Source organism: Lygodium microphyllum, chromosome 19 (assembly GCF_053477565.2).
Source record: "Lygodium microphyllum isolate KBCC chromosome 19, Lygodium_microphyllum_v1.1.10, whole genome shotgun sequence".
NCBI classification, from domain to species: domain Eukaryota; kingdom Viridiplantae; phylum Streptophyta; class Polypodiopsida; order Schizaeales; family Lygodiaceae; genus Lygodium; species Lygodium microphyllum.
The window spans coordinates 27,860,059-27,932,147 of record NC_141153.1 but is presented as its reverse complement, the minus strand read 5'-3'; the positions used below and the strand labels follow the sequence as shown (position 1 = coordinate 27,932,147).

The 72,089-nt window shown below is 39.6% G+C and overlaps 1 protein-coding gene across 1 annotated transcript; it reads left to right on the top strand.

The window, feature by feature from the left end:
- The first annotated feature begins 23,843 nt into the window (after positions 1-23,843).
- Positions 23,844-59,817, top strand: LOC148019683 (protein EXPORTIN 1A-like). Its single transcript, XM_087699813.1, has 32 exons — positions 23,844-24,279; positions 37,225-37,341; positions 37,627-37,719; positions 37,815-37,886; positions 38,485-38,592; positions 40,312-40,394; positions 40,555-40,693; positions 40,777-40,845; positions 41,916-41,993; positions 42,114-42,176; positions 42,281-42,325; positions 42,469-42,576; positions 42,678-42,770; positions 42,900-43,103; positions 43,198-43,257; positions 43,353-43,463; positions 43,585-43,682; positions 43,849-43,957; positions 44,045-44,110; positions 44,837-44,935; positions 45,090-45,170; positions 56,606-56,695; positions 56,812-56,897; positions 57,088-57,168; positions 57,264-57,446; positions 57,538-57,604; positions 57,700-57,810; positions 57,922-58,029; positions 58,448-58,585; positions 58,661-58,801; positions 58,950-59,054; positions 59,137-59,817. The coding sequence occupies exons 1-32, from the start codon at positions 24,184-24,186 to the stop codon at positions 59,257-59,259; spliced, it is 3,225 nt and encodes a 1,074-aa protein (XP_087555939.1). The 5' UTR covers positions 23,844-24,183; the 3' UTR covers positions 59,260-59,817.
- Positions 59,818-72,089: the final 12,272 nt, after the last annotated feature.

Here is a 72,089-nt window from a genome sequence, read left to right as displayed (position 1 = left end):
GAGATGATGCCAAAGAGATACATGTGGAACTAGAGCCATAGACGAAACATGATCCACGAATCTAGATACAATAAGGGGATAGAGTATGCCAAACTTGACACCTTGTGCTAGGACAAGGTTTCCACGGGTGATCTTCCATTGAGAATCCCCAAAGAAAATAAAATAAGCCTCATCATCCAATGTGCTAGCAGAGATAAGACTCAACACGAGAGCCAGTACATGTCTAACATTATGTAAAGTAAACATACTACCTGACCCAAACTACAACTAATGAACATCACCAATACAAACTATGTCCAAAGCCAAGTCATTTCCCAAACAGATAGATCCGAACAAATTGCAATAGGAGTGAAACCACTCTCCACGAGGGGTCACATGAAAGGAAGCCCTTAAATCCATCAACCAACACTGAGTAAAACATGACAAGGCATTAGCCTCATCCATAGAAGAGGCTGCAAGTATATACACATTGTCTTTAGAATCAAGCCGATGCACTACATTGATCTCTTCTACCTTAATGTTGGATTTAGTAGGTCCTATGCTACAATCATCATTTTTCTCTTGCACTTTTTTCTTTCTCTTTTCCTTACAGCAGCTAGATAGGCCTTTTGAGACCTTTTCCTAGCATGGCAGAATTTCTCCATGTGCTCGATCCTTCTGCAGAAGTCACATACCAGCAGAGCTGATCTTTCTTGCCCTTGTACCTGTTATTACCGACATATAACATTTGTTAATCTTTAGAGGTGCTTGGTTCTTCTTTGTATTTTATCTTCTTTTCTTCTTCTAGCAAGGAGGCCTTAATGTCAATGAGTTTTGGGCTAGGCATGTTGATAAATGTAGTTGACACATTATTATAGTCAAGAAGCAAGCTTTTTAACAACACACCAATACAAATATATTCATCTATCTTGAGATTTATCCCTACAAGATGGGTTAGGAGACTTTCCATGTAAAGATGAGATGCCAGGGATGTATTAGGTTTCATATCAAGTCGAAAGAATTCAATTAGTAAACCATACTTTCAGGATTTGGATTGTGCACCAAACAAAGTATCTAATCTATCCCAAGTGTCATGGGAAATGTCACAGGTATCTACATGATGGATGTAGAGATCATCCAACTCCAATTTGATGATGGCATGTGCTTTGTCATCATTCTTCTACCAAGTAGATGCAAGAGTTGCATCACGGGGCTTCTTTTCTTGTCCATTTGTAATGGCCCATAGGCCCTTCTTCATTAGGATGTGTTTGCTAGGTGTGAAACCCAACTCCATTGAATCAAATTGTTGGAGAGTCTTTGCCCATGCTGGAGTGGCAGAGTCAGCAGCAAATCAACTCCAAAAGCATCAGATTTGAGTAGCAGAAGAGTTGATTGAGATGTGTCAAAAAAGGCATAAGTGCTAAGAGCACTAAATGAGTGTCAATGGACACTATGTTTCTTCCTTGAGTCTTCCAAATCTGCAAAATAATTCAAGTTCTTCCAAATCCAAATCTTCCCCTCCTTGATTTGATACTAGGAAATTCAGATTATCTGAGTGACAGGACCTTCAGTGTGTTGGAATCAGTGAGTAGATGAAGTAAAAAAAGATCTTGAACTTGGTGGCTATGGATGCTTGATCTTTTCTTGAATCTTTTTCTTGCTTGCTTGGAGGTAAAATATTGCAGGGGACTTCAATAACTCAGAGGATCAGAGTGGCAGGGTTTGGTTTGAGTGTCAGGAGAGAGAAAATGAAGGAAAGATGAAGCTTCAAGTGAGTTGGCTATGGCTACCAAGAAAGGTCAAGGGGAGATAGAGGTGGAAGATGAGACCTTAAGCTGGACTTGAACTGAAGAGCAATAATGAAGAGGAGTTGGAAGAGCAGAGAAGGAAGCTGAGATGAGCTAGGTCATGCCCGTCTGATACCATGTTAGAATACATGGATCTAGGACATGGCTATGGATGTTGAAAGAGGAAGAGTGAGATCATGAGGACATAGACGTTAAGATTGATTGTCACACAAGTGATTTAGGTTCCAAGATTGAGACTTGGACTCATAAACACAATCTTGTGTGTTGACAATGACAAAGACACTTTACTAGAAGGACAAAAGTACTATGACATTGCGTTAGAAAAGAGAGCAACTACAATGCTTTATAGGGATAGATTGGGCTAAACTTTCCACCACTGTGCATATGGGATTCTACATCCTAAGCGCACACTGCTCCATACAAAGAGGCTAAGCTGGGTGTGATTGCCAATATCTCAACAATTTTTGCCACTAACTACCAAAGCATGTGAACTGCAAAAGAAGCATCAATATTCTTTTTGTCGATTTCCTCTTTCAACAATGCACCCTCTACAACTTGTAACTTCAGCCCATTGTTGGGCATATTTTCACACATGGCAATGCAAAATGTGTCGCATGACTCAAGTAAGGTGACCAATAAGAACAGTGGCAAGAGATTCTCTTTAAAGTCTATCTGCTACTATATGAGGTTAAGTGGCTGAAAATAGAGTGAAACTCATTCAAGTGAGTATATAGAGAGATCCCCTCCTTCATGCAAAGGTCCATGAGTTGTGTCAACCAATACATCTAAGAGGCACAACTGTGCTTATCATAGAGATTTTCAAATTTCTCCCATAATTGCCATGCATTTTCCATGTCACTAACAACATTGTAATACACTTTCTTAGAGAGTGGTAGAATGATTGTAGACTTGCATAACTCATCCATATCAATCCAAGTCTCCTAATCAACATTTAGAGGTTTAACACTTAATTTTTAGTGGCTTGATCTGTAATTTTTGCACTAAAACTTGCAAAATATGCCTTTTTCAATAGCTATAACTCATGCCATCCAACTTGTTAACGTTGAAGATTGCACTATCATTTGAATGACCGGCCATACTGCATTAAAAACAGTCACAATGTAGAGTAAACATGTTGCTGTAAATGCCTATAGATCAATCCCAAAACCACTAGCAAATCAAGCGAGAGACAAGAGATACTACCAAAGTAATGAGATGTCCACAAACTATAAGCAAAAGACTATCAAGAGGAGGTGACTGATCTCATAAATATTGCAATAAATTGCAATTATAGCATGACAAAAATATAGTACATCAATAAGAAATCAAAACCAAGTATGAGCTATCAATAATAAAATGTAAACTGTAACCACTGGGGAAGAACTGTAACTAGCAGTGAATGAATATGTAACGAATATCGAGAACTATCAGAGTCAATGTCTCAAATTGAGATACATCCCATAAGCATAACCATCATGCATATAGTAGGTCTCACAGCTAACACAAGAGACCTACCAAAGGCACAATTGACTAATTAATGACAACAAAAGCTCAATACATAGCAATGTAAGATGAATAAATCAAGAACAACAGCATGACAAAGATAGGTGCCGGCCCAAAACAAAAGTTAGATTAGCCCACTAGGCATCAATTGCATACATATAGCATGAAGAGAGCATGTACATGTCACACTAAGTCCCAGTATCTCACCGTATAACAAGCTCAAGCTCAACTACATAAGCCAAATGCTCTGTAGTACATCTAAGTGTCAAATGTGGCTCAATACATAAAGCCAAATAGCTCCCAATAAAATAGAAGGAAAATGCCAAATGAGCAAGAAAAGCTCAAAACATCATGGGGATGGCATCCATACATCCAATATCCATATAGCATACATCCAGAAGTATCCAACCCAAGTAGTCTGCAAAGCTTTAAGTAGTAACACTCAATGAAGCATCCGAGTAGCATCCATAACAATGAATGATAGTCAATGTCAATGTATTCCACCTTCAAAATCAACTCAATAACATATTATGAGCACAACCAAGCATGTAGCATCCATCATAGATATTAGTGCATCCAAAAGATAACTCCAATAGCATCAAGTAGCAATAGGCATAAGCTTTGACTATCAAATGCTTGTTGCCATGAAATGTTCCAACAATGAAAATCTACGATAAATTGAGTCAAATGAATTCAAACTAGGCCAATATCATTACAAGACATTACCATAACATCCTAGCATTAGTGTGATTACATGGGGGCATCAATGAATACATATACGAGCTCCAAACTATGAAAGAGGCCCTATTACAGACATGTAATAGTAGGTCTGCTACTAATAATAGCAAATATGAGTGAAAAGAAACTCAAATCCAATGCCAAATGCCAAGCAATAGTACCAAGGGTTGTCAACAATGATTGTGAGCCTTCAAATGAGTGTCCAGGAGCCGAGAAGGAGGTTGAGTAGGCCAAGAAGGAGAGTAGGGATAGCATGCACAAACACACTACCTACAACCCCACTTATTGCTCTCCAAGAAGCTGAGGATGAAGAAGCTTACAAAGCTCTTTGCAATGTCCAATACAACCTCTAGAAAGGCCTACTAACACAAGCTCAACTAAGTTAGGAGATGGAGTAAAAATGGGTACATTCTTGAAGCTGAGAGCAATAGTAGTTGCTACTAGCGAGCTAAATGTTCACTAAAGTGGGCTCAAGGTAGGCCCAATGATGCCCTGAAGAAGCCTCAATAGGCTCTCATAAGTGCTGGAGCAATGGGAGATCAATTCATACCTTGAAGGTTGAAGCTATGGCTGCCAATGGCAATGTTGGGCTGAGCTCTTCAATGTTAGTGCAATGGCTTTGATACTAGTTGAAGGGATTGATCCTCAATTGGAAGCATGCAATTGGACACGAGAGCTATGGTGGAAGGAGCAAAAGCAAGAGAGATACACACACACACATAAGATGTGGGAACTCCAACAGCCACAATGTGTGATCAGCCTTCCCTTATTTGAATGCCTTTGAAAGAATAAAGAATAAAGTGACAGTGATAGGTGCCCACTGCTTGCAGTGTTGTGCATGTGTGTGGGTATTGCTAGTGTAGTAATACATAGGGAGCTAGGCACATGCACCTTTACCCCCAATCGTTAGCTAGGAAAGATGTAAGGAAGGATTCAAAGTATGAAAAGATACTCATGAGTCAAGTACTCATCAAGAAGAAGATACTATGGGAAGCCAATGACTCCCATTTCTCAAGACACCCTAGCTATGCTAAAACTCTCAATGCTGTCAAGAAAAGCTACTATTGGTAGAAACTCAAGGGTGATATACTTAAATATGTTATTGAGTGCCTAAGCTACCAATATGTAAAAGTTGAGCAAGTCAAGTTGCCAAGCAATATCCAACCACTTGGCATCCCTCAATGATTGTGGATGTACAAGGCCATTAGGACTTAACTTTCTTTTAGTATCCCATATCACCCCCAAACTAATGGTCAGACTGAATGGATAAATCAAGTCATTTCATCCTATCATCGAAGCATCCAAATGACTTCATTCCAAGCATTGTATGGGCAAGATTGTCTAATGCTACTCAGCTTCGCTAATCCTATCCTTAAGGTAGAAGTTTCTAAGAAGATGCTAGAAAAAATGGATCATCAAATCAATGCTATCACCAAGCAAGACATTCAAGCTGCCAAAGATTGGGAAAAGGTGTATGTTGATCTAGGAGGACAAGAAAGGATCTTAAAGGAAGGAGACATGGTTTTTGTTTGTGTCTATCCAAATAAGAGTTCCTTGTCTTTAGGAGAATTCAAGAAACTAAGTCCAAGATATTGTGGACCCTACAAGATCCTCAAGTGTCTAGGATTGAATGCGTACAAGATCTAATTCCCTAAATGCTTGAAAGTCCAAAATGTATTTCATGTTAGCTTATTGAGAGCTTATGTAGCAAATCATGAGCACATTCTTGATTATCAACAAGTTGTAATTTCCATAGTGGGTGATTCCGCAAAATACATATTTAAATTAATAAACGTTTATGAGTTTAGAGTGTGCACTTGTGATAAATTAAGGTTATGATTGATTTCTAACCAGTTTATTTATGTAGCTGAAGACTGCTAGGTATTCGCTTTTGTCGGTTTAATTGTATTATTTTACTAACGATTGTGAATGCTTCAGTTGATGTGTAGAGATAGCAGCGGTGGCAGTGGAAAGCATTGGAGGATAGCGTGTATTCAAGTTATTGTCAATATTTTGATGGGCGCATACCTTAGGCATGGCGCCTATATTTTGTCGCGCTTATTTATCAAAGCGCTTGATATTTATTTATTATTTTTGAATACGCGTGGGCACACGATTTAAATACTTGTATTGGACATTGTATTTGGGTACCGCCTGACTTCTTGGGCGCCCATTAGCTTTAATTCTCTATTTGGCACAAAAGCAAATTCAAAAGCTAAAGCGTGCTATTTTGTAATTTGGGCTATTATTTGAGCTTGAAGATGATTAATATATGAAATACATGCTTTGTGAAGCGCTCACACAAGGCATGGGGGGAGATTGCACCCAATTGGTCTCTTGTTCATGTCATGCAAGCTTTCTTCATTGATTTGTGTGCAAAAAGTAGAGTTCTTTTGTTCTTGGGGACCTTCTGACGCTCACTACGCACGCATACGGCATTCAATCTGTGCACCAGTGGTATCAGAGCGAAGCTGAGATCGAGAGCTTCCAATCGCTTACCATCTTGTGCGAAGGCAAAGCTCCTGGAACGATCAAGCTCTACAATCAGTTTCGTCGCGAACGGTCGATACCAGTGTGTTCCTGGCAGTCAAGAACCCCCTTCTGCACTCTTTGATCGCGAAGGACCGGCCTGAGGAGGCGGAGGACCACGTAAACATCTCCTTCTACAAGTCGTCTTCAAATAGAGACAATAAGCTCCATAACTAAAAGCTTTAAAGCTTTGAATCAAAGCTTAGTAAGCTTAATAAGAAGCTTTAAAAAGCTTCAATCCAAGAATTCGATGACTGGCGGCAACGGCATGTACTCGTCAAAATTGACGGCGCAAAAAATGGCCCCCCCTTAAAAATAAAATCGTGATCAGTCAGATTCTTCAAGCTTAATCACATAAGCTTTAAACTCTTAAGTTCCCCAAGTCCACCAAGCTTACTTACTTCTCTAAGTTCCGCAAGTCACAGAAGTCACTACAGACTTACTCAATAACTCTCAAAGGGACAGTTCACACGCAGAAGCCTACAGACTAGTTTATTGCTCTCTAGTAGATCCTATTCACACTTGCAGACTTGTTGAACCAGTTTCAGCAAATGCAGAAGTTCATACGCAGGTCATACGCAGTTTCTACGAAGACAACGAATACCGCAACCGCAAAAGAGAAAGACCATAAAAGGGAAACAAAAATTTATAAGCCTTATATACCCGCATTTGAGCTACGCTCATCCCGCTAATTAGATTTCGAGAGTGTGAGGTCTTTTGGATTTTATAGGATGACGGAACAAAACATGGACGATCTTATGGTTGAAGGTGATTTACTCGAACCAACGATGGAGCAAAAGTTGGATTTGATTATGATGCAGCTTGATGAAGAACGAAGAGCCCGACAAGCTTTGCAAGTTCAATTGGCCAATTTGCAACGATCTACCATTGACAAAGATGGACCGCAACCCAAAGATCTTATACGACGTACCATCGATGCGACGCTTGAAGGCCAATCCATCCGCAAAGAAACAAAGATAAGTAAAAGAAACTTCAAATTTCGTACTTTCAATGGATCACGAGATGGAAAGACTGTACTTGCATTTATCAGTCAATTTGATGATTACTTCCATGAAGAAACATATGCTGAGAAAGACAAAATTAAATATGTCACTAATCATTTAGTCGATCGAGCATCTCTATGGTGGACTGTGGTTCGCAAGAGCATTGATTGTCCCACTACCTGGGAGAGTTTCCAAAAGAAGTTTTTGCAGAATTTCCTTCCTCCTCAGTTTCATGAAAAAGCCGTAAAGCAATGGGATCTTCTATAGCAAAGAGATCATGAACCTATTTTCCAATACACTTAACGTTTCTAGAATGCCCTACTGCAACTATGTATGCTCGAAGATGTACCTGAAGCAACTCACAAACGCAAGTTTATGTCTGGCCTACTTGGACATTACTATGCTGAAGTCAATATGTTCAAGCCAATAACCCTTGAAAATGCAATTTCCTTGGCTCATGTCACTGAAGACAAGATTCACGGAAGAGACAAGCGACCACAACAATTTCCAATTAATGGTAACTATGGTTCCAAACAATTCAATTCAAATTTTCGAAGATTCAATCAAAGTCGTTTTCTTCCATCTTCATTCCGTAAGTCTTGGACACGACCACCTGCTTTGCCATCAAATACCAATCCAAACCCTAAGCCATCCTCACAGCCAAATTCCAACATTCCTAAACTTCCGGCCATTACTAACAATGTATCTAAAGCCAAACCCATAGTTTGTTACAAATGCCATCAACCTGGACATCTAGTAGCCAATTGTCAATCGAAAAAGCCACCTGTCCATATCAATTATCTTGAAGCAATGGAAGAAGAAGAACGTGAAGAAATGCCTGACTTTACGGAAGATGATGACGACATTGGTACTACTTCGGATACTTTGCCAGGTATGCCAACTCCACATTCTTTTTTGACAATGAAATGTTTTGTGCATGGTAAAGAAAAGATTATTTTACATGATGACGGTAGCACACATGACTTTATTTCTGCAAAGTTAGTGAAAAAATTGAATTTACACATTATCGCATTAAAGCTGCATTCCTAGGCACAAGATATAATGGAACACAAAAAGTGCATTGCCTATAAGCTCACCTCTAGAGTATTTCTTGGGAGCTAACAATTATATGGCAATCTCTAGATGTGCAATTTTTTTCAATGTATGCCACAAATCTCTACAAAAGTCAAATTAGTGAGCATAAAACAAAAGAAAGAACATCGCACTAATCTTCACAAAAAGTGAAGGTAAGCTTATATGTGATTACCTACGACGGTACTCTTTAAGAGCTTGTCTTAGGAAGCCCTTATTGGGTTTTTGGTGGAGAACCAAATGCTATCCTCTAATCCCTTAATTGTTTAAGTTGCTCAACATAAGGGGCATTATTTATAACATTATGAATGCACATTTTGACAAGACAATCAAATAATATTCTACCATTTCTTATGGTGTATAAATGCTTGATTGCTAAACAACGTGTAATATTACTTTGAATATATATCTTTGATGTGACACTCAACACACTCTCCACTTTAGGGCTCACCTTCAACTACTATTAGAGCCTCCTTCTTCGTGAGCTCCTGACACACTCTCAACTTCCATTCAAATACCTACACCACTCGTCTCTTTCTTGGCAACCATAGCCACTCCATTTGAGCTTCCTATCGATTGCATTCTTCTTGGGAGCCTTCTCAAGTAAGTTGGAGTAGCCCCCATAACCCTCACCTTGTTGGTGCAGCATCACATTGTGTGGAACATGCCCTTTTTTTTGTAGCAACTCACGTTTCTCATCTCCTACAATATATCTTCTTCATTGCGTAGCTATACAAGCACTTATACACTTGGTTTTGATGCTTGGCATTGACCCTTCACTCTTGGCATTCCATTTGAGCAATAAGCTTTAGTTTTGGACTGTTATAGTAACAATCCATAGATTGTCATAAAATACGGCAACACTTATCTTTGATGTCTACACTTATTGCTATTGGTTGGATGATGATGCCCGATTGATGCTTATATATTATTCAGGGATGCTATGTCATTCCTTGGAGTTGATTTTGGACTGATTTAACCACTTCATTTACTCTATTTTTGCTAAGGTTTGCTGAAATATAGGGCAATCCTCTATTTGATGCTTCTATGGTAAGCTTTGTTGGTCTTAAGATACTCGCTTCTGCTGAAGTGATGTCTACATGTATGGGAATGTTATGCCCATGTTATGGGTTGGATTTGGAGTTGATGTTGGTACTAAAATACCTTGGTTTGACATGTACTCACTGCTATATACAACAGGGCTGAACCTCTTTAAATAGGGATTTTATGTGCCTATGGCTTCTAGTTATGATTTAGGTGTTCTATATGCACGATGTGTACTATTGATGCTAGTACATTGGTATATCGTATGCCCATGATTTGAGGTGGCTTTGAGCTTCATTTGAGGACTGATTTACTCAATTTTGATAGTGAATTTATTGTTGTAAAAACCAGGGATGAAGCCTATTTGGTGAGTGTATGCTCTACATATTAGTCATGGGTGCTTCTCGAGTGACTCATATGACTACACGGATGTATATGGAGGTCGGCAAATATCTTGGATGGTTCTGGAATGTATTTTGAGCCTCGTTTAAGATCTATATTGGTTGGCACTTACTTGACATTGGACTACACTGGCATGTTTTGTGACAAAGGTTATACCTATGGTCTATGCATGACCCATTGGTACATGCTTTGAAGCATATGTCAGTGATGCATGCTACCTACATTGTTTGAGATTCTTTGCCACTTGGAGCTTCAGTTGGGCTTGTATTTGGATACTTTGGAACCTCTTTTGGATGTTTCTTGGCTTATCAAAGATTGACTTGGGTTCGTACATGCTGTACTTAGATGCTATCAAATGGTTGACCGCTTACATGCTCTTGGTGCTCTCATGATATACGGTATTGGCTATGAGATGCATTATGCATTTATATGCTATCTCTGAGCTTGGTTGTTCATTTGCCATTGACTTTTGTGCCAGTGGGAGCTTTATGCTTATGGTCTTGGATTTAGCCAAAGCTTGCAAGTTATGCATTTGAGCTATTACTTGAGATTTGAGATTGGGATCTCTTACACATCCTTGACTATGATATTTGCTTAGTAGATGCTTCCATGTTTGCTCTTGGATGCTTATGTACTGATTTGATTTGTCTTCATTGAGCATACAACAACCTTTGTCATGTCTTGCCAGTGGTTTGTACATCTTGTTTATTACTTAAGGGATGTATCGGTTGTATTGACGAACTCTCTTGACACATTTGGGTGTTTAGCTCATGTTCATTTGTTGTCATAGTGCATCTGTTATGCCTGCTTGATGTAGGATTGGACTTGGCAGTCATCACTATTGTCATTGGATCTCTATTAGCTCACTGTTTGCTCTCATTTACTCATTGCTGTCATTTATTCCACAACAAGCTATTTTATGCGGACTGTGATGTATTTACTGAGCTTAATCATGTCCTTTTGATGTACTATTTGTACTATTTGGTGGACAATCAATCATTCTAGCAGTTTCTCTTATTTTCAGCTTGTTTTGACAATGGTTTTGGCTTGTTTATTGCTAATTATAGCATGCTATTTTTTGCATAGTCTGCCTCTGTTTAACTCATTATGGCTGGTCATCTCAAAGATATGGCTTTGTTTAACATTGCCAAGTTGGATGGCACCAACTATAGCTACTAGAAATCTCAAATATGGTAGGTTTTGGTATAGAAATTGAAGATTAAGCCACTAAGAAACAAAGGTATTAAACTCGAGAAAAGGGACGATGATGACTGGGCTGATTTAGATGCAATATGCAAGTCCACTATCATTTTATCGCTCTTTGAAGAGGTCCATAATAATGTTATTGAAGATGAAGATCATAGTGCATGGAATCTATGGGAAAAAATTCTGGAACTTTAAATGCAAAGCAAAGCCCTGCTTCAGTAATGTATTGGCTTAAACAGTTGATGGATCTCCGCATGAAGGAGGGGACCCATTGTCTACTCACTTTAGCTAGTTTCATTCCATCATGAAGAATCTACTTCAACAGGGTATTGAGTTTCAGGATAATTAGCATCCTTTGTTTATGCTTGGCACTTTACATGAGTCTTGGGATGTATTTCACACTGTGATTTGTACCAACAAACTTGATGGGCTGAAATTGCAAGATGTAGAGAGTGCTCTTTTTACTGGATAAATTAACAGGAAAAACAATGATGCTTCTCGCAGTTCGCATGCTTATCTATTAGAAGTGGAAAGAAAGATCATGATTGCCATGGGAAGGACTCTCAGAAGTCCTGGTCTAAGTCACATGGTGGACACAGCAAGTCCCATGGGACGTAAGTCTAATCTTACATGCCATTATTTTGGGAAAGTACAACACATATGGCCGTAATGCCATAAGATGTGCGATGAAAAGTGCAAAGAAAATGAAAAAGAAAAAGTACAATAGATATTCAATTATTGCAACATTATACATGCAAAGTCTAGCATAAAGATTGAGGAGATAAATGTCATGCAGCTTGAGGAGTCCGATGGTGACTACATCTTAGCAGTCTCTTCATGTGATGCCTCTCATAGTTGACCAAGGCTCAATCTATGCATGCACAATGTTGGCTCTTGGATTCAAGTGCATCTTTTCATGTGGCCCCCTATCGTGTGAGTGGTTTCATACCTATCATACTGTATCCGGTACTGTGCACTTAGGTGATGTTCAGTCTCTTGCTATTGTTGGCATTGGTGATGTCACTCTACAGTTTCCCTCTGGTAGAACTTTTATTATGCATAATGTACATCATATACCTGCATTGACTAAAAGCCTTATGTTTGTTGGGCAGCTTGATGATGCAGGTTATCATACATGCTTTGGTGATTCTGTATGGAAGATAACTCGTGGTAGACATGTTCTTGCAAGAGGTGCCAAGTCTGGTAGCCTACCCCTTGGTTGTATTTGATTCTACTCTTGATCATGTTTTGGCAGTGGGTTCTATCCCACATGTATCTCTTTGGCATGCTCATTTGGGGCATATGTCCCTTAAAGGAATGAAAATGCTTCGTGCTTTGCAATATATTCTCCCTTTTGACTATTCTGACTTTGCATCATGTGATCATTGTTTATATGGCAGGTAGACTAGGAATTTGCATAAGAAGTTCGGTATGTTACGCATAGGTGAGCCATTAGCTCTTGTGCATTCTGATGTTTGTGGACCCATGCCATGTCTCACTAGGGGGTGTGAAGTACTTCGTTACATTTATTAATGACTTTTCACGTAAGGTTTGGGCTTATCCCATAAAGCATAAGTCTAATGTCATGGCAATATTTCAGCATTGGCTTGCTTTAGCCGAGAACTCGTCTAGGCATAGGCTGAAATGCCTAAGGACAGATAATGGGTGTGAGTATGTCTCACGTGCTTTTGAGCAACTTTGTGATGAGTGGGGTATTAAGCATCACTTGACTGCCCCTTACACCCCTCCCTTGAATGGTATGGGTGAGCATATGAATAGGACTATCCAGGAGAGGGTCCACAGTATGCTTAGCCAAGCAGGCTTACCATAGCATTTTTGGGCTGAGGCAGTCTCTATTGCCATGCATCTCATTAACATGTCACCTTGCATTGGTATTGACTTCCACGTTGTAGAGGAGGTATGGACAGGAAATCCTACCTCATATGCTTATTTGCATGTCTTTGGATGTGAGGCCTTTTTCCATGTGCCCAAGGATAAACGTAATAAGCTAGATCTTAAATGTGTGAAATGCATTTTCCTTGGCTATGGAGATGCAGGTGAGACAAGATATCGTATTTGGGATCCGCAGGCACGCAAAAAGTTATATGTAGCCATGATGTTGTGTTCCATGAGGGCAAAATGCATATGTAGCCTAAGAAAGTTGTTGAGATACGCATGGTTATCTTTCAAGAGGAGCCCCTTGCTCCTACACAGCTAGCTAGATAGCTTGCACCACAGCTGATCCTCATGGCCAGGATGTTAGACATAATATTAGACAGGATGTTCGACAGGCAGCACAATGTGCATTGAGGCATTCTACTAGAGATAAACGACCTCCTAATTGCTATGAGTCCTCCATAAATTATGTATTGGTTATAGATGTAGGAGAGTCTCTCACCTATGATGAGGCTATGTGCATGGGTGATAGTCACTCTTGGGAGAGGGCTATGCAGTCTGAAATTGACTCGTTGCATAAGAATCATACGTGGGATTTGGTTTCCTTGTCTAATGGCAAGAGGGCTTTGCCTTGCAAGTGGGTGTACAAGTTGAAAAGTACCCCTAGACACCCCAGGCCGCCATACAAGATTAGATTGGTAGTAGCAAATGATTTTAAGTAGGAGCATGGTGTTAAATTTGATGAGGTCTTCTCTCCTGTGGTTAAGATGATCACCCTACGCTTACTCTTGGCTTTGGCTGCACAGCTTGACTTGGACATGTATCAATTGTATGTCAAGACGACTTTCTTACATGGGGACTTGCATGATGAGATTTACAAGGAGCAGCCTAAGGGCTTTGCAGAGCTTGGAAGGGAATACCTAGTGTGCAAATTGAGGAAAAGTCTTTATGCCTTGAAGTAGGCACCTAGGGAATGGTATCATAAGTTCAATGCATTTATGTAGTCACAAGAGGGCTACAATCGTAGTGCTATGGATTTGTGCTTGTACACGAAGAGAAGCTCGTGATAGATCTTTATTGATTTCAGTACTCTATGTGGATGACATGCTTTTGGTAGGGAAAGCTCATGATGAGCTAGATGCTCTTAAATCTCAACTCAAGATGAGCTTTGAGATGAAAGATCTGGGACGACAGGCCTCTCATATTCTTGGTATGTGCATTACGCGTGATAGGCATCAAGGACTACTCTACCTATCATAGAGAGAGTACATTCATAAAGTCCTTGAGCGCTTTCGTATGCAAGATGTAAAGCCTATTGATTGTCCATTGCCTTCTCATGCGAAGGTATCACAGGCTAATTACAGATGAGCAGAGAGCCGAGATGGCCAAGGTTTCCTATGTATTCGCAGTGGGCAGTCTTATGTATGCCATGATAGCCACCCGTCCAGATATTGCTTTTGCAATTGGTGTTGTGGCACGTTATATGGCTACACCTGGCAAGAGGCATTGGGATGTGGTGAAGGGTATTATGAGGTAGTTGAAGGGCACTGTTGATATACAGGAGTGGTGGGATACACTAACTCTGACTATGCAAGACATGCAGATAGTAGGAAGTCCGCCTCTGACTATGTGTTCACTTTTGCTGGAGGTGTTGTTTCATGGATGTCCAAGATGCAAAAATGCATGGCTTTTTCTACTACAGAGGTCGAGTATGTTGCAGCCATTGAGGCTTGCAAGGAGGCCATTTGGTTGGGTCATTTGGTTTTGCTGACCTTGGTATTGTAGATGCTATCCCTACATTGCATTCGGATTCTATGAGTGCTATCCAGTTAGCCAAGAATCAGGTCTTCCATGCGAATACAAAACACATTGAGATGAGGTATCACTTCATTCATGGGGTCATTGAGGACAAGTTTGTTGACCTTGTCAAGATCTCAACTAACCAGAATCCTATAGACTTGCTCATGAAAAGCCTCTCTATAAAGCGCTTTGCCTTCCTTAGGAAGTTGAGGGTATTGGATGAGATGATGTCTTTCCTCATCCTCTTATATCTATGTACATGTTGTACTGTCTTTTTTTTTCTTCTCACTCCTCACTGAGGCAGATTCACATTTAAGTGGGAGGTTGTTGGGGGTAAAGGAGCCTCTGCCTAGCTGCCCGTGTATTACTACACACAGTACCCATAGTTGCACACTGCAGATAGCAGGCGCCCATCACTATCACTTCATTTATTCTTCTTTCAGTGACATTTGAATAAAGCGAAGGCCAATCACACATTGTGACTGTTGGAGTTCCCACATTGTGTGTGTCTCTCTCTCTTGCTCTTGCTCCTTCCACCATAGCTCTTGCTCCCTCTCGTGCTTCCACTTGAGGGCTCACCTCCCTTCACTATATAGCCAGCTAGATAGCGTATAGTTGATGTTTTGGTGGCCCATGACCATGATGTTAAATAGGATGTACATGTCCTATAGCTTGTTTTGCAATGGCCTACTTTAAAGATAGACGTCAACCTAATCGATTTGTGCCCTCCATGGACTATGTTATAGTGATAGAATTTAGTGAGCCTCTTACTTATGACAAGGCTATATGCAAAGGTCATAGTCACTCTTGGGAGAGGGCCATACAATCAAAGTTTGACTCATTGTAGAAAAACCATACATGGGATTTGGTTCCTTTGCCTAATGGGAAACATGCATTGTCATGCAATGTGGATGTACAAGTTAAATAGTATCCTTGAATGCTCCAAGCCAACATATAAGGCTAGATTGGTTGCTAAGGGTTTTAAGCAGAAGCATGGTGTTCACTTTGATGAGGGTTTCTCTCATGTAGTCAAGATGACTACCCTACACTTGGTGTTGGCCTTGGTTCCTCAATTAGATCTAGATCTTTATTAGATGGATGTTAAGGTGGCTTTCTTACATGGATACTTACATGATGAGATTTATATGTAATAGCATAAGGGCTTTCAAGAAAAGGACAAGGAGCACCTAGTGTGCAAGTTGAGAAAGTGTCTTTATGGCCTTAAGCAGGCACCTAGGGAATGGTACCATAAGTTCGATACTTTCATGCATTCGCATGGATACACTCGCAATGATATGGATCCATGTTTATACACTAAGAAGGCATGTGATGATAGCCTTATTCTCTTAGTACTTTATGTCGATGATATGTTGATTGCTGGGAGAGCTTGTGAAATGCATTGAGGACTTAGCTCAAGAAGAGCTTTGAGATGGAGGACATGGGACAAGACTCATATGTTTTTGGTATGTGCATCACACGTGATCTCTCTAAGGGGCTCCTTTGCCTATCACAGCATGCATACATACATAAGGTGCTTGAGCGATTTCATATGTAAGATGTTAAGCCTATTGGCTATCCTTTACCTTTCCATGTGAAGGTTAGTTAGGCTGATTGTCCCTAGTCGAATGAGTACAAGGCCGAGATGACCAAAAACCCTTATGCACTTATAGTTGACAATCTAATGTATGCCATGATAGCCACTCGCCCTGACATTGCATTTATAGTAGGAGTTGTGGGTGAGTGGGACAATACGAGGCCTATTTCACTTTGTGTTATTGATGGTGAATGTCACACGTGAGAGATTTTTCATCACTGATAAAAGGGAAATGAGAATTTTAGTATTCAAGGGATTGCTATGTTGCAAAGGCTATGTAATGTTATTAGAGGCTAAATATACTACTTGAATAAATGAAGAGTTTGAAGATTTTACAACAATACAAGCAAAATTTACAGATTTCAATGGAAATGGAAGGACATTCTCGTGTGGTCATGTTTAATACTTGCATAATCTAAAATTTTGTAGCTCCTGAAGTTGTATGGGCCTTAAAAGCTTTGTAGTATTGTATCACCAAATATTATGCTAAAATATATGTTTTTCACTCTTGAATATAGATTTGGAATAAAAAGAGCAATTTGCTACTTGTACTCCTTTAGTCTCTGCAATAGTACTCACCACTCCATAGCGAGTTCTGAAACTTTGTAATGTTCATCAAGGTAGAGGATGATGAAATATATGCATTTTCACATTGAATGCATATCTTGAATTAAAAAATTTCAAATCAATCACCTCTAGCACCACCAATAAGAACCTAGCTATGAGTTGCAAAGTAGGTAGCATTATACCTCTTATCCACTACTCTTAGGAACTTCCAATCAACTCTATCATAAACCTTCTCAAAATAGGGAAGTCGAATAATGAAGTCATGTCCCCTGGATCATGCAAGAGCTCAAGATTCCCAAAAGGTGAAATCATTGTCCAAGTGCTACACTCCCGAACAAAACTAGCATGGGTAGGGCGAATAAGGCTTAGCTTCGAGAGAGATTTTACCTAGAATTTTATATGCTATTCCAATAAAAGTGATCGATCTCCATTGGGTCATCTCCAATCTTTCTCCATTTGCATATTGGGATTAGGTTAATCAATCCCTCAAACGATGTATAGTTCTCCCTATGCGACCCATAGAAAAATTTCCTTATTGTCCTATGCTAAATCAAAAGAATATGTGGCGGATGAGAGTTATTCTGTTCAAATGTGCATGTTTTTTTGTACTTCGATTTATGGGTTGATACCTTCCCCAAACCTCTAGTTGTATGTCTTCTTGTTACTTTGAAATGTTGTTTTCTCAGTTGTAATTTTAGGTGTTGCTCATTTAATGTTTCCTTCACATAATTCATGATTTTGTGTCATTATCATCATTTAGGTCCTCCAAGTTGACTAGTGTAATCTTGTTCATGTATTGCAACATTTCTAGAGTGCACAATGGGGTCAATAATCTTCTTTTCAACATGGCATTTTTGGTCCTTCTACATAATTTCATTGTCATGAAAGATAGAACCCGAATGGAGACACACAAGCAAAAACAAGAGCTATGACAGATGGAGCAAGAGAACGAGAGAGAGAGAGAGAGAGAGAGAGAGAGAGAGAGAGAGAGAGAGAGAGAGAGAGAGAGAGAGAGAGAGAGAGAGAGAGCATATGTGGGAACTCCAATAGTCACAATGTGTGGCCGGCCTTCCCTTATTCAATAATCATTAAAAGAATAAATAATAAAGTGATAATGATAGGCAATTGCCACCTACAGTGTACAAGTGTGCAGTCATAGTGTGTGAAGTAAATGTAGGGTAGCGTAAGCATAGGAGGCACCTTTACCCCCAACAACCTCCCACTTAAAGATGAATGTACCTCTAGTGAGGAGAGAAAAAGAAAAAGTGACAAAGTACAAATGTACATAAAGCACAATAGGATGAGGAAAGACATCATCTCATCCTATGCCCATTATCTTCCTAAGAAGGGCAAAATGTTCAGTTGAGAGACTTTTGGTGAGTAAATGTGTAGGATTTTCATTAGTCGAGACCTTGACAAGCTCAACAAACTTGTCATCTATCACCTTCACGATAGAGTGGTAGCGCATCTCAATGTGCTTTGTCTTCACATGGAAGACCAGATTCTTGGCCAACTGAATAGCACTTATAGAATCCAAACATAGTGAAGGAGTAATAGTAATGCAAAGGTTTGCCACACCAGACGGCTTAGCCTTAGGGCCTCCTTGCAAACATGAGTGGTTGCAACATACTCTACCTTAGTAGTAGATAAGGCTATGCATTTTTTCACCCTCGATATCCAAGAAACAACACCTCTAGCAAAAGCAAAGACATATCCAGAGGTGGACTTCCTACTATATGCATGTCATGCATAGTCAAAGTTAGTGTAACCCACAACTGTAGCATCATGGCCACCATAGCAAACACTCATAAATGAGATAGGGATGTCCCCTTGCACCTCTTCTTTTCTTATTTTTTGTAGAGATCATGGGCTCTTTCTCGAGGGATAGAGCTCCAAGTTCAAGGCATCAAACTACCCATCCCAATGTTTGAGGAATTGTTGGGTATAGAGTTTGTAGATGATAGAATCATCTACCTAGATGGAACTGGGGATAATTTTTGTGTATTTGTAGCTATCGTGAAAGTTTTTTGTAGAGCTTTAAGTGCCCTTATCAATTGGCACAAATCTTATGGATTTTGCATTTTTTATACTTAATAGCTAGATTGGAAGCCACGCGAAAAATTCACTTGGGTTCCTCGTGGCATGTTGTTGAGATACTTGGACTATCATGTGGGCATTGATATACTTCAAAGTGACAAATGGTACCCTTACTACCAAGCATGTGGTTGATGTGATTGTATTGGAGCACAATGAGACCATCATTAGTAAGGAGGGTGGTAGTGGCAAAGTAGGTTTTGCTAACTGCTAGGTGGTATATTACTTATTGTTAGGCCTTCTCTAGGTCATCCATTGGCTAGATGAAGTAACTAATTGATTTTCATTTGGTCAAATGGAGATGGTAGCCCCATGAGGGCTAAGGTAGCTTGGGCTGTCATAAATTGGCCCAAATATGGAGGTCATTTGGGGATCATTAACCCAAATAGTCAAAGTAGAGAACTTATGGCAAAGCTCATTATTAGGGGCCTCCTTCCACATGAGGAGCCATGGAAGAAGTTGTTGTTAATGAGATTAGGGACCATTGCTCCTACTCATGGAGGATCATGTCAATGTAGCATACATTGGATATTACACTATATCTTGGCTAAGGGCTTGGGAATAGTTTTGCAATCATAATTGCAGCATCTATTATATGGGCATGGAGATTAATATTTGCAATACTTCACCAATTTGTCTCAACCAATATGCACATGTCTGCCTTTGAATTGTATTGGTGTAGGTGTTTTGATGCTTAACGTGAAAATGTTGTTGTTTCCACAACTTGTCCCAGTCAATCACAAATTCTAAGTCAGTAGAAATGTGAAAGAAGGGATCAAACTCATGACATGTGGAAGTAAATTGAGGATGCGCTATCAATCCACCAATTGTATTTTTGACAAATAGGTGAATGTAGTTTAAATATTTTGTTGTTCATCCTAGGACAATGTGAAGGCAAGGCATTCCTTTTGTTAAGGCGACTCATGGCCGTCCATCCTCGTGAATAACATCATTAGATCTTTGCTTGGGCTAACACAAGGTCTGATGGAGAGGAGAAGGTATTTGGGCATGTATGTTTCTACATTCTCAAATAAAGTTGTAGCAATAGCCAAGTGGACCTTTGAGTAAATGGATTGGTGAGTAAGTGGGGCACCAAGTCTACTCCTGCAATCAAAGTTGAGCGAGCTTTTTCTTCTTCCTCCTCCTCTTCTTCTTCTCGTATGTATGATTATGTTTGCATGTGTGTGTAGGTAGAATTTCAAGAGCTCACAAAAATGCTTAATTTCAGTAAATCCAAAAATGGAAAATTGGATCTTTGATGCTTGAAAACACTGTCTTCCAGCTTTCAGTCAATGGTCAATGAATTGGTTTTCATTGGGTGGAAAGAGCAAATGTTTACCCTATGCACATTGCTCCCTTGGATTGATTGCTTTGATTCTACTTGTGCATTCACCGACTCATATCGAGATTAATGCCATTCAACAATGTAGTTTTTACAATAACTTGGAAATCTGCTACTATTACTGAGTCGAGGGGCACCTTTCTACTGAGCATTGCCTTCCAGTACAATCATTAAATATTCCATATGCTATCTTATAAATTGTAACACAAATGTGAACTTTTAGGATAGGATTGCAATGGCTACAATCAATGTTGAAGATGTTTGCTTTAATCTTCTTTATAATTAATCGAATATAGCACCCTTAGAACTAGCTAGTCATCAAGACTAATGTCATGTCTAGCAACCTAACTAGACCATCCCTCTTTGCTCAATCCAATTTTGGTATAATTCATATGCTCTCATGATTTGGACAATGAAAGGATGTTCTAAGGCCTATGTATAATCTAACTAGAGATATCCTTGTGCCATTAATGGTGGGTGCTCAAGCTTAGTGAACCGAATGAAAGCATAATTCTATGTTGGTTTGAGCTATTTTGTACAATAGAGATTGCATAGAAGTCTAGGGTTAACACAAAAGGAGTGATCTGATGGGCCTCCATGTCAATTTGCCTTTGCATTTTCTTGATGTGTAGTAACAGAGAATTATCCAATATGACATAGGTTGTTGGTTGCTTCAATCATCTCATGCACAAGGTATACTATGCATTGTTTTAAAGATTGTGTGAACCATGATACCCATATATATATATATATATATATATATATATATATATATATATATATATATATATATATATATATATATATATATATATATATATATATATATATATATATAGAGAGAGAGAGAGAGAGAGAGAGAGAGAGAGAGAGAGAGAGAGAGAGAGAGAGAGAGAGAGAGAGAGAGAGAGAGAGAGAGAGAGAGAGAGAGAGAGAGAGAGAGAGAGAGAGAGAGATGATTGCATTACAAGCAATCATCCATCCCTTTATTACAAGCTTGCTTTATTTGGTTTTTATGCATGTAAACTCCTTGGTAGACACACTAAATGTGTGTGTTTGGGGTTAAGCTCCCCTTGAGTTTGGATACTAATAATGCAATCTTATTTAAGTTGTCACACTAATTATAAAGAAGACCACTTTGTTTTTGGTTTTGTTTGTTTGTTTGTGCATATATGTGGGTATGAATGTGTGTGTGCATGTGCATGTGTGTGGCTTTGAAAACTTTGCTAGGTTGTTTTTCCTATGCAAAGCATAACTTTAAACTATACTATCAGATAAGGGAAGGTGATTATCCTCAACCCTTCAATAAGGCAAGTTGCACTTTGTTTAGGCATCTTGGCGGGTGTCACTGTGGCATGAGAGAGACAAATAAGTATTACAAATGAGATAGAACTGGATGGAGAAGTAAACTTAAACCATATGCATTTGTGACTCACATTCTTACTTGCTTAACACATGATGAGTATGAAAACATGTGAGCCCATACATATGCATAGATTGTGAGAACATTTTAGCCTAGTAGGGTATACATAAATTCTATTCTAGGAGTCCTAGACCTAATATAACTATTACAAATTGGTTGAAACCAAACATTTATACACACAAATAATCAAATCTTATATATAGGTGAAATATTTTTTTAAAATTGGGAATAGGTATCTCTTTTACCATATTGCCTTTCACACAACCCCCCTCCCCCCCTAAAAAATCACCTATGAGCCTTTTTTTAACCCAAAAAGAAAGTACAAATTGTGAGGAAGACTAAGCATTGATTGTACTTATGTGAGATGGATAGAGAAGATATACATTTCTACACATGACAAGAGGTGTACAAGTAATGCAATAATGTATGCACACAACAAAGAGAGAGAGAGAGAGAGAGAGAGAGAGAGAGAGAGAGAGAGAGAGAGAGAGAGAGAGAGAGAGAGAGAGAGAGAGAGAGAGAGAGAGAGAGGCTCTTCACATGCACATATACACATGCATGCTCTCTCCCCCCATACCTAGATACGTAGGCATCACAACAATGGGTACAAGTAAGTTTGACCAATAGTGAAAGGCACACTCATACATGCACACATTGAAAAACATGAATGTGAGTGCATGATCAATTACATGCTTACATGCTTACATGCAAATTGTTACAAATAATCTATTGATTTTGACGGGCTTTTACAAACTAGGCACAAAACGCATCATTTGTTGCATGCAAAGTGTGCTTTTTGTCTTTTCTTTTTTTGGTGAGTAATGGAAAGCGGTGGTTGTGTGATAGCACATTTGCTTCCCTTTGCTCATAAAAAATGCAAAGTGAGCAAGGCACAACCTCACAAGTTTTGTAAGTTTGCAAATTGTGCAATGTGAGATTAGTGAGCCTAGCTGGTGATGTCGGCCAAGCCAACTAGCACTTCATTGTGTTCAAACCACCACATACTGACATCTCTCTCTTTGTCTCAAAATAACATGAGTTGTAGTTTTTGATAGCCAAACAACATAAGAACCAGCCTCTATTGCCATTCAAGTCATGTAGCCTTGCACATCACAAGAGTTGGCTTTCAAACTCATAAAAGATTGGGAGTGGGGACAAAGAGATGACTTGTTGCATGAATTGAAATACTTACGGATATCTTATTTAGAAACAATGCAATCTAATCATTGTCCAACTAAGGTGAGCTAACGGTGGCAAAATCAACAAGTAACCACCTATATTCAACGATCTTAACTTTTAGATCACCCCTTCCTTAATGGAAGCACCACTTGATTAATCACATTAAAAAAAGAAGGATTGTAAAAACATTGGAAAACACAAAGAGAGGTCAAAGTCATGGTTGTTGCTTCTAGAAACAAAAGCGAGCAACATCTAAAGTAAAAGATAAAAGGTAAAAAGCAAGACTAGTTCTAGCAAACAACGACAATGGAATAAAAAGAAAGGGTTTCCAAACATATGGATTCATTTCATTATGCTCAACTTAGCACGTGATTGACACCCCTCAGTCTCTCTGTATGTATATATACATATCTCTCTCTCCAAGCACCACAACTTGTAGTTTTTGATAGTAGGAACCAATCTTTGCTATCGTTCTTATGAAGGTACCATCTCTAGTAGTCAAAGTCATAGTCATTGCTTCTAGAAATAAAGGAAGCAAGATCAAAAGTGGAAGAGAAAAGGCAAACGAGCAAGACTAGTTCTACATGGGGCAAGCGACAAGGGGAAAAATGAGGACAAAGGGTTTTGAAAACATTTGAATACGTTTCATTGCGTTCAACCTACGCACATGACCGACACCTCTCTCTTGCTCTCTCGAAACAGCACAGCTCGTAGTTTCTGATAGCCCGAAATCCTTTCTTTTGAATCGCACCTGCCGCATACCCTAGTTCTCTCTTCTCTCTCTCTCTCTCTCTCTCTCTCGTAAAAAAAACAAAGAAAAGTTATTTCCTGTGTTTCTCCCCTTCTCTCTCTTTCTCTCTCTCTCTCTCTCTCTCGATCTTCCTGCTCATGCCCCCGTTTATGTGACGTTCATCGCTCTGCGCGCCATCGCTCCCTCCCTTGCACCTCGCGTCGCTTCTTCTTGTCGTCAGGTGCCTGCGTCCATGGCGGACAAGCTTCTCGATTTCAGTCAGCCTTTCGATGTGCCCCTCCTGGACGCCACTGTTGCTGCCTTCTATGGGACCGGCTCCAAGGATGAGGTATGCTTTCCTGCATCCTTTTCTAGAGAGATGACAAGCTGTTTCTCCTTCTCGAGCAAAGAAAATGTTATAGAAAGAAGTTTCAGGAACAAGCAATAGGCCATTTTTTCGAAAACCCCTGGGGTTTAACCGTCGCAGAACAGGACGAGTATCGCTGTTGTGAGTCATGGAATATACAATATGCACGTAGATTTATCACGATGGAGCTTGCAACAAGCTGTTTCTTGTATTTTCTTGGCCGCTATCTTCATTCGAATAACATGCTTTACAAAGAAAGCGCTCAATGTTCTAGCGTGGACAGATGATGCCGTTCGATTTTCCGGAACATGATGTCTGGATATGCAGGTCAAAATGTGGGTGGTTTTATCTTCCACGTTCCCACGTAAAATAGCAGTACACCACTTACGTTTCCCATGGCAGCTGTCAAGACACATGGACAATGGAAAATAGAGATGGATGGACAAAATGAAGGTGGTTACATGTCTACGGGCAACAGCGATGGATGAATAACGCTGATGTTCTTTGATGTCGATCTTATATCGATTCTGGATGGCTCTCAAAGCTTCTTTGGACTCAATGTACAGGTTCCAGATTCGCGCTGTTGAAGAACCGTGTTATTAACCGAGGATTTATTTCTCAGCCCCTAATCGGATGGTGGTTCTTTATGCCACAACTTCCCATTCTAGGGCTGCTTTCTTTTATCTTTCTTTCCTTCATTTTTGTAACTGCCACCTCCTGGTTGTCTCTCACTTATACATGGATTCCCTTCTTCCAGTTGTCTATTATTTTCCTCCCTCTATTTTGTTTTTCTTCTAACCCTCTTCCTCCCTCCATTTTGTTTTTCTTCTTGATTGGTACTGCTTGCTACTGTGTTTCCTTAGGTCTTGTGCTGGATTGTATATGTTGCCTTACATACACATCCAAACATGTACACATGTATTTACTACCCATATGCATGTGTGCATGCATGCATACATGAACTCACTTACATATGCATACATGTATGTATTGTATCGGAATGTTACCTTCATATTTATATGCAGGTGTTAGCAATGATCATATATGTACACACACACACACACACACACACACACACATACACACACACACACGTACACATAGAGTTTGATCTATGTAAATGTGATATTATGTATTGAAACTCAAAATTGGAGCAAAACAAAGCAACCACAGCTCACATGCAAAACATCACCCAAATTTAATTGGACTGTTTCGTGGACTCTCTTGGTATATGACGGGGACGTTAGAGAGATTTGGAATAGGCTCTATTGTTTTTGGCTCTTTGGGCCAATTGCCTAGTCACCTGTGGCCAAGGCATTTGTATCATGTGGTAGACGCTCCAAGGATACTTAGGTTTTTGACTCAAGTACTTGCTTTCATTGTTGGTCCTTGTTTTGTTGCCTTTTGGCCTTGGCAATGTGTCTTTTGGTCGTACAAAGTCATTTATTGCTGCATTTAGTTGTTGCCACAAATGTTCATGTTTGATTGCTTGAGCTCAATTGTGGTATGTTATCTAGTCTTTTCTAGGTTTGCCTAGCTTGTGGTGCATTGTCTTCATAATTCTTGTTGCATTTGTTTAATGGTTTTTACCTATGACTCATTTGACATCCATTTTGACCTCTTCATTTAACCTAGAATAGAGAGTGGTGGGCAATATACATGTATTGTTCCAACACACAAATGTTGATGAAGATGCAACAAATTCGAGATCACAAACACCTACTACCATTGTCAAGTCCATGAGATTTTGAAACATTGAGTAGTTACGACGCGTCCACATGAAGTAGTACAAGTGGAAGTAAAAACATGAAGTAACAAAATACAATGGCTTTTGCCTCTTTCCATGGAGTCTTTTGGCTCAACAAGTCAACAACAAGAACATCTCATGATATTTTCTAGTTGTGCTAGGATGCCTAGCTTGCTCACTTGTTTGGATCCTTACCAAGGGCATCCTTAGGTCTTGTATAGTAGTCTAGTTATATCATTTCTTACCACTATACTTGCTCATTGGCATTCGCCGTTTTCTTATATTTTGAGTATTAATTGTCATCAATTTTTTGTGGGCTACAAATTGAGTCTTTGTTGTGTTGAGTAGGACCTTGTAACTCGATTTCAAATAAATTTGATTGGGATGATTTGGGTATGTTACTAGAATTGTGGCATAGACGTGAGGCTTGAGCTCTTCAATCACGCAGAGTTGCAATAATCACGACCTTGGTGTGTCCTTGCTTGGCTTATCTCTATTTGCAAGAGATGGGGCCTAATATCTTTGTTGCAATAATGGCTAAATTGTGACATACTTGTGTCTCACCAAGGTGATGTAGCCTTTGAGCCTTCTAATGATGTGCCATACTCATGAACTATTTCATGAAGCTTATTTTCTAGGACACTTTCTCATACAATTTTCCCTCAAGGCTCAATTGTTTACTTACCATTGTATAACCTTTAGCCTTTTAAGTGAAGTCATAAGGAATAGCCGTTTTGGGGTTGGGGAAATTGGGGATGGTAGTGTCTTCACGTTCTTGTTCTCATCTCATGTGACTATGCAGTTATAGGGGCTTAGTCCCTCATCCCTCGACCCTATTTTTTTTGCTTGCAAGGATGTGCCATTTGAGCACCTCATGAACTATCTCATGAAGGTGGTTCTCTTAAGACACCTCATTGTTATACTTCATTGGAGGCCCTCTTCTTTACCTACCATTGTGTTATTTTCTACATCATTGTCGCGTAGCATTTATTTATTGTTGGCCTTTCATACTCTCTTTTTTTGAGCCGCTTTATTGAATGGTGAACTCTTGTGGCGATTTGAATTCATAAAAAAGAAGCTAGTAGATTATACTATATAAGTATTATCTTTGCTTATTGAAGTGAAGAAATAGTAGAACATTAGGTGCTGTTTGTTGATTATTGTGTACAAATGGTAAGATAGTATAGTTTCACAGGTGCTTGATGGTAACTTGGATTGAGGTGGAGAATAACAACTTGGGCACAACAAGATACGTGCACTCACTCTCTTTGTAAAGTGAAGGCAACATGAGTGATACAACATGTATCCATAAGTGCAAAAAGTGTGTAGGGTGTGCCGCATTGTCGACAATGTAGGAACATCATTTTATGAAATTTCAGGAGTATTGGCTCATGGATGAGTTCCCAAAAACAAGGGCCATTGAATTAACCAATTCCTAGTGCCCAAACGGAGGCTAGGATACTCCTATGTCTGTTGAGACTCTTGGTTGACACTCACATGAAGATGCCATAAAATCCTTGGTTGAATACACATTGAGTAATTCCTTACTAGTGATTCCTTACTAGTAATTCCTTACTCCAATACACATAATGTAGAAATTGTCCTTTTTGTTGGAGGCTTAATGCATCTACGCTTTTCTTCATAAGAATTTAAGCACATCATGCATGCTTAGATGTGCTTAAACATATCCCTTGTTTTTGATTATGTTGTTTGTCACTACTTTGATATATGCTATGCTCACTTTGCAAGGGTGGGCAAGGTAACGAGCATACTTCCCATAAGGAATATCTTGTTGTCACACAAGATTGGGCTTTAATATCATGGTAGCCTTTGAGAGTGTGACCATAAGTACATCTATTGTTTGCTTTAGTTAATACCATACATGCCCTTCTTCAAACTTTTTGGGCTTAACTATAGTTGCCTTAGGAGATGATGTGAAGATGCTAGTTGCTTACTGTCAGAGTGCAACGGTGCAGAAGCGTAGGACTGAGAGAGAGAGAACGCAGAGAGAGAAGGGAGAGAAAGAGACAGTGGACGATGAAGATCTGCTGTATATAGAATGCTGAATACAAAGATATGCAGAAATATACACGGGCGCAGTGCGCTGGACTGCGTGACTCCACCTCGACGATGCAACCTGCTGTCCACCTCGAAGTCTGCTGCAGTCTGCACTGTCTGCTGTCTGAAATCTGTGAACAGAGACAGAATCTGCGCGTCACCGGTCTGTAATCTGCGTCAGAGAAGCGTGTCCAGACTGCTGAAAGTGTCGACTATAAATAGCCGAAATTTGCCAGGAAATAGGGCGCAGCCAGAAAATAGGTCGGCTACATTAAATGCAGCCGACTGGGCTGCAGGCAGTCGGACTGCCACGTGGCAGTCCGACTGCACAGTCCGACTGTGCAGCTGCCCTGCTGGTCCGACTGTGCAGCTGCCCTCCAAACAGGCTATGATCTCTAACACCCCCTCTCAGAGCCTGGACAGGGCAGAAGCCTGAGGGATCTGGAATGTCGCCGAAGTAGAGCCTGAGGAAGCGCCTTCGTAAACAAATCCGCAAGATTGTCCTCCGTCTTGCAATACTCCACAGTGATGGTCTCATCCAGAAGCTTTTCTCGGATGAAGTGGTACTGGATCTCAATGTGCTTCGTCCGAGCATGAAAAACAGGGTTCCTTGCCAAGGCAATGCAACTTTCATTGTCACATCGCAGCAATGTAGGACGAGTCTGGGGGCACCCAAGCTCCTTCAACAATCTCCGAAGCCACACAACCTCGCATGTGGTGGAAGACGCGGCCCGATACTCCGCCTCAGTAGACGAAAGGGCTACCGTGGGCTGCTTCTTGCTACTCCATGAAATAACACCTGCACCCAAAGTAAAGCAGTAACCTGTAGTAGACTGCCTGTGGTCCACGTCACCGGCCCAATCCGAGTCACTCCAATCTGCAAGTACAAGATCTGACCCATCTGTCCCTACGGGGTAATGAATCCCTAAATCAGACGTCCCCCTCAGATACCGAAGTATCCTCTGAGCAGCTTGCCAATGCACCGTCTTAGGTTCACTCATGAACCCTGCCAAGAGCCCAACAGCAAAACATAGATCAACCCTCGTGTTGAGAAGCCAAATCAAAGACCCAATCAACTGTCGATAGCGGGACGCATCCGCCAAAGGAGAAGCGGAATGGGAAGTGGCCTTCCAGTTCGGATCCATAGGAGTAGAGAGGGCCCGACAGTCTTCCATCTCAAAAGACACCAAGAGCTCCTGTACATATCTCTGTTGGGAGAGAAAGATCCCCCTCTGAGACTGATAAATCTCATGGCCTAAAACGAAATGGAGTAGACCCAAATCCGTCATCTCGAACGTCCGATGTAAAGCTGACTTTGTCTCCTGGACCTGCTGTGCAGCATCACCTGTGACAATCAAATCATCAACATATAAGACAAACAGCACACAACCATCCTCGGAAGTGTGTACATACAGCTGCGGATCGGCCTTGGACCGCCGATATCCCAACTGAGACTGGAGGAACGAATCAATCTTCTCGTTCCAAGCTCGCGGGGCCTGCTTGAGGCCATACAAGGCCTTCTTCAACCTGTAGACTTTCCCATCTGAAGAACCAAAGCCAGGAGGCTGCTCAACATAGATCTCCTCCTTCAAATCACCATTCAGGAAGGCCGACTTCACATCCAACTGATAAACAGGCCATCTCCTATGGCCAACCAAAGCAAGAACAGCTCTAATGGTTGCCATACGAGCTGTGGGGGCAAAAGTGTCATGACAGTCAATCCCTGGGCGCTGTGCAAAACCTTTAGCAACAAGGCGAGCCTTGTGCTTATCCAAAGTACCATCACTGAGGTATTTGGTCTTGAAGACCCACTTGACTCCAATCACCTTCTTCTTCGGGGGGCGTGGCACAAGTGACCAAGTGCCATTCCTCTCAATAGCCTCCAACTCAGCTTCCATAGCTTTCTTCCATGGGGCGGACTGTAAAGCCTCCTTCACGGAGGTGGGCTCTTGATCCTGCATAACATGGGTCATCAAACAATAGTTGGAGTAAACAAGCTCCGAAGAATGCGCCTGGTGCCTCCGTGACCGCCGCGGACCATCTTGCGGTCCCCACCCCTCAGGAACCCCCTCGATCCCTGAATCACGGAGTGTGTCACGGGCCCAGCGAGGAGGAGGCCGAACCTCCCCTCGTCGTTCTCCATCTGCAGAAGACTCTGGAATATCCACCGGTGGTAACTCCTCAGAGGTGTCCGGTGGAACAGTAGACTCTGTGTCAGAAACAGAATCATAATCAAAAGGTACGGGCTCTAGTGGAACGGTAGAAGGAGCCCAACTCTCCCCTGGATCTCCAAGAACGGGATGCTCCTCACCCGTTGAAGTAGCCGGAACCTCCACAAACCGCACATCACGGCTAGTGTACACATCCCGCTTGACGGGATCATACAGTCGGTAGCCTTGGGACTGGGAGCTGTAGCCAACAAATACTTGTTTTCGAGAAGCCGCTTCAAATTTATCACGGTGAGCCTTGGGAATGTGAACATAGGCATCACACCCAAAGACCCGAAAGTAAGAAACATCTGGCTTCGTCCCAAAATAAGCCTCAAATGGAGTCATCCCTTCCACGGCCGAAGTAGGGGATCGATTAAGGATGTGGACTGCAGTAGCCACAGCCTCGGCCCACAGAACCTGAGGGGTCTGTCGGTGCTCCATCATGGTGCGTGCCATCTCGATCACACTGCGGTTCTTCCGTTCAAGAATACCATTTTCTTGAGGAGTATTGGTATTGGCAAACTCCTGGTGAATTCCTCTATCTGCACAAAATCGAGCAAACTCATTAGACACAAATTCACCTCCCTTGTCGGATCGCAAGGTCTTCAACTTCCGGCCTGATCGGTTCTCCTAAAAGAGAAGCCAATCCTTGAAGTGCGAGAAAGCTTCTGACTTTAGTGCCAAAAAATAGGCCCATGTCATCCTGCTATAGTCATCCACGATCAGCATGAAGTACGAGCTCCCACGCAGGGACTCATTCCTCATAGGGCCACATAGATCCGTAGATACTAGCTCCATCGGTGAAGTAGACTACCGCGAAGCTGTGTGGGGAATGGCATCCCTATGCTGCTTCCCCCGTATGCAGGAGACACATGGCTGCTGGCTCACCACTATATCCGGCAACCCTCGAACAAGCTGTCCACGTGACGCCCTCCGAAGATAGTCATAGTTCAGGTGACCAAACCTAGCATGCCATAACTCTGACTGTGACTGTGAGGTAAGAAGAAGAGTAGAGAGGGCGGTGGAAGACTTCAGTTTGTAAATGCCGTTCTCCTCATATCCAGATGATAGAACCTTCCTCGATCCACGATCAAGGACTCGCAGTGTAGTACTGTCAAACTCCACCAGAAGACCAAGGGAGCAAATCTTATGAACTGAAAGGAGATGGTACCCTAGTCCTGGTACATGCAAAACCTCTGAGGTATGGGTACCACCTCGTCCATCCGGAATAAGCTGCATCTTACCCCGACCTGCAACAGAAACTGAAGAGCTGTCGCCAATGAGAATCTGCCCACGCGAGGGTCGCAACTGGGCAACACCATCTGATGAAGGAGTCATGTGCCGTGAGGCACCACTATCAACAATCCACTCTCGAGCCTGGGGGGCCGTCATCGCAGCATCAGAAGCATTCGGTGAAGCGTCCTCAATGACAGCTAGATGAAGAAAAGCAGCTGATGAGGGTGCAGCCACTGCTCCAGAATCCTTGGTTTCCTTCTTCTTGGTGTCCTTCGTGTCTTTGTCAGGGCAATCCTTCTTCCAATGGCCAGTCTTTCCACAAATATGGCATGTGGAGTCTTTGTCCTTGTCCTTCTCCTTGTCCTTCTTGGACTTGTTATCCCCCTTCTTCTTCTTTTGGTCCTTCCCCTTCTTCTGAGAGGCTTGACCTGTCAGCACCTCCGTCTTGGAAGCATTCTGTCCCTTTAACTGTTCCTCTTGGTCCAAGACCATAGGAACCAACTCTTCCCACCGAAGAGTAGACTCTCGCCCAGAAGCAATGAGGGCAGAGTAAAATGTACCGAATCGTGGCGGCAACTGGGACAGTAGTGTGATCGCCATGTCTTCGGAGGAAATCGGCTTTCCCGCATTCTGAACGTGCATCTGTAGCTGCCTTAGCTTGTTAATGTGTTCCCGTAGCGAAGAAGACTTATTGACGGACAAGGTCCGCATCTGTACCTCCAAAGAAACCCTCTTCATTAGGGTCATCCGATTGTACATCTGATCAAGCTCCAGCCATATCTCCTGAGCCACCGTCAAGTGCTCGATGTGAGCAATCACGGCTGTAGTGCATGATAGAAAGAGAAAGGATCGAATCCTCGCATTCAGTTTGTCCCAATGAGATTGGGCCTTGGCCAACTCCGCACGAGCATCGGAAGAGAGTTTGGACTCATCTCTTACCGAGGGTCGGTCAATCTCCTCCTGTACCAACTCCGCCAAATCATAGGACTCAAGAATGGCCAACATCATGACGCGCCAAATGCGGTAGTTGTCGCCGTCGAGCTTCTGATCTGTAGGAAGAGCCGGTAAGACAGGCACCTTCCAGTCCATAATCGCCTGGAACTCCAAGTCAATCTCTGTAGACATCTTCACCTGCAATGCCTTCAAAAACGCAAAAGCAGCCCCCTCTGACTGGGAAAACTCAGCCTGCTAAGGCTCTTCCGCGTCCTGAACCTTCTTCACCCGCCGGAGGCGATGAAAAAGCAAAACCTGCACTTGTAGGCTGAAAACTCAAACTTGCTCCGCGTCAAACAGCAGTAAACAGCAGCAAATCCACCACCTGTACTCCTTTCCTGTGCGCCCACACTCGTTTCAACCTTGTTCCAAGGCGCAGCCCTCCTGTCTGCCCTTAAACGCAAAAAACGCAAATTTGTGTCGCGATGGAAACTCCTCTTCAGGTTGATTCTGCGCTCAGTCAGCCCTCAAACACTGCTCTGATACCATGTCAGAGTGCAGCGGTGCGGAAGCGTAGGACTGAGAGAGAGAGAACGCAGAGAGAGAAGGGAGAGAAAGAGACAGTGGACGATGAAGATCTGCTGTATATAGAATGCTGAATACAAAGATATGCAGAAATATACACGGGCGCAGTGTGCTGGACTGCGTGACTCCACCTCGACGATGCAACCTGCTGTCCACCTCGAAGTCTGCTGCAGTCTGCACTGTCTGCTGTCTGAAATCTGTGAACAGAGACAGAATCTGCGCGTCACCGGTCTGTAATCTGCGTCAGAGAAGCGTGTCCAGACTGCTGAAAGTGTCGACTATAAATAGCCGAAATCTGCCAGGAAATAGGGCGCCAGAAATAGGGCGCAGCCAGAAAATAGGTTGGCTGCATTAAATGCAGCCGACTGGGCTGCAGGCAGTCGGACTGCCACATGGCAGTCCGACTGCACAGTCCGACTGTGCAGCTGCCCTGCTGGTCCGACTGTGCAGCTGCCCTCCAAACAGGCTATGATCTCTAACACTTACAAGGTGGTAAACATTGAGTGGATCACTTGAAAAGATAAGCCAAGAGTTGTGTTACATCCTTGTAGATCTAGGATGGGTGCCTGTAGCATTGGTCATAGCCTTAGGTCACTAAGTGACTAAAGGGTTGATAATGTGAATGCAGTTGAGCACTTGTAGGGTTTACAGTTGAGGAGTTGTAGGACTTGGGCCCATTTGTACATTTTACTATGTGATCACCACACTTGGATTCTAGGTCTCATGGCCATCATGTCCCACACCAACCACCTATACCCACTTAAAAGAAACCCTAAAGAAATGGCTATTGGACTCACCTTCTTGCCATAAAGCCAAATGGGGTCACCCTTGACCCTAGGACCTGTATCACAATGGGCCACACTCACATTACAAGAGCTAGCATCCCATACCATCAATACACCATCCCAATTTACAGACATGATGAGATGGATGATGGTGATCACATGGTAAAATGTACAAATGGGCATTGAGTTCTATAGATCAACTCAATTTGCCCTATTTCAAAAGTGCCCTACTGTGTTTACATTGCAAGACCCTTTAATTGTCTTGGATGTGTTAACTTCACACTAAAGTCACTCAAGCAAACCAAGGTTGTGACCAATTTTGCAAGCACCCATCTTGGATGTCCAAGGATGTATCACATTAAGATGCTCACATTTGGGGCCTTGGCAATCCCTAGTTTGAAAGGCAACAAGGTAGAGCAACAGCAGATGAGGAAGCATTTAGAGATTCAAGTGTACTTGTGCAGATTCTAGAGATTTGTCATAGGCATTGATGGGGACATGAGCAGTGTCAAATTCACAAAAAGCTTGGTGTGTTTCCTTGACTTGACTATAACATGAAAGCTTCAAGTCATTCTAGACAAAATGGAGGGATATCCCCCAAAAAAACTGTCCTTTTAGTGTATGTAGGATTTGGGAAGTGAAAACCCTTGAGGTTCCACATGTTTCTATTTTGTGAGATAATAATTTGATACGATGTAGGGTTCATGGCTTACTATGGATTGCCACATAGGTGGGCTTGTGTCAAATCATACAAGCTCAGACCACTTTCACATTAGCTTTTTCTGGCATGAAAAATGAGGCTCAAGATACAAAACAACTATCAAACATTCTTGCTGCAGAAGCCATAATTAAATCACTGCAGGATGGCCTTTTATGTGGCTCCACACTAGTGTACGCTTGCCATAAGCTGGTGTATTGGAGATAACGGGTTTTTGTTTGCAGGGGGTTCATTCAAATGGTTGATATTAGAGCTGATACAAATCAGCCAGTGGGGAGAGAAACAAAAGTTAATCTGAGCAATGAAAAAAAAATGTAGTACGATGGACTGTCATGTGGATCGATACAGGTGCAGGTCTGCCTCAAACAAAATATTGCAGTGAACAAGATGCTTTGCTAGGCAGCCCTGCCACCAACCGGCAGCCAGTAATGACTGAGATGCTCCAGTTGTGTGAGAGAAGGGAAACACAGTGGCCATGCCAGAAAATGCAATGATATTGGAAAAAAGGGAGGGGCTCTCTTTGTGCCTGCTGGTTACAGTGTATTGTCTACTCACCTGCCGGGACTCAAACTGCCACTAGCTGGTTACTTTTTTGCAGTTCAATGGCCATGTTCAGACAGCAGTCAGAGAAGAACAGAGGAAACTTTCCATCTCAGCAAAATCTAGCTCAGTCTCAAGCATGTACATCTAGCAGATGGACATTTCCACTTTTTTTTTTGCATAGTTGCCAGGGGTTTCAAAGACAAGAGGTATGAAATGGGCTCCAAAGGTTTCATACATGTTTTCTAAAATGTAAGAAATGGGTTGAAGATGAAATTGAAGTTACATAAACATATATATTTCAAGTCCCATGGACCTAAACAAAATGCATGTTGAGCTGCGAGCATGATTTAGCATGTATAGACCAACAATTTACATACATGGTACCCATATTCACGATTTATCATCCAAATTTAATGAATATAAAAGAACAATAGTAATTTAGTTAAAAAATTTCTCAAGTATACAAGCTACAATCATTATGAATAGCAATAACACTTTGTGCCTCTAAAGGACATCAAAATGAATCCTTGGACCATGTGACATGTGACATGAATTATGAAAGCTGTTACTAAATGTGTTTAAACCTCAAATCCATGTCTCTAGACGCCATCTTTTAATTGGAAAAAAAGGACAATTTGATCCAACATGCAAAATTGGGCTGATAATAATCTTCAAGGATAAATTTTCAATTCAGCCTTTTCCTACGTTTCAAAAATGCGGGATGTTTCTAACGTTTCCTACCTATAGAAAATGTGCTTCATGGCAACTGTGGCGTTTCATGCAATGAAGTCGCAGGCCACACTGCCACTAGCTGACTACTTGTTTGCAGTCCAATGGCCATGTGCAACCTGCAGTCGAATAAGAAGAACAGAGGAAACTTTCCATCTCAGCCAAACCCAGCTTAGTCTTAAGCATGAAAATCTAGCAGTGGATGGACATTCCCACTGTGTTTTGTACTGGCAGAGTGCAATGAGGCTGCAGGCCCTTGCGGGTAGCACTTAGGCTTGAGATATAATGTGAGTTTTATTTAGTCAGGGCTTTTGTGTGGATTGGGAGGGAGAGATCTAGCCCCACAGCCATTGCTATGGACCTGCATTTGTCCTCTCTTTCTTGCATGGTAGCAGTAGCACTTAGGCTTGAGATATAATGTGAGTTTTATTTAGTCAGGGCTTTTGTGTGGATTGGGAGGGAGAGATCTAGCCCCACAGCCATGGCTATGGACCTGCATTTGTCCTCTCTTTCTTGCATGATTATGGCCAAGTTATTATTTGAGCTTCAGCACACTCTCGCTTCTGTTGACAGATTAAAGTCATTGCACGTGGGTTGGTTTTTTGCAGCAGTTTCTTTCCTGATCTGTCTTATCTGCTATAGTTTTCTAAGGCATGTTTAAACCCCTTTTTTTTGGAAAGGGGGTTAAGTGTAGATTTGGTGTCTCTTTGTTCACATTCCTTATTTTATCAGTTCTTTTGTTTTGTCTTTCCTTCTTCTTGCTTCCTGATTCTATCCACTGTTTTCTTGAATCTTTGAAGCTAATGATTTTATATGCCCACTGATTGCCATTTTTTTTAATACAATCTATATGGTGATGCTGCTTTAGTAAGTAACAGAGTGTTTTTTCTCAGTTTGTTGAGATCTTTATGCTCACTTGCATGGTTTTCAGCTAAGCACATAAGAGTGTGGCAGAATGATATTGCCTTCATTCTGCCTTACTGAAGTGTTAGATAGTGTAAATTTTATTTCTAATTTAGTGAATCTTGATAGATCACTTGCTTGAATGTATGATATCTCACTAGTGGTCAGATTAATGGAGCTGCATTAGGTGGAAATAAAGTTCCAGGGGCTCTATTTTTGAAATAGGTTCTGACGTTTGAACCCATGGGATTGTTATGTGAATTTTCATTGACATTTCTTTCTGGAGCCCTGATGTCTTTCAGGGTAGACACTCTAGGGTGTGGTCCTTTGCAGCAGCCTATATTCTGCTTAATCTTGCTGTGATCAATTTTCTCAATGTGAATTAACAATACATTTCATCTCATCAAAAGAGTCTTCAAACTTTGATTGACTTATTGTGAAGCAAGCTAGGTTAATCTCATCTTTGCCTTTTTGATGCAGAGAGCTGCAGCAGAAAGAATCTTACGGCAGTTGCAGGAGCATCCAGATACATGGACTCGAGTAGTAGCAATCTTGCAGAACTCTCAGAATTTGAACACAAAGTTCTATGCTCTCCAGGTTAGTGATGCTCTGTGATATGTTGAGCTGACTGCAGATGAGGTTAGTGGTTTTCCATGATTCTGTTTGTAGGAACCTTTCCATTCTTCCATACCACATTCTTTTTGGGCAGGTTGACAGTGATGTGCTTTCTTCCGAAAGTATTCTGATGTGTACTTGAAGGGGACTTCTGTGTGTACTCTTTAGGACACCTGATTTCTGCACATTGTAGTTGGCAAGTAAATTGCAAGACTTCATAAGTCCACATGTGTTCTATGTCTCATGGTTTGGGGAATACTGTTTCAGGTGTTAGAAGGGGTGATTAAGTATCGTTGGAATGCCTTGCCTTTGGAGCAATGTGAAGGCATTAAAAACTATATTTCAGATTTAATAATTCAGGTTGGCATTCTCTCTTGATTCTTCTCTATGCAGGGCTGCTTAATAAACTGAAGGCCAATGGCTTACTAATTTTGGCATTGAATTGTTTCTTTCAGCTCTCCAGTAATGAAGCTTCGTTCAGAAGAGAACGCCTCTATGTGAATAAGCTAAATGTGATTCTTGTGCAGGTGCACCACTTGACTAGTACCAACTTTTATAATTGTAACTAGGTTATCTAACCAGTCATTTGTGCTTGCACATTGATTTAGAATGTTGTCTTGAGCCTGGCAGGTGCTTACCTGTTTAGAATCATGTTATGAAACCCAAAAATTCATAACTGATGTGCATTTTTCACCTTGTTAAAGCACTCAAAAGTATCTCTCTTTTCCTTATGGTAGATCATGAGTGTTTGGTATCACTGAGACAGACAATCCTAGTTTTCTGAGAACAGTTAGCTCTTACTCACCCATTAAGAGGTATCGAATTTTCTGAAGAGGTATCAACTTTCTGCGAACAATTAACTCTTACTCACCCAGCAAGAGTTGTCAGAACAATTAACCCTTACTCGCCCATCAAGAATTATCGATGCTTAATCTGTGCTTTGAGTTTGCTCAAGTATTGTTGAACTTGGATTTTGGATGGTCCATATTTCTCTGTGAACAAGCTAGTCTTAATTTTTTGCCTTGCATCGAGGGCTTCGTTTGAGATTGTTTGAAAGCCAAACAGCACCTATAGAAATACAAGAGAAGAAACCAGTTACTGATATGTGTGCTGTTTTGCATTCAGGTTTTGAAGCATGAGTGGCCGGCTAAGTGGCCAAGGTTTATTCCGGATCTGGTAGCAGCTGCTAAAAGCAATGAGACACTTTGTGAGAACTGCATGGTTATTCTAAAGGTGCTCCAAACTGCTTGTCTCCAGCATTCAATCTGTTATGTGGGTCTGTGATTAAGTTGTGCTTTCTCTGTTTGTTACCACCAGAGAACCCTACAGAAGGGGCAAGTTTTTCTAAGGTTCAAAGTCGTGAGTTGCCAGCTAATGGAGTCATGTAAATTGATGCTCTTTTTATACTGTTCTTGTCATTGCTGCTGTGTCCTCTACTTCCCTCCCTCTCTTTCTCTGTCTGCCTCTCCCTTTGGTCTCCTCCTTTTCACCTGCACTCTGTTTTATACTCCTTCCTCTGTCTCTTCCTCTATCTATCCTTGAAGACAGGTCCAAGACTTCAGCAGATGTTGTCTCTTTGTCTATTTTGTTCTTCAGACTTGCTTTGACCAGCCTTCCTTCCTTCATTTTTCCATAAAGGTTCCTTTTTAACTGGTCATGCTGTGGCCTGTTTATAAAATTAATGGGAGTTTCAAGGTACTCTCGAGCCATGGGAGATGGCTAATTTGCACCTGTACTCTTGAATATAGCTACATATTTGGATGTCTAATCAAGGTCACAGCAATATATTCTCTGATTATCCTGTATTGGTGAATCTTTTTTGAGCCCACAAGCTAGGCCCTGAAGATGAACCCATTCTGCCACCTGCCTAGATAAGAGTGAGGTTCATAGCCAAAAAAGAATTCACATTGGACACTTTCATTGACAAAGGAGTGGATCATTATACCAGGAATTATGAGACCATCCAAATGTAGGCACTAATATCAAAATGGGATATTCTTGGGCAACACATTCTCATGCACTTTTTCTTTTCCAAAACCATGAGTTTGGAAAACTTGACAATGAACTGTAGAACTTTAAGGTATCAGCATCACAGCTTCACAAGAAGTATGCCAGTTGACCTTAGTTGTAGATAGCTTCATTGTAGAAGCAGTGGTAACTTTGTTTGATGTTGATATAGTAGCTAAGTCAATGGCTCCTAGACAAAAGGCCAAGTTTGGCAAGTTGAATCCCTTGTTATGGTTACAGTTGGTCCAAGTTAACAATAGATACTTGTCTGGTATAACTCTCAAAATTTTCCCCAAGTTGACAGGGGATGTTTGATGTGGACATTTTTCCCAACTTAAGAGAACTTACAAAATGCCATCTTGAGGAAAAGGCTCAAATAAATCCATATGGTGGGCATTCCTTCAAATCCAAGTATGGGTGTGGGGATGTCATAAATTTTTTGATTAAGTTGAGCCTTGAAGGTTCACTGTGAAATTGGAAATTTCCACTTTGTATTAAATGCCTCAATTGGAGTGTGATTCCCCCTGAATTTGGGACTGACTCAAAATTGGACTTGCTTCGGGCATTCTGCAAACTTGCCTGCTAATCATAGCATCTCTTTACATCATGCTTAATACCAAGTTCAACCCATACGAATATTGCTCTTGTTGTATGAGCCAGCTTAAACAATGCTTTTGACAATATGTGATTTTTGATTGAGGATTGTGTAACTAGCACTTCTCAGTCAAAACCAAAAACCCTTTTTGAGTACGCAAAAGGAAAACTTTTCCTTGTAGACAAAGATTGGATTATCCACATCATCCTCAATCTAACAATGCCTACTAAACTATGGAGGTTTGCTGTGAAAAAGCAAGGTGTTTGTTCAGCCAGATAAGTAAATGTTAAACCTTTGGAACTTCTGCAATAAATAAACCTGTATTATTGAGGCAACTTTTTTGGTTGCAGCTTCTGAGTGAGGAGGTGTTTGATTTTTCACGTGGAGAGTTAACACACACGAAGATTAAAGAGCTAAAAGAGTCTTTGAACAGGTTTGCTTGCGGCTATATTTACTTCTCGCTGTACTTTGTTGGCTGAAACTATATGTTTTGTACTGACTATGATGGTATCACTGTGACATTCATGTGTTAATTGTTATTCTATATTAACACGCAGTTTTTGACCTTAAACTGCATGTTGGTGTGCTTGTAGTGAATTCCAACTTATCCATGAGCTGTGCTTGTTTGTTCTCTCGATCTCACAACGTCCGGAGCTTATTCGAGCTACATTAGGAACTCTTCATGCCTTCTTGTCATGGATACCATTTGGCTACATATTTGAATCTCTACTGGTATGATTTAGGCAGATGAGATTTTACTTGTCATTGAATGCCAAATTCAGGTATATGCTAATGACAGTTTGTTCTCACTGCAGCTGGACACACTGCTAAAGCTTTTCCCTGTGGTGGCTTACAGAAATCTGGCCCTACAGTGCTTGACAGAGGTAGAAGTTTGCAGTATAGTTATTGTTCTCTGTCTATTCTTTGGATCAATGCCTTTTGAGCATGAACGGTAAAAGTTTTAAAGTGCTTAACAGAGGTAAAACTTGGTTGTTACAATGTTGCATTATAGCGCACATGATTCTAGCACAACCATCCTAATATAGATCCATGGCACAATCACAATAAATGTCTGCATCCAAGTTTACCAACTTTGAATAGTGAAAGGATCTTGCATCAAAAGGCAAAGATGACCTTTAGGGCATTTCATGCCCCTTGCCACTCCATATGCCAAGGTGTAAATTTTTTACTTTACCATTCATGGTCAAAATGTTAAGTGTGTTTGAAATGTTGTGTGTGGTCAGTGGCTGTTCCTCTCACCTCACACATTCAAATTATGTGAGGGAAGAGGAGAGAAACATGGAAGGCTGAGAACAGGTCTCAAAGCCTCTATCCACCATCCGGTGCTTTTTTCTGTTCAGCTACATCAGTTGACTGTTGCATGCAGATTGTAGGGCCCTTCTGAAACACCACCTTCAGCAACTGATCATGCTTTTTGTTAGTCACAGGGGTCCAAGGTTCGGAGGAAACGTACTGTGTGCCATCATGCCATACTTGATAGGTTGAAGGCTGCAACTATTGCTGGAAGAGATGGATATAGGTCCAGTAGAGGGCATTGGAATATCAAAGTTTTGAAACTCCTCTCGAGGAAAGGGAAATGAGGAAAATGTTGAAACTGCCCGATGAGGAAAATGTCGAAACTTCTTGAGGAAGGGAAACAATGATGCATGTCGTGTGCACACATGACTAGAATGCATACATACACACATTATTCACACATGTACATACATACAAAAGTACATACATATTTGTGTGCATGTGCATGTGCATGTGCATGTGTGGTTTGAACTTTACCACTAGGGTTGCCAGGGGGGGTGATTTTTATTTGAGGGGAGGGGGAGGAAAATGGAGGGAGGGAGGTTTATCAGTAGGGTAGCAGAGGGAGGGAGGGAAGGGACACACACACACACATGCAGGTGCACAGATTACAAATAACTATGATTCACCATTTCAGGTTGCCGTCTTAAGTTTTGGTGAAATGTATGACCCGCAGTTTGTGAAGCTTTACACTATATTTATGGTGCAACTGCAGGTAGTTCTTTCAACATCCCTTTTATCTTCTACTGCTGCTCTTTTCATAATTGATTCTCTTAACTTTGTGGTTTGTGCAAGTTATCGATGTGTTTGTTGTTTCCACTGTCTTTATCTACAGCTTATTCTACCTCCAGGAACAAATATTCCAGAGGCATTTGCAAATGGATCTGATGATGACCAGGTCCTTTTTACAAAAAGAGAATGTATTTTGACAAAGTCTAGGCTATTTCTTTGTTGTCATAGGTTGCTGCATATCATTCTTATGTTTCTTTTTGGATATTATAGGCATTTATTCAAAATCTGGCTCTCTTCTTCACATCATTCTTCAAGGTCAGCCTTCATATCCTTGTATTCTGTTTGTAACCCATTTACAATTGCAATTTGGTGCTTGTTAGTAGGGCTGTTCTGGCTGACTGTTAAAAACTGCTTATGGTTGTGATCCATATCTAACACTGCTGTCGATTTAATTTCAGGCACATATAGGTGTTCTGGAAGGAACACAGGAAAATCGAGCTGCACTGTTGCTTGGACTAGAGTATTTAATTGGAATCTCTTATGTTGACGACACAGAGCTGTTTAAGGTAACAGTTTTTTAAGGGTGATGGTACTTGTGTTAGTGTATTTACTATTATTTGGTCTTGCAGGAAACACAGCTGATTCATTTATACATTTTTTCGTACAGGTGTGTCTGGACTATTGGAATTCACTTGTATGTGACCTATATCAGTCTGAATGCAATGTTGAGAATCCTGCAACTGCAGCTATGGGTTTGCAGGTTAACTTTGTCACTTACAAACTTCCAATCATAGAGATGATGCCGTCTAAAATTTAAAAGTGTTCAGGCCATGTGTCATTGGGTGCTGGATCAGTTTATCTTACTCTCTACCGCTTATGGCTTTTGTAGGTACCCTTAGTAGCTGGTTTGGTAGATGGACTTGGATCTCAGTTGTCGCAGCGAAAACAACTTTATGTGCTGCCAATGTCGAAGTTGAGGCTTCTCATGATCAGCCGCATGGCTAAGCCAGAAGAGGTTTTGATTGTAGAGGATGAAAATGGCAACATTGTTCGAGAGACAATGAAGGATAACGATGTTCTTGTTCAATACAAAGTGAGTCTTCAGTGCTCTTAACATCTCTCCCTTCCTGCAGTGTGTTGCATGACTATGCCAACCAACTCGTAAATTGTACTCCTGTGTACTGCAGATTATGCGAGAAACTCTTATCTACCTCTCTCATCTTGATCATGAAGATACTGAACAACAGGTACAATTTTCTCTGATGTTGGTACTGGGTAGATTGTACCTGGATTCACAAGAGACATTCTTCAGATGTCACTTATACTGGCTTCTGTCCGGCAGATGTTAAAAAAACTGAGTAAACAACTAAATGGTGAAGAGTGGTCTTGGAACAATCTGAACACACTCTGCTGGGCTATTGGTTCAATTTCTGGGTCTATGGTTGAGGATCAGGTTAGAATATGTTTCTTTTTTGTTTTTTGGGGTGAAGTGTATGTGCTGTGTTTTAATTGGTGTTGAACAGGCTGATTTGAGGCTTTTCTGGACTGTAATTTATGAAAAATGTGGCTTTCAGGAAAATCGATTTCTAGTGACAGTGATTCGGGACCTCTTGAATCTGTGTGAAATTACAAAGGGCAAGGACAACAAAGCTGTGATAGCTAGTAATATAATGTGAGTACATTGAAGTTCGGGTGCTCAGCAATATCCTTCATCTCTGAACTGGCTCTATAGGTTTTTACATGATATGTCAATTGAGCCCTTTTGATTAGGCAGCCTTGCTTATATATGACTTGCTTGTTATCTTTATCAAGTATATAATGCTGTGTGCAACAATTAGGTATGTGGTTGGGCAATATCCTCGATTTTTAAGAGCACATTGGAAGTTTCTGAAGACTGTGGTCAACAAACTGTTTGAGTTCATGCATGAGACACACCCTGGCGTGCAGGTGAGTGGTTTCTTATAAGGCAGGTAAGTCTTTATGATTTTATCTCCAAGAAAACTTTGTTTTCTAATCCTGTGCCTGTCTGATCAGGACATGGCATGTGATACGTTCTTGAAGATTGTTCAGAAGTGTAAAAGGAAGTTTGTCATTACTCAGGTAAGTACTTAAATTTGGTATGCTCAGATTTTTGTGTGCATAAAGTGGAGTTTAATTGCATACATATTCTAGCCAGGTTTTTGTCGTGTTCAGGTATTAGGGCATGGTTACTCTCTCAACAAGTACTCTAGGTGATGTGTTTAGGATCGTTTTACCTTATTATTGGAGGGGAGGGGAATATTAAAATGAAGTCTTTGTATTTTATGTAAAACCAAGCCCATAGTATAAAAAAAATTTGCAGTGCTCATGGCTTAGATACATCATGTAGTATACTTTATATTTTACATATGCTCTCCAAAATCAAGGTATGTTTGGAGGAAAGGGATTTTGGTGATATGCAAATGTCCTTAAGCTCTTTGTGCTAAAAAAAAATATTCCGTTTATCCCTTAAAGAGGTGAGCCTGGTGTTACTAAGCTCGGTTTATGGTACTGTTTGCTGCTAAACTAAATAGAAAGTTCATTTTTGGAGAGGGAAACATGTTACCTACTGACTAGATCCAATACCAGGTATATGCCTTCTTCTGGGGGAGAGAGAGAGAGAGAGAGAGAGAGAGAGAGAGAGAGAGAGAGAGAGAGAGAATGTGCACATAGGTGTTTTTCCAATTGATGTAATTCAATACAATGGTTATACCAAAAAAAAGTGCATGCACGTGCATATCTTGTAGGAGATGCTGATGAAAACTGACGAGTTTCTGTATTCCTGATGGATCTTAATTGACTCTACAGGTCGGTGAATCTGATCCTTTTGTTCTCGAGCTTCTAAAGGGGCTTCCTTCTACTATAATGGACCTTGAGAATCATCAAATACATTCCTTCTATGAAGCTGTAAGTTGGATTGCTCTAATTTTGAGTTGTGAAAAGAAAGATTGATTGAATCTTGTTCATGCAATGATTTTTTTTAAAACATAATTATTTTGCAACTTATTACAAGCTATGTACGAAACTGATCTGTATATGTTGGTTTGTTTGAGTCTTCTAGGTTGGATTCATGATTCAGGCTGAAGGGGATCCTCAAAAGCGAGATGACTACTTGCAAAAGCTTATGGAGCTACCTAATCAGGTAATTTATCTTACAACATGCACTACTGAGTTGCATCTTTGTGCATGATTGATGTTCTAGTCAGGGAAATGCTTTTTTAGCATAATTCGGTGGGGTCTGAAAGTCCTTGGTTCAGTAATAGGTTCCACTTCATGTTGGGTTCTTCATAAGCGTTCCTTCCCTCGTTAAGAACAGAAACATCACTACCTCTTTACAGTTTTGATTTACAAACAAAAATGGACATATGTGGCTTGAGCATTAGATGTTTTGTTTTTCCTTCCTTACATAGCTACCTTTTTGAGATAGAAGTCGGTACAATGTTGTGTGGTGTAATGAGAAAATTGACTCTGCGGCTTGAGCAGTAGTGATCTTCTTCACAATCAAAGATTTGAGGGAGGTTAGTATAAAGATATAGTAGGGTTTGCCATGAGTAACATAAAATGTACGAATATGACTACAACACAGTGAACTGAGATAAAAATGCAAAACACAGAAAGGAGAAGGATGTTTAGTGCATCGAAGGAGCAACAATAGCTGACGTTAGCTATGTGGTGCTGAAAGCTGATGTATCGGTTGATGGAGAGACACTTGGGTTGGAAGAGGGGTGTCCGAGAAGTAGCATGTGGTAGCATCAAGTGATATTTGAAGCTTGGCTCAGAGAGGGGAAGCTTCAAACATAGCCTAAAGGACATATGTTAGTCTATGGGCCTGACTCAAATAGCCTAAGGAGCTAATAGTGGATAAGTGTTAAACTCTAAACTGGCCTAAGAATGGGGCTATCATTGTGTACGTCCTTGAATAGGATTTTTTGAAGGAAAGTTGTGAGGAAGTGGAGAAATTGAATGAATTGAGGCCGTAGCATGAGCCTTTGTATGCAAATGCTTCGAACAAGGTAGTATGCTCAACAATCATGATATTCGTTTGTTTTCAACACATACTATTTCAAGTAATGGAGAAAACAAATACTTAAAGTTGAATATAATAATTATTGAGAAAATTACAGCCATGAAAATATAATAGTAATCGATACAAGATTGAGAGTTGAAGACGGGTAACCCTCTCGAAGAAGTGTATTGTTTCTCAATCTATGTATTTTAGGAAAGAGCTTAGTTACAATTAACTTGAGAGTGAGAAGTAGTAATTCTCACTCTCATAAGATCATGTAAAGATGTACATGTATCACTTACTATGCAAGAGAAATAATTGATGCCTTTACAAGGTGAGAGTAGAAATAGTGAAAATCAGCATTTTTCCATTGATGAACAACAATATATTGATAACGAATTTCTTCTTGTGTTTGAAATGGAAGAAGAGCTTGAGAAGGAAGTGTTGCAACGAATTTACAAGTTGCTATCTTTAGTTGATGTACAAGTTTGCTGTTTTCTAAAACAATAGTAAATAAAAAGGGAAATGGATGATGATGGAGATGGATGGGGAAAACTTTAGGCTATCTTTAGTTGATGTACAAGAGTTTACAACCAAGAAAATTGATGTAGAACGAGGAAAAAAGAGCTCTCTTTATAGGAGAAAGAGGAGAGAGAGTGCAAAAAAGAAGCAAGCTTTTATAGTCCAATGTCTTTACTTGATGCTAACAATGCCACATCTAAATTATGTTTGTGTGAGGTTTTGAAGATGAGAAGAAAGGAAAAAGTTGAATGGGACCATGGAACTATTGTAAAAATAGTTGAAAGAGGGAATAATATATGTAGATGCAAGTATTGTGGACACAATTGGGATAACAATACCATGCATAAGGGCACACATTTTGGATTTGACAAGTCTTGGTGTAAAAAAGTGTAATGCAACACTATAAAGAGTGAAGAATGTATGTCTCGGATCGCATATGGGGGTTGAACTATAAGACTCCACGATGAACGTTAATGCATGTGTGTCAGATTTGGAAGATGCTTTTTATGTTAGTGGCACTAGCAATGTAGATGTATATGTTGGGTAAGATAGACAATCTAGCTCTCATGAGTATTTGAGAAAAATGAAAAAAGTGGCCAAATCACAAGGTGCTTTGGTAAAAACATGGGATATACAAGTACGGAAGAAGACGAACATTGCTGTTTGTCAATTCTTTTATTCATAAGATATCTCATTTTGGAAAACAAAGAGCTCATATTTTCATGGCATATTGAAGGCAATTAAGCAAGTGGGTCAAAGCTATAGATCACCTTCATATCACAGCCGACACACAAAAAACCTTGTGGATGATATTAGCTAGTAGTAGAAGAGATATAGATGGAGTATTGTAATTTGTTTGTGATGGATGGTTAGATACAAGGTGTAGGCCTATCATAAATATCATGGCTATATCCATTTATAGTTTGGTTTTTTAAAAAGTCATTGATATAAGTGGAGAATGTAAGTTTAGGGAGTTTATGTTTGGTGTCTTGAAAGATGTGATTCTTGATATTGAGCTAGATTATGTGGCGCATGTATATATAGATAACACATCTAATTGTTTGAGAGTTGGTAAAGTCTTCTAACACACTTTTCACTAGTTGTATGTGCTATTGCTTATATATCCTTTTAGAAGATATTTAGAAGCTTCCATGGATTGTCCTCGTGTTACCTAAAGCAAACAAAGTTATTACATATGTTATGTGTAAGTATGGCTAATTCAGCCAAAAAGAATTATTCAAACCATCAACTATGCACTTTGCTTATATGTTTATCATGTTGATGAATTGTTGAAGGAGAGATGTTACAATGGCTTGTAACTAATGGTGGCTTTGCATACTATGAAGGAAATGGAAGTGGTTGATATTATTTTAGGAGCAAGCTTTCAGAATGATATCAAGATGATTGTAAGGATTGTGTACCCATTCTTAAAACCCTTAATCTTGTTGACAAAAAAGGGGACACTATGGGGCTTCTATATAAGATGATAGATCTAATGATAGAGAAAATGGAATCTTTAGAAGGAACAAGAGACACTAGGTTGTAGAAAATTGAAGAGCTTTGTGTGGACAAATGGTCTATGACGCATTCACATTTATATGTTTTTGCCTTTATATTATATCCTATTTGGAAAGCAAAGAATCATGATAGTGACAAATAGGTGTGAAATGTTTCCCTAGGATCCAACTTGTACACGAGACACGACACAAGCCAAACTCATCCTAAAAGATATTGGACATTAGACTCATCTTTAGCCACAGAGCCAAATAGACTCACCCTCGAGCTTGGGAGCTAGTAGCACTTTGGGTCACGACCACATTCTAAGGGTTGACGTTCCATACCACTAGCCAATACCATCCTGGTATACAGATGTGTCGGCCAATGGACCATGAGTCCAAGAATGGTGATCACACAATGAATGTGCACAATAAGGCCTTCAGTCCCATTTATAGGATTGGTTTTTTCTCACCCCAAGGTGGACTTAGTGCATTTGCACTAAGTCACCTCATAACCATTGTGACCAGTGCTATTAGTATCCATTTGGATGTCCAGGGACATAGCAAGGTGCATGAAGATGGATGACTGTGATAAAAGGATACACAAAACATGAAGTGGATATCTAGGGTGTATTATGTGATGAGCTGGACTTTTAAAAGTTAGAATCAAGTATATTTGCTCAGCCAATTGTAAGACATAAGAAAAAAATGCATCTATGTAGGAAATGATGGGAGACAATTAGGGCATGCACACTCAAATTGGAAGAATTTACTAAAAGAGTACTTTTACAAGAGTCTCGTGTCCTCCCCTTGTGAGAGGAATTGGAGCACATTTTCTCTTATTCAAACAAAGAGAAGGAACGGGTTTCTTCCAAAACGTACATAGAAACTTGTGTACATTTAGGCAAACCTTTGTTTCATCAATAAGATTAAGGAAAAGGCTATGAAAAGATGGAGGTTACATTGGATATAGTCAACAAGGAGAAGGAATAGGACACATTGCTTGTAAAACCAGCCTTCCTCCTTGTATAGGGTGGTAATAACCTGACTTATAGTATCCCCTTTAGTATTTTTGTATCTTTTATTGCAAATGAATGGAATATAACTCATATTTACCTATCTTCCTCACCAATTCAAGTGTTACTTGTTGTCGTTAATGACTAGCAAGCCTTCAAACCAATTTGCCCCTTGGTTTGCTTGGGGAATTAGCCTTCACCTTGCTCCTTGCGAGACATATTTAGCCCCAAATTGAAATTGGTTGGTGGGCCTTTTGAATCTCCTTGAAATTCTTCAATTTCAGCTATTGAAATTCAAGTCTTTGGCCTTCAATTTTGAGCATGCATCTCGAGGTAGATGTTAAAACCCTAATTGCTGCTATAAATTAGGGTTTACAGCAAAGATTGATTGAAATCTTTTCCTTTGGTAACTCAAAACTGTTGGAAAATTTTGTTTCTAACAGCTCATTAACCTAATTATTATTTCTTCTTGCTGGGCTGTACTTAATGTTGTATTGGGCGGCCGAATTGGAGCATATTGTAAGACATTGGGTCAGTGGGATAATCCTTTGGCTTTTCACATAGTAATTTTCGTGGTAAGGAGTTAGAAAAACAATCTTGGAAGTTGGAATTCACTTAAGAATTCTATCAGCTCATTATTCAGCATTGAAACATTAGACTTAGCATCATCTTTACTAAAATCTTTTGCAAAAACGAAGTACGCAGAAAGATGAATTTTCATTATTGAAGAAATTGCTGAAGTGAACACAATATGAATGGACTCTTCCTTTAGCTTTAAATCAAGAATGTGTTGCCTTTCTTTGTGAGTGAGAGTGGTTTTCTAGTTACAAAGATCAATTTTAGCATGCACTCTATGATACCGTGGAAGACCTAATATAACAATATTAATACTTCCTTACAAATATAGTAACATAATGACATTCAACTATTTAGAAGTACATTAGAATCCTCATCTTCTTGAAACTACCACAATATATCTATGCATAGATGATAAGATATGGAGCTCAAGAATTGCTACAATATATGCATCAAAGTATCTACTCCAATAAGACTTGCTGCATAGAATCATAGCTAATAAGAAAATCCAAAATTGTCAAATCTATAATTTACAACCTATTTCTTCAATGATAGCATGTCAAAATCCTCATTGTCTATCCACGATTGCAAATGATTTATTGGCTTCGTTTGTTTAAGACAAGCCAAATTAGCCTAATCCATGGCACCCAAATCATTATCTTTGATGCCCAACTTGGTTGCCAATTTTGGAGGAATGAAGTTAGCATGAGCACTTGTATTAAAGAAAACTAAAGCATTTTGATCCCTCACTTTGTCCCATGCATGACATAGCTTTAAACTTTGAAGCAATTGTATTTGGCTGCTCACCAACAAGATCAAACAGGAGTTGGGCTATAGCTCTATGCTTCTTGTCTTTTGATCCTTGTTGTCTTTTGCACTCACATTCTAGGCATTTGTATGCTATATGGTCCTCTTGTTCACAAACATTGCATTTCTTTGCATCATACTTTGCCTTTGTTTCAATAGCTTCCTAGGAACTAGTAAATGATCTTTTGCCTTGTTTGCTGTTTTGAAAGAGTGACTAAGATTGATATTCGGCTTGGTGACCCTTTTTTGAGGGTTTAACTTGGTGCTCAAAAGTTTAGTGTTGTTGGTCTTATTTCCAACGTTATTTTCTGAAGCATTTTTGTCACCCTTAAATCTTGTGGCATTGCCTTTCATCAATGCACAAGTTGTGTTTGTATTTTTGATCAATCGCGCCATTTTGGTCACTTTTATCCATATAATAGTCATGGATTTCTTTGGGTAGACCACAATTGTAGGTCTTTGTTTGCCATTAGAGCCACTTGACAACAAAGGTGCCCAAAAGTTATTTGTATACTCTTCCAAATCAACACAATAAATTTCATCCAATTTGTGCCCAACTATTGTCACATCCATGTCAAAAGTGTGTGCGAGCCATTGGGTAGAGAAATTGTGTTTAATATGCACTAAATTTGCTAGTGCCTTGTCTTGGATCAAAAGGTTTGTTCATTGCTAAAATGCATTTTCTTGTAGGAAAGTGGCTACCTGTGCACTCTCGAATGCCTGGAAAAATTGTCCCTAGAGTAGGCTACATCAAACAATTGAATGCAGGTCAAAGCCTTCAATCTATCTTGCACACTATGCCTGCTGTTCCACACCAACAAAGCCACCCAATTGACCAAACACTATAGTTTGTATTCTTGGTCGCATATGAATGTCACGATACATGCCATGGTGCATTTTGAACTACATGCCCTAACATAGTTCCCTTGAACACCTCGCATAGATGGTTGAAAACTAGTTGCTTTTTGAATGACAACATTGTTAGTTGTACTGGCATCCATACCATGAAACATTGAGCCATCCCCAAAATATCTTGGATGTGTAGATGTGTATTGGCATTCACAACTTGAAACGTTGATTCACCCCCAAAATATCTTAGATATGTAGAAAGTTGAGGAATTGTTAGAAACATAATGTACATTATTTCCTAATGGACAAATATGTTGCTGAACTAGAGTTCCTTGTACATTGGGCGTTATAAGTGCCAATGTATGCAATACTTTTGATTGATTACTCGTGAGACTCTGCTATCTAGAATGTGTAGCAACCTTTTTCCTTTTAATATCGAAAAATGAGTGCATAGATTTAGCTAATTGAGGTTGTTGACTCAATTGTTATAAGTCCACAACAACACTTGCCAACTGTGTCCTAAATATTGCATTTGCTTTTAATATCGAAAAACAAGTGCATAAGTTTAGCAAATTGAGGTTTCTGAATTATTTGTTCGAAGTTCATAACAGCACTTGCCAATTGTGTCCTAAACACTGCATTTGCTACTTGGGCACCTTGTAGAGTTGCATGTGGTTGAGTTGCATGCTTATGAATCACACTCGTTGCTCGTTGTTCGGAAGCGGTTTCAGCATTTAGTGACTCAAATCCATGTGTTGAGCACTTTTTAGGGGCAAATCTTGTCTCTCACTTCAATTATCATTATTGTGTGACATCTTTTAGTATTTGCACCTTGTTGTACATTATTTTGAGGCGAGTATAAACCCTGCTATAATTGAATTATAGCAAGCCAAAATACATGTGTTTGCTCCTCGAGACAACCACAAGCTCTAGCTCATTTAGAAAGGTGGGGATGTGACGACTGGGCAACCATGAAAGAGGACTTCGAGAACCCAAAGGATAGTAGAACACATTTTAGCAAATACTTAATTGAACATAATCGTAAATTCATCATAATAGTAAATTCAACAATAAAATCTACACACAATTAGAGCTAGAATGCTCTTACATCCCATGATACATATTTGTCTCAAAGCTTTGCATTCCTCTTAGTATTTCTTTAGATTATAGATGTATGCTTGGCATTAGTTACAATGGTTGTACTTTTAGCAATTTCTTGTGGTCCCACTAATCCATGTGTGCACAATGATCTTATTACCTTGAATGTTGGTCTCCAACCAATTGTAGAGTGATAAAAAATGTATACGAATACGTCAACTTACTTAACCTTAAAAATTACAGTTAACATTTGAGCCAAATTTCACAAAGTATTTTTTTTGCCTTGATAATTATCATGTATAGTTTCCATGCAATTCCATGTTGTTTCTCTCACAAGTAGAGGAGAGAGGATCTTAGCTCGTGCCGCAATTGGATTTCCTATGCCAAGAGAAAAAGATTGATTGATATCCTTGCTTCATTGATGTCGACAATTTATGTTTCATGGTTGAAACTCGAAATATGCAATCTTTGCAACAATGAGAAGAATGATTGTCTCCAAACTTGAGCTAATCAAATTAGAGAGAGAGAGATTCCAAATAGCCAAATCAACATTCTAAATGAGTCAGTGACTATTCCTTAATCAAAGTTTAAATTTGATTAAAGGCTAATTGATGCTTTAGTTATTAATCATAAGTGAGCTGCTCACTACCAAACTTAAGCAACGAGCTTTATAACTAAAGTGAGCTGCTTACTAGGCAAAACTTTCAATGTAATTCTATTCTAAGGTGTAATTTAATGAAAGTTTTGCATTGCACTTTATTCCTTTTCCTAGCGCTTGACCACTGGCTTATACACCTGTCCATTGCATGCGGAGTATTAAACCCTTCATTGCCCAGTGCAATGGTCACCATACCAAGAGCTAGAGATAGTAAAATTACAGTTCATTTTAATTGAAAAACTTGGTGAAGTTTAATCAAATTAGTAAGTTTATTTCTCCATTTGGTGATAATGATCAATATATGAGTACGCCAAGGAGGATGGACAGGTATACTATAAATAAGCCAAGGATGGATATCCCTATGTTTGAGTGACCCATGGGGTACGTAGAGGTACACCATAAGTATAGGATGGATATCCTTATGTTTGAGTAGGTGTAGATAGAGGTGCAAGAGGCTTGAGGGGGATACACAAGACATCTATATCTGAATATGCTGGTGTGCTTGCTTTTGATAGGTGGGAGTTACAACATATGTAGTTCGTAGTCTTGGTAAATGGAGGATCAACGTGTAGCTCGGCATGCACATGTGGGTAAGTGTGAGATCCTAGCAAATACCTAGCATCTAGATTTGAACGATCTAAGCTAATGTGTAGGAACGGATATGAATTTTGAGAGGAAATAGAATGTCCTAAGCCTAAGAATGTACTTGATGCAAAAGAGAGAATCTTATGTAGATGATGCAAATGTGAAGTCTAATCCTAAGCCATTGAGAGCATGCTCAAGAGAACCTACATGATCGTTCAAAAAGAGAGAGAGATTAGGAAATCGACTTTGATTAGCACCAATATTATGCTCATATGGAACAAAAGAAAATGTACTATCAATAGCTCTAGATGCACTTTTGCCTCTAGAGCATCCTTTGTTAACATTAACATAATGATACCAGTCTTGGTCTCCATGGTGACTTGCAATTGGATCCGGCACAATAGAAACAACGAACAAACATGGGTTTCAACTTATGCAATTCAAATGGATTGGATGAACCTGACATCGATCTTGGTTGAGATGAAGACAATGGATGGCTAGTCATCTGGATAGTGGTATGTCCTTCGTAAGTAGAGAAGTGGCCAGCAGGACGAGCTGAATGCATTGATTGATTTGCTGCTCCTATTAGAGTATAGAGAGGAGATTGAGGAGTGTCGGACCACCTTCTACGCAAGTGTTTTTTGAACTCCATGCTCAACATTTGCTTAATGTTTTGGTAAATGCAAGGAATTGAGGGGGAGGATACATTGTTCTCCTCATTGGGAGCATGATGTCTCCTTCGTAAGGTCTCCTATAGTGTGTAACTCACGCATACCAAGCTTTTCATGATAGCTGTATAGGAAACTCTTTAGTGTAGCAACGGCTTTGATAACATGTGAAGATATGCTAGGATTTGCATAGAGAAAACACAGAATATACAAACGTGACTAAAACACAGTGAATCGAGACAAGAACATAAAATGCAAAAAGAGGCAGAAAAGTATCTGATGAATGAATGCAAGCTGAAAATTAAAGAGTGAAGAAGATGATATTGATGTGAGTGCTCATGGAGTGGAGATGTCCAATAACCAGACTCTAATGGGAGCAGGTTTTATAGACCATGTTGGAGCTAGAAGAAGTCTTGTACAAAGTGGCAAAATCCCTTTTTGGGGATCTTTAATGAACAACTAGTACACTATCATGGCGTACTTTCAATATATTGGTTGACATCTTCACAATTAGATTTGATAGGGGTCAGTATAGTGTCATGGCATGCTTCGAATATTTATGCTGACATTATCTAAGGTAGAAAAGTCAAGAATTCATATTGGAGGTCCATACCTTGGAATATAATTAGAAAAATTGTATCTTGTGTGTAGATGTGTCAATCCAAGGCTTTCAGCAATGCAAGTTAAAACAGGTTTGAGTGTGTATGTTTTGGGTTTTGTTAACCTTAATCCTTGATTACAAAACAGTTACAGAATGGGCTTTTGTCTGTGTATTTGGTAGTATGAATTGTAGGACCTTTTGTGGCACCGTCAGTAATCACAAATTTGTCTTTGGGCCAAGGCTAGACCGGCATGTACAGAAATTCTTGGGCACGAAAGACAAACAAAAGTGTGGGACAAAGACAAAGTGATAATGGAAGAACATAGAGGTGAAGAGTAACTCAGAGACAATGAACATTGAAGAATGAATAATGAATAATACAATGCTCAATGCATTAAACACACTATGCAGAGTGAATGCAAAATCTTGAACTCTCGTGTCTCTAGGTGATCAGTAGCAGCAAATGCAGATCAGGGTGATGTATCTGTCCAGATCAGGCCGATCAATGGCAGCAGCAACAAGGCAACCCAGACAGAGTGTAGTCAGGCAGGGCAGCAGCCTAAAATGCAGGTCTGGCTGAAAAAGGAAATGAGCCTGCGCTGGTGACTGCTCCTGAGGAGAGAAGATGCTGGGGGGCAGCAGACTGTTGCAAATGCAGTCTTCTGGCTGCGCAATTTGGTGGCTGTTTGTGACAGAAACCTCTGGGATGATCAGGGCGACATTAGGCAGCAATAAATGCAGACCTGGGTCAGCTCGTAGATGCAGTAGGAGTGATAGCGACAGGTGTTAGGGGGATCTCAGGCCGGGGAAGGGGTGGCAGCAACATGAACTGAGGTATCCGCCAAGGAGGGGTGTGGGCAGCAGTGTAGACTGGGTGCTGGTTGATGGGGAATTTGCAAAACAGGATTGAAGCTGAGTGGAAGGGCAGCTTGCATTATAGATGTGTGGATCCTCTCAAATTCGGGTTTGGCTTATGGGACATAGACACCCTCTAGGAAAGTTTGTAATTTTAATGAAATGTTGGTAATCAACATGTTTTGGGGCTCTTTCAAAGAGCTAATAAGTTTGTAATGCATTTTGTAGCTCAACACAGCATTGTTCCGATATGAAACATCTAAGAATGACCTAGGGTTGCAACTTATAAAGGAGTGCTGATCGTTAAGCTGCCAATGAAGCATATTGCTTATTCAGTAAGTAAATCCTTTGGCATGTAGTTGCTAAATCCTAGTTGCTTTATTGGATAAATCCTTTGCAGTTTGGCTCCTACTTGGTAAGCCTGCCTCCTCACCGTTGTCTGGTCCTTCCTTAGCCTTTGGTTGATCCTGTGACCTGCTCCCTTTCTTCTTGCCGGCAGGAATATGACAAATGCAGTATTGCAAGCATCTATGTCCATTGATAAAACTGACAGATGCTAAAATAGAAGTTTGATACTCGCACAGAAAATGATCAACCAATCAGTATGTAATATCTTTTTGTTGAATCAACAAGTGTGCATCTATCTAAGGCTAGGAATGTTGAGTGTTATGCTATTTGTGCTTCATGTTATGAGCTGACACTATATGGTCTCTAAACCTTCATCTAATTGCTGGTTTTTTGCTGTTTTAAACTTTTTTGTATAAATTTGAAAGATCTCTTTTAGCAGAAGATTGTCTGGAACTGTAGGCATAGATTTGACTAAGTCTCTGTTTTATGTAGAGATGGGCAGAGATAATAGGACAAGCTAGGCAGAGTGTTGAGTTTTTGAAAGATCAAGAAGTCATTAGAACGGTGCTGAATATACTTCAGGTAAGTTGATGATTCTGACATTGGCTGGACAAAGAGTTAATATTCAACCCCTCAGATTCAAGATCTGTGTTATTGTCTTATACACTGAAAGTGTTCACCCTCTACTGGCTATGCAGACAAATACAAGTGTTGCAAGCTCCCTTGGACAGCCTTTCCTTACACAAATATCACTTATCTACCTGGATATGCTGAATGTGTACAGGTTTGTTATTTCTTCTGCTTCTTTTTTGTATTATTCTTGGGGTTTTGGTTACCACAGATAGTAAATCTCTGGGGTGGAACAATTGTTAGCATTGATCACATGAGAATCTCTCTCCTTGATATGTTGATAATAGTTTGGCTTTTCATGTGCTTATGCTGTTAAGAAGTTTTAAACTTGTACTGCCTGACAGGATGTACAGTGAACTCATATCCAGTAGCATAGCGGCAGGGGGTCAGTATGCTTCGCGGACATCTTTTGTGAAGCTTTTAAGGTAATATGATTGTTTACTGTTTGCCGTGCACTTTTATCTGAAGCCTTTTGGTTTTATCCATTCCATGAGGAGCTCATATAACCTTGTTTGTCCAGGTCTGTGAAGAGGGAGACTTTGAAACTGATAGAGACGTTTGTAGATAAGTCAGAAGACCAAGAGCTGATCGCAAAGCAGTTTGTGCCTGCAATGATGGATCCCATACTTGGAGATTATGCCCGCAATGTTTCTGATGCAAGAGAGTCTGAAGTTTTGTCATTGTTTGCCACCATAATCAACAAGTTAGTCTCTCCTTCAGTTATTGCATTAGCAGACTGGTGGCATACTGTTAGACAGCATTTGCATACTTTATTTATGTGTGCATGTATGCAGGCTCAAAAGTTCTATGCTTGAGGATGTCCCTCATATTTTTGAAGCAGTATTTGCATGCACATTAGAGGTGAGCAATTCTCTCACATACCATGCCCTTTTCTCTATAATCACCCTGGGTTCTGGTATGAGGTTAATACAATATTCCTTCTCTTCTTCGTACAGATGATCACAAAAAATTTTGAGGACTACCCTGAACACAGGTTGAAGTTTTTCTCTCTTCTGAGAGCAATTGCAAGTCACTGCTTCCGAGCTCTTTTCAAGCTATCTAGCCAGGTTAAGCATTTGCTTTACAAGCAAGTCAATTCTAATCAAGTATAGCAGTTGGGCAGGATCAAGCTTTCATACATTTTGTCTAAATTTGTGAGAGTTTCTTTCTTGCACCAGCAACTAAAGCTTGTTATGGACTCTATCATATGGGCATTTCGACACACAGAAAGAAATGTTGCAGAGACCGGTCTAAACCTTCTACTTGAAATGCTTTCAAATTTCCAGGTACACATACTTCCAACTGCTGCTGTAAGGGTCAGAAATGAGAATAATGTTAAGGGGAATGAGTATTGAAATATGATCGATTTGGGTGTTCTATTAGATTGTTATCCAATCTGGATATGTGGTTAGTTTCAGGAGAATGGAGACAGAATGTGAATCTGGATGAAATCTCAGATGCATTCATTGTTGAGTCTTTCCTTGTGTGCATGTGATTGGAGCTCAAGGCTCTCTTAGCTCATATAAGGGGGAGTCCCATCTTTAGGGGAGGACTGCTACAAGTCATAAATTGTCTTTGACTCAGCTCAGTTGAGCCTGTAGCAACCTAGGGCAATAAGTACTTCTGAGAAGATCAGATCCCCTGAGCTTTGGGTTACTATGGTCAAGTTTACAATGTTCTTGTTTGGATTTGGATGGTCTGCAGCTTTCAGAGTTTTGTAACCAGTTTCATCAGAGCTACTTCCTCACGATCGAGCAGGAGATTTTTGCAGTGCTTACTGATACTTTCCACAAGCCAGGGTTCAAGTTGCACGTACTCATATTGCAACATCTTTTTTGCTTGGTGAGTTTTCAAGGGATCTCTCATGCAGAGAAGGGAACAAAGAAATCAGGGATGATGAGCTCTTGTTGTTTCCAGGTTGATTCAGGAGCACTGACGGAGCCCTTGTGGGATGTAAGTGCTCTTGGTTTGACGGCTTATCCAAACAACATAACCTTTGTGCATGATTACACCATCAAGCTTCTAAGTACATCCTTCCCAAACATTAAGCCTTCAGAGGTAAACCTGAATCTCATATGCTCCAACATTACGTTTTTGCATCAAAATGAAAGAGCAATGTCTTGGCAGTTTCACCTAGTTGAATTAAAAAGACAGGTTAAAGGGTATACTAAGCCTAGTTCTGAAAGAAATGTATGGTGTAATGCAGGTTAAGACATTTGTTGGTGGGTTGTTTGAGACTAGGCATGACTTAGGTAGTTTTAAAACTCACCTTCGAGATTTTCTGATTCAGTCCAAGGAGTTCTCTGCTCAGGTACCAATCTCAAAGGCAACAGAAGGCTAAATCTATTGATATGTTATGGTGTTAAGCTCATTTCTGCACTTTTGTCGGACAGGATAACAAAGACTTATATGCTGAAGAAGCTGCTGCTCAAAGAGAACTAGAGCGGCAGCGCATGTTAACTATTCCAGGATTGATAGCTCCAAGTGAACTACAGGATGAGATGGGAGATTCTTAAGGTAAACCCTCCATCATTGGGTAGGGATGGGATTACTTATGTTGGGGTTTGATGTCCAAATTCATCAAGCTGGGAATGGAAACAAGCATCTTATACTTTCAAAGAGTCATTTCTGCTGGATTGGCCAGCTGATTCGAGTCATCCAAAACTACTAGTGATACTTCTGGACAGATCAGAGGCATCTTCTATAAGGTTCAGGAATAGTTCCTGGTAAAATATCCTTTCAATGAAGGCCTCACTGTCTTCAGTAGTTGAAGTAGGGGAAGCTCTGGCAGACTCCCAAAATTGTTGATGAAATCCTAGCCCTCGCAGGTGCAAGGCCTGCACTGTACCATGCTTATAGAAAAGAAGAGACCCTAGTGCTGATGGCACTCTTTTTCCCCATATCAGAGTGCCTGAAGGTATCAGGATCGTAGAGCAAAAGAAAAAGCTTGTTAGCCAAATGTTTTTGTTTGTGGCTCAGGCAGCAAATAATTATTTGATTGGATTTAACCTCCACTTGTTGATGGAGACCCTTTTGTATAAACCACGAGTTTTTTTTAGGTTTGTTTTTCGTACTGTGTTTTGTGAGATTTTGTGCCTCTTGATTGTAGGGTCCTTAATTGTGCTCATAGGATTTGTTTTATAGTTGATGTTATAATCTAGTGTTTAGAAAGGTTATAATCTAGTGTTTAGAAAGGCTAAGTAGAGTCCTGCAATACATTTGTTAAACTAGGATTCTTGAATTGCACTATACATAGTCTCACAACGGTTTAAACTAAAGCTGCTTGCTTGACCAAAGAGTTCATAAAGTATGCTGCTAAGAAGTAAGACTTTTATTGAGGCCGAAAAGTTGCTCCTGGTGAAAATTTCAGGTGGTGGTTGTCTCCAGGACACCTATGCCTGCATCTTTGTTTGACTTTTTGGTGAATTTAATAATTGTGCTGAATAAAAGGTTTGGGATTGATATTAAATTACTGCATTGTCACACATTCTTGTGAAGTCTATTTTCCACAATTTTTAATGGATGGATGTTAGATTAGAATGTAGTTGTTAGATTAGAATTTGTGAATCAGACTGCGGATTTTGGAAGCCCAATCATAAACCATACCTTTGATGCAAAAGTGGAGTATCTAAATGCAAATTTAAACATAAATATGGAGTCATGTTTCATGGAGGAAAGTTACTGATTTGAAAAGCAGCAATTGAGATTATCACAAAGTGCGAATCTTTGCAATGTTTGGGATTTTAATGTAACAACCAGCAGAAATGGGGATAAATAGCTGATATAAAGATTGGTATGTAGCTCTTTTTGCATCTCCAACTTGCACTGTTTAACAATGCTTAAATGTAAGGTGCTAGTAATAGCTGTGGTAAAGAGGCCAACAAAGTGATACCCCTAAAATTAAGATGTAAAGTGCCCCATTAACAAGGTTGCATAAAAGATACAGCATTTTTGGCCACTCCAAGCTATGACAAATTCACAAATAAACTATAGGCTTAATGCGATTTAAACAATTGAGCTATGCCAGATATATGATAATGGATTGTATGAAACCTCAAAACTGTAGGTTTAATGCAAGTTAAACAATCGAGTAATGTCAGATATATAATAATTGATTATATGAAACCTCAAAACAATGCATCTTTGAGTCTCTCTTTATTGGACCTTTAGTGATACTCTTTATATGGGCCCTTCATTCACCGCTAGTTCTGCTAATAGAAATACCAAAGCGCATACATTCTAAGTAGTAAGCAACTATTGTCATTGTCATGCAATCAAACCTAAAGTTTATATTGCAATTGATTCTCATATTACCATATATCTATGACTAAATAATGTTGGTACAAATATCCCTAATGAGGGCTAGTAAGAGGAGAAAAGCAACGTTTTGAAGCATCTTCATTTTAGTTGAATTTGAAAATGAAAGTTTGTCAAATGTGCATATATGTATGCCAAAAGTTGTGAGTGCGTATACCTTTCTATTCAAGTCTCAGATTAAGGTTTTGACACTCCATATAAGTGTGTAACAATCCCCTTTGTTACAACAAGAGCTTTCATTGATATCCATGTGATACACTTTGAAAGACTTGTTGGATCTTCATGTGTACGCACAACAAGAGAAGCGTTGGGTGGTATACAATAAATTTGCTTTTCTTGTAGCATGGCCAATAGCGCAACCATTTTAGAGTTTTAGAGTTACTTTTCTTGTAGCATTGCTTATATACTCTTACGGAAACTTGTGTTTACATTGCGTCTTCTTGTGGGTTTGACAAGTGCTGAAATGGACATGCCTTTGCTTTCAAAGGACACGTTCTTTGTAGGCTAATAGTGTGCTTGCCATTGGTATTTGTAGCAAATATGTAGGTGATAAATTCACTAGGAGTATTGTTGATGCAATCTGGATTTAGGCACAATTTAAGGTGGGGATAGAAGGAGCCTTTCTTTGATATTTCATTCTTATTTACTACTCATTGATGTCTATTGGAGCCTAGTAATGTTTGTTGTTTGAAATTATAATGGTTTGCTTTCGTTGGTACATTAATAGGAGGTATGATTGCCATCATCTATTTTGAGAACTAGGGATATTTTAAATATAGGATTTGAAGTGCATTTATCTGTTATATTAGTAGTGGCCAAAGAGAACATGTATGCAAATGCATTTATATTGAGGATGACGTGTGCAGCTCAAAATTTGGTTTGGTAGACCATTGTGCCTAAATGTTGTCTTTTGATTCTCAAACAAGTTTGTTGGGTAGAGTAAAATCATGGGTGTCTCTTAAGTTATAAGTGCACCTCCTTGACAACTTAGTAATATTTTGATTGACTAGGAAGTCTTTTGCACCTGCATTGAACACAACATGAGACAAGAGGGTGAGTGCTCATCATGTCATGGAACCATATTTGTAAGATCCTTTGTAGATAGAACCCATAGGTCAAGCCATTTGTAAGTCCACTTTGCCATTGTCATGCTCATCTTAAGAATTAGATTGGCCTACAAGTTGTAAGTGAGCACATTTGCAATACGTGATGCAAATTATTGCTCCCTACACATTTAGAAGATTAGCAAATTGTGAAATAGGGACCTTTGTTTGAACGTGGCATAGGTAATAAAATTTTAGTCATATTCACATTTATAGATATGTCAATCATATTAAGCAATTTTACATGGAGCTACCTCAAAGATAAGTGAATGACGATATAGATAGCACGAGTGTCTTCATTGATATATGATTGGTAGATGCTTCACCATCAAGTGTGCACATTGGATCATTTTGCAATGTCAAGCAATGACATAGAAGTAAGAGCCACATGAGAGAAATCCTCATTGTGTGGACATCCTTGATGTTGAGTGTAAGAAAGAACATACATTGTATGTTTTGGATTGATCTTCAATATTGTAGATGAGATCTTGAGTTGTATCATTTACTCCATTCTCTCCTTCTCCATTGAGTTCTTTGTGATCTTTTATTCTTGATATACATTTGAGCTTTCTTTTAGTAGAAATCTAACATATGCTTGTCTCTAATGTATATTTGTCCTTGATTCTAAGTACCATGGTGTAGGATGCATGTAAACAGTCATGTAAATTACACTTTTTACTATTCTCTTGAACATATTAAGGTCTTCTATCTCATCTCCAACATCAGCACTCAACTTCACATTTTGCTTCAATGCCATTGAAAGAGGTTAATATATTGTCATACTATACTTGAATAACATATTCAATCTATATTGCATTTGGGATAGTCATATACTATCATTACATCTAATCACCTCAATACCAAGAAAGTGTCTCAACTCATCTAAATCCTCCATCTTAAATAGCTTTATTATCCTTCGAACCATTCACATTATGCTTGTTTTTGTAAATTCACTTACAACCAATAGCTTTCTTGTTCTTCGGCAAGGGTATCAAATCCCCAGTTGTATTGGCTTCTAATGCAATCATCTCCTCATCCATTAATGTATCCCAATGAGCATGACCAACAACATTCTCAAAACAAGTAGGTTCAACATCCTCAATTACCTTTACTATATAAGCATAATGATGAGTTGCATAACCTTCAAAACCAAATCTTTTAATAGGGTATTTGATCGTGCTAGACGTACATACCATTGGATTAGTTAATGGAGCCTTTACATTACCATGTGCTCTTTGTATACCTAGTGTCTTGGCTGAAGGAATACTAAGCTCATCATTCAAACTCTCTAGACTAGAATCTCCATCAAATTCCAAATGATTAGTAGATGTATCATTATCATCCCCAACACTTTCTTCTTTCCTTTATCTTTACTTGTAATACTTGTAGATTCACCTGAATATGTGGGTTTACTCAGTCTCCCAAACCAAGGGCTAATTGTAGATGTAGTACTAGATGATATTTATAGTCCACTAAGATTTCGTAAATCTTTCTTTTTTTTTCTACACATAACTATCATGATCACCATCATTATCTAATGCATCACCACTACCAACTGCTCATCTCATAAAAAATAACATCCATGCTCACTCTGAACTCATATGTGATGATAGGGTTATATCAACGATATCCTTTTTATTATAAATAATATTCAATAAAAATTACATTTTTAACCTTAGATCAAGTTTTTTTTGTAGCTCATATGGTATATGAATATATGCAATACATCCAAGTACTTTCAACTGTGACACATTGGGCTTTTTACATGTAAATCATTCTTCGAGGGCCATTTCATGAATTATAATTGTGGGAGTTTTGTTCATAATATAGACAATAGTGTGGATAGCTTTAGAAAAAAAATGTTTTGGAATATTTTTTTTAGCCATCATCAATGCTTGTGTAACTCCTATAATATGACTATTTTTTCTTTCTATGACCCCATTTTGTTGTGGGGTATACCTACAAGTAAACTATCTCTTTATTCTATGAGATCTTAAGAAGCAACTAAACCCATTAGAGAGGTACTCTTTTCCTCCATCTAATCTTAAGTACTTAAAATTTAAGCATGTTTCTATTTCAATAGGAGCCTTGAAATATTTGAAGAGTGCTCAAATACATCACTCTTTTTCTTCATGAAACATACCCACAACTTCCTTGAAGAATCATCAATAAACATGAGAAAGTATTTGCTGCCACCACCAAGAGATACGTTATGTGTAGGTCCCCAAACATTTGTATGTACAACACCAAGTATATTTTTGCCAATATCTCTATCATGCAAAAAAGGTTATCTTGCCCACTTATTAAACTAGCATGCTTCACACACTTTATAAAATTTTGCAACTCTAAAAACATGCAATCTTGTAACTAATCCTTTGGATTGTATTAATTTCAATCTTTTCACATTTTTATATTGAATACGTTTATGCTATATTTTAATGTCTATTGATTACTCATTTCCCTTGAGCATACATAGCAACATTCATAGCAAGAATTTTAGTATCTAAAGTAAACATGCAGCCAACTCTACTTCATTTTGCGACCAACTATGTCGTTGGCCTTGTAAGTAGGTTTATGTAGATGCCTAAAAAGCCTCATTTGGAAGCAATTAGACGCATATTGAGGTTTGTGGAGTCCACTTTACATTATGAAATTTTTTATGAGGCAAATAAGGATGTACAGGTGTTTGGATACACAAATGCAGATTGGGCAAACAGAAGAACTATGTTTTTCCTTGGTAGTGCAGCACTTACATAGAGCAGAAAAAAACAATCTACAATTGCTTTATCAAGTACAAAGGTTGAGTATAAATGTGATGCTATGGTAGCATGTGAGGTGATATGGCTATTACAAAAGCTATTGGATAATTTGGATGTGTAGGGAGATGGTCTAGTTGTCATTCAATGTAACAACATGATCATCATACATCTAGCTAGGAACCTAGTGCTCCATGCTAGGACAAAACACATTGATCTACTCTACCACTTTGTGAGAGAGAAGGTACTTGTAGGAGAGAATGATGGGATAGCTAGCATTTTCACAAAGGCATTAGGTGCATAGAAGCTTTGAAAGTTTCAAAGAGCTTACGCGGAGTTGCAGAGAAACAATTGAGCTTGAGGGGAGTGTCGAGATGGCAAGCTTAACATGTGTGGACATTGACGTGATGGACCGCCTGGCTAGATGGGTCCACATGTTTGCACTTAGCACATTGGTGGTCATTATGATCTCCACATGGCCACCACTAACTTATCACTTATTATTGTTAGTTTATTGTACCTACCTACAGTTAGCATAATTATAGTGCCAATTGAATAGGATAGTTAGTTATGCATTTTTTGACTTAGTAAGCTACTTTCCTTTATGTTGTATCTTATTTATATTTTATGTACATTGTATTGTGTGTGGAAGAAGAAGAAGAAACTAGCAAGAAACATTTTGACATCTATCTCTCTTCTTGTGTTCTTGAGTGAGCTTCCTCTTGTGTGTATGGTGCAATAGCTCAAGCAAGTCTCCCCATTATGTGATTCTTGACAAGTGAGCCCAATGAAGCTATAAGTACTTACATGACATCATGGGGTAGATTCATCATAGTTGAAGCTTTAAGTACTTCATTATTATATCATGTTTCAAAAGTCATCACAAGTCTGAAACTTTTGTATATGAGAGCTTGAAAGCATTATTTATGCTAGAATGACAAAGTGTGTTTGGCAACAAGCTTTGCAAGAAGAAACATAAATGCTTCCTTGAAAACTTATTGAATGAAAGTTTTCCATGATTTTCACTTTTTAATTCAAGTTTAATGTTTTGATCCCCATGTATTCAAATTAGATCGCAAACTATTTGTGGTCATGATGTATGATGATTGAATATGATTAAACGTTTAGGATTTTTAGTAGTATGATCATTATATCATGGTTCAAAGTACTTGGATACATTACATAGTTAATTTGATTATATGAGGATTAGGGCTAGCCAAAGTGTACTCTATACTACACATAGTTTGGACAACACTACACTGTACATCTCTCTAGTATTGATCTAAGTTGACATAATTGTTGAAACATGTTGCCTTATCTCCGTACGATCTCGATCTTCCATTTTCTTTGCTATGTAACTTGTGCTTCGGGTATTCCATAGTGCTTTGAACTCATGGTTGTCCATTAGGATAGTTTTGGTGGCATGTAATCTAGTTTCAACTTTGAAAATATCAATAGCTTCTTGTATGAAATCGAGTTTCTCCCATGGCTTGGAAATTCAATCTCCACTTGTAGTAGTATTGTGCAAACATTTCTTTGATCTATTGAATCTAGGAAAGAAAGAAATTCTTTGAGAATTTTACTACTTTTCTCTTCTAGGAACATGTCCAAACAAACACATCAAGGTGTTCAAAGAACCAAGGTTCATCTTCCTTGTAAACTAGCAAATGCTTGATACCCATTTGCATGACTTTGAGCTAATTCTAGAAGTGTGGCATCAAATTTGCATACTTTTGTTATTAATTGATGTGAGCAACATGCCATTGATATCCAAGATAATGACTGGACTTGTCTCAAATAATGGACTCTCTATATTATCAAAAGGGTGATACACCCTCCCATACTATAGTCTCACCAGTAAAGGTAGCTGCCAATCTAGAAACTAATCTTACAATTGTGGCAAAAATACCCAAAAGCAATTACATAGGTGAAAGCTACAATTATCATCTGTGGTAGCTACCTAAAAAAATCCAATTACTACTGATAGCCACCAGTCCCACAACTAGCTACCAATGGGTCCCAATCTAACAAATGGTCTACCAACCTCACAATAGTCTTAGAAATGTAGCTACAAGGCTCATAGTGGTAGTTATACTCTACCTTTTGGGAGAAATCCATTGTAGTGTAGCTAGTTTACCCTAGTGAAAACAATCTAACCATAGGTAGCTAGTAGCGATAGCTAGTCGTAAAAATAATCTAGCCATAGGTATCTACTAGTTATAGCTACAAGTGTCCATAAGGTAACACAAAAGTGGTACCTACCACAACTAGAAGTGGTAATTACTCTTCCAATTATTTTACAGAAGGTAGCTATGTCTCCTTAGTGGTAGCTACCATGTATATTGATATAACTACTAATAGGTATCATCACAAGTAGCTATCAATGGGTACCAAAATATCAAATGGTAGCTACCATGATCACAATATTATCTATCAATATACCTTGTAGACATGATCTCACCATATGCACCTACTGGTGTCATAGTGTAGCTAACAACCTCATAGTCGTAGCTACCATTCTAGTAGTCTAAGACTCGTAACACCAATCCTGGACTACTAGTCTCAAATTGCTAGCTACCAATCTCAAAGTAGTAGCCATAAGACTACAATTAATAGCGATGAGACTTGTATTGCAAGCTATCACTACATCACATAGTCATTTGTAGCACCTAGCATAAAAGAAGCTACATATTTTAGGTTTCCCTCATTCACATATGTAATATAAGCTAATGATTAGCTCCATGGGAAAATTGAAGTTAGGGTGCATCCCATTCTTGATGCTTTTTTCTTGCATCACAATTATCAAAGAGCACCAAAGATTGTATAGTTTGTGAAGCACCTTGGCTAGTTTATGAGAGACAACGATTGCATGACGTGCGAAATTCCTTGTGTACATATCCAATACCCATGCATGCATCCTTGCTCATGATAGCAATATGAGAAAAAACAATAATTGTGATGTGCATGATTATAGGGCACATGAACATGGCAAGTGCATCATCATCATACATAAGCAACCACAAGCACCTGAAAATTTTTGCAAATGAAATGTGATCATATAAAGAAGTGGAAATTTGGGTGGAGGTACATGTAATAAATTATGTTTATTTTGGCCTATAGCTACTAACAAAATCCAATTGTGCAAGTGCAAGCATCTCTTTTTCCTGTGTGAACTCATCCTCCCTCACCCTATGCCTAGTTCTTTTGATGCCTTGTTGATGATCACTCCTTGTAATGTGTAGATGGGCATTCACAACCTTTGAATAGGATTTCTAAACTCTTCATTTTCAATGCATCATGTACATCTCCACTATCTTTTGACTTCCATTATGATTCATCTACATACTTCAACTTCCCCATGAGACTATCCATAGGGAAACAAGCTCCTTTATCTTGATACACATCTACCTTATGCAATTCAAGATTTTGTACAGCTTCATTGTGTTCCAATAGTGCCAAAAAATGGTTTATCACAACCAAGGCATGAATTTTGTCCAAGTTAGTAAGAGACTGTGGAATAAACATCAAAGTTTTCTTTACCTCTTTCCCATAACAAATTGGAGTTTCTTGCCCTCCATAAAAATCCATGACCCTTGACAATCTTCAAGATTTTTGATGTGTGGAGGAAAAATGAAAAACTCTCCATGACATTTTCATTGCTTGCAACTTGGTTACATCCATTTTGTGATTATCATGGTTGAAAATGGCATCCCAAAATCCATGCTGAGGCTAAAGAACTCTATAACTAGACACATAAGTGTACCCTTTACCTTAGCACTAAATGTTTCTTGAAGAGTGTCCCATGCTTTTATAGAGGTGTAAGAGTCACTAATATGGTGAATGTAATCATCCTCCATACTAAGCACTAGTGTGGCTAGTGCCTTTTCATCCTTGGTGGTCCATATTTCCTTTCTTTTGGAGCTCTAGGGAATTTATCCTTCCCATTTACAACATTCCACCACCCCTTCATGATAAAAACTTGGGTTTTATAGACCAAGTATAATAATCTTCATTAAATTTCATTAGATAGTCCTTTTGTGACCCCATGTTGAGTTTGTTCAAGATTGAAATGAAAGCTCCTCTTAGTCAGATAAAACCACTTTTTTAGTGAATAGATTCACAATGTAAGAATAAGTGGAGAAATCCACTATTAAGGAAGAGATTCGAGATTAGAAGATGATGATTATGCCATCTAAATAGATGAACATAATGACCCCATGTTGTTGGATGCCTTGCTTGCCTTCATTCATCTTCATATTCAAAGTTAAAATGACTCTTCAAAATTTTAGTATCTTTGCATAATGATAATAGAACAAATGATTTGGAATAAAAGAAAGATAGAATCAAAGCATTGAAGCTGGTTAGAAACCCTAGCTATGGCAGTTTTGATAGTGTTTGAGTAAAATAGTTCAAAAGGATACCACAGAGATAATTTTTGGAAATGATTTTACCAAAAGATAAGCAACTAATAGTCTTCAAAAGCCCCACCATCTATTCAAGAATAAGATGTTGTAGTGGTACTATGATCAGCTCAAATCATAGGATCAAAAAAATCCACTAGTTTGTGAAAAAAATGACATTGCTAGAGCATTCCGTATCAATGTCGGGCTTTGTGGTACTAGGATGGAGTGCCTTGATGTAAGAAATCTCACCATGATAGGGTTTTCAAAATGGTAAAGGGGAAAGCAAAATTTTAGTCTTCCATTGGAGCGAGGTAGGTGAGAGATTCTATGCTTGGGATATTTGAATAATGCATATATTAGTCACTAACCATGTTTATTAGTGTGGAAATGATGTAGGGAGGTCAAATATGTCTCTGATACCATGTTGAAAATCAGAGAATGATGAATGTATGAAGAAATGGGCATACATATTAGAAATGGAGTGAGAGACAATGAGAACAAAAAGTAGAGTGCTAGAATCAATGTTTATTCATGAGTTGAGGCTTCATTTATAGGACAAATACAAAACACTAAGAGCCAAACAAAATTCTTGGAAAATCACAATCTAAATACCATTGGCTACCTAAATGGCTCCACCAAACATGGCCCCCTTTCCACCATAATGTAGATAGTTCCTATGCTTCTAGATTTCCACTAACTAGAACTAGGATAATTTCAACACATGGAAGATAGGATCCGACACCACAAGAGCACCGCCTCTCAACTCTTTTTTTATCCCAATGGCATAAACAAATGCACTATGGCTAGATTAATGATGCAAGCTGCTCTACTCCCCTCATTTTGCTTAGCTCTCTTAGAAGACATGAATGATAGCCGCTTCACCCACTGCAATCATCCATTTCCTTCCACCACCATTCTCCAAGTACGTCTGAACCTCAAGGGGTACATGTAGAGCTAGAAATTCCTTGAAAAATATCTTAAACCTTCAAAATTACCCTCTCACAACTCGGATGGCAAAGACTAGCTTCTTTTCATATTTATGTAATTCAAAAAAAAGAAGAAAAAAATTTAAAAAATTAAAAAAAAGAAAAAAGAAAAGAAAAGAGAAGGAAATCACAAGAAATAGCAATCAAATCACCGCACTACACGTAGGCCATAGTAGCCACTGCACCTAGGGTTCTCAAGTTAGGGCATGGTGGCTTCAATGTCCCTAACCCCCTAGTCCATTTTGATTCCCCACATCATGCTTAGGGCGCATCAAGGGTGGGACATACCTAGGGAGGTCACACTCGCCTATGGTTAGACCTATCTCCCTAAGCCGCACCCACCACACCTTCCTTATACACGAACTAGGTCCTCACATGTGGGACAATACCCAGGTTAGACCCAACTCCCAGTTCCACTAGCACAAGCACAATGCAATACACGTAAGGTAGACACTCCCCCTAGGTAGTGCCTTTTCTTTTCAAGTACAAACAAAGGCTGCAAAAAACCACCAACTTCGTAGGCCCCATCATCCACTCCAATCATTCTCAGCCTCCACCACCTCAAGATTTTGATTAGCTTCTCTCCAATGACTAATCCCTAAGAGGCCCTTGAGGAAGTTACTATATGTATATCCTCTACATCACATGCGTTCAAGTCATATTTATAAATATCATTATCTGTAAAATTTTCTTGAATAAAACATAACCCTTTTATATTCAATTTGTAAATATCCCCTTTATATTACACCCTTTTGTATGTAAAAAATGTATAAAAATGGTATTTTTAAAATACCGTATTTTGAACCCATGTGACACACACATATATTCATGAGTAACTTATCTGAGAAGAGGCCCCATCATCATCAACTCACCAACCACCCTTCAATTCACCGAGCCCTCATCAATACAGACATGCAAGTGCCATGGGACTGGCACCCGCCGTCTAGGAGGGGGTAATGTTAACCCTAGTTCAAGACGGAGAAAAAGAAGTCCAAAGAAGTCTAAGAAAACCCAAATGCAAACACAAAGGAAGAAGCAGGAAGGAAAACGACCAAAAGTGCAAGGGTAGCCTCAAAAGCTAAGTCAAAGGCAAAAGTGCATTTTTAAATGCAAGGTGTCCCTAAGACTTTTGTAAAAGAGAATCAGGATCTCTCTTGTGCAAATTGTAAAGGGTAGATAGGTGTAGGTAAAGAGAAAGGGTAACTAGAAGGGAATGGGAAAAAGGGGACCTTGCCACAATGGCCGGTCATGTAAAAGGGATGGGTGCCCAAAGGGATGAGGGTTTTGTATATAAACTCAAAAAGTAAATGAGAAGCTCATTCTTTGGTGGGTGGCTAAAGTGAACACTTCTTCCCTTCTTCTCTCCTTCTTACTTGCTCATGTGTGCTTGAGAGAGAGAGTGATATTGTGAGGGTGAGGGAACTTGGAGAAGAAGCTCTCCATCATCTCCTCTCTTCTTCTTCTCTTCTCTACTCTTCTCTTATCTCGCGTGTAGCTATGGAGGATGGAGCTTGGAGGTGGAAGCTTGAGGATGCTTGAGCTCACATCATAAATCGTGGAGCTATCGGCTCGCTTGAGGGAGGAGGCCACTCATTCGGGCACATCGGTTAGGTGAGAGATAGCCATTGGTGCTTGCTCAAAATGAGTGAAGCAATAAGCGGTCTATGGGTCTTGGTGGTTGAGGATGAGCTCCCTCTACAGGAGCAAGTAATCTCACAATTCGACTGCCCCATTGAACTAGTCAGCGATCATTGCACGCACTTCATCAACGAAGTAATTGC

Coding starts and splice junctions, on each gene's coding strand:
- LOC148019683 (XM_087699813.1), top strand. CDS start 24,184: ATGGCGGACAAGCTTCTCGATTTCAGTCAGCCTTTCGATGTGCCCCTC. Junction 37,720..37,814: donor TTTCAGATTTAATAATTCAG/GTTGGCATTCTC, acceptor TGTTTCTTTCAG/CTCTCCAGTAATGAAGCTTC. Junction 37,887..38,484: donor TAAATGTGATTCTTGTGCAG/GTGCACCACTTG, acceptor TTTTGCATTCAG/GTTTTGAAGCATGAGTGGCC.